This window comes from Canis lupus, chromosome 34 (genome assembly GCF_048164855.1).
Source record: "Canis lupus baileyi chromosome 34, mCanLup2.hap1, whole genome shotgun sequence".
Lineage (NCBI taxonomy): Eukaryota > Metazoa > Chordata > Mammalia > Carnivora > Canidae > Canis > Canis lupus.
The window spans coordinates 4354930-4421380 of NC_132871.1; the positions used below are offsets into that span (position 1 = coordinate 4354930).

A 66451-nucleotide genomic window follows, 5' to 3' on the forward strand; every position below is an offset into this window, starting at 1 on the left:
AGATCAGAAACAGACCCCACAAAAATAGCTTATATTTGACAAAAGGTGCCAAGGCATTTCAGTGGGGAAAAGAATCTTTTTCTAAGTAAGTAGTTCTGGAATAATTTCATATCTGTATAAAAAAGAAAATCAACCCCTATGTTAATCCATGCAAAAACTGTAATTAAAAATGGATCATAGAAATACAAAAGCTACAACTATTATGTAGGGGAGGGGAGTGAAGCATCTTCACAATTTCAAATAGTCAAGATTTCTTGGAATCATAAAAGAAAAATAGTAATAAGACCACCTTTATTTTAAAAGACATTATTTGAGATGCAGTTTTCCCAGTTTGAGATGGTGATGTAGGAAAATTATGAACTCATTTCCTCCACAGAACACACCAAATTATACCTATTATAGAACAATTCCTCCTAAAAAACTGAGAGCAACTAAACTACTGAACAATCAAAGATAAAAATAGCAGCAAAAGAGACAGAGACCCATCATGGTTTTAAATAGTAACAAGCAAAGGTGCCTGGGTGGCTCAGTTGGTTAAGCAGATGCCTTCAGCTCATGATTCCAGGGTCCTGGGATCAAGCCCTTTGTAAGGCTTCCTGCTCAGAGAGGAGTCTGCTTCTCTCTCCTCACCGCTCAATCCCACTCTCTCTCTAATCAATCAATTAATCAATCAATTAATCATAGCATATATAGCCACAACTCCAACTAGCCAGCAAATCACCAAGCACACACAATCTGCATAGAGAATAGCATACACAGAATCACTCCTCTTCAAGTTTAGAAGTAGCCGTTTCTCCCAATCCATCACAAGAGACAAAGTAAAATGGGGAGACAGAGAATGTACTCTAAAAGAACAAGAAAAAAAAACTTCAGAAAAAGAACTAAATGAAGCAGATAAGCAATATTCCTCATGAAGAATTTAAAGTCACGATCATAAAGATACTTACCAGGTTACTAAAAAGAGTAGAAGAGCTCAATGAGAACTTCAGTATAGAAATAGAAAATACTAAAAGGAACCAGAGTTGGATATAATAATCAAACTCAAAAGCATACTGGAGGGAATCAACATTAGATTAGAGGATGCAGAAAAATATATTGACAATCTCAGAAATGGGGTAAGGGAAAGCACACAAGCTTAACAGTAAAAAGAGGTGGAAAAAAAAGATTTTAAATGAGAAAAGAGTAAGAGATCTCTTGGATAACATCAAGTCAAAAGACATTTATGTTACAGAGATCACAGAAGAAAAGAGAAAGGTGTAGAACTTATCTGAAGAATAAATGAAAACTTCCCTAACCTAGATAAAGATATAGACCTCCAAATCCAAAAAAGCACAGAAAGTTCCAAATAAGGTAAAACCGAGGACCCACAGCACAGGATATAATTAAAATGTCAAAGGTTCAAGATAAAGAGAGAATCTTAAAATCAGCAAAAGAGAAATGAAATGTTACCTACAAGAGAAAAAAATATAAGGCTATCAGCCGATTTTTCAGCATAAACTTTGCAAGTCAGAAAGAAGTAGGATGATGCATATTCAAAGTACTAAAAGGAAAAAACCTACCACTGAGAATACTCCACCTGGTAAGGTTATTATTCAGACTTGAAGGAATGATAGAGTTTCCCTAGACAAAAAAATAAAGGAGTTTATCACTAGTAAACTAGCTTTATAAGAAATGTTACAGGGATTTTAAATAGAAATGGCCATAACTACACATTTCTTCTCCCTTCCCTTATTTTCCCTTTCACTATTATTAGACCTAAGAAAAATATGAATCAGAAGAGGTGAAATATGATAATATACACAAAATGTGGAGATGGGAGTAAAAAGGAAAGCAAAGGGGCAGAAGAATAATGAAGATCAAGTTTTTAAAATGTATGAACTTAAATGATGATCAAATTAATATGGACATTTATTTAGTAGGTTATATATGAACTTCATGGTGATCACAAACTCAAAACCTAGGATACACACACTAAAATTAAAAAATAATAATTGAAAAAAAAACTATATATCTATGGGTCACAAAGATGAAGAGAAGAACACAGAGGAACTACAAAAACAATCAGAAAACAAATTTTTAAAATAGCAATAACTACATACCTATCAATTACTTTAAATGTAAATGGCCTAAGTGCTCCAATCAAAAGACAAAAGGGTAGAATGGATTTAAAAACTATAATAAAAGATCTACCTATATGCTGCCTAAAGAGACTCTTCACTGACTTAAAGGTGCATACAGACTGAAGGTGAAGGGATGGAAAATATTTCCCATGCAAATGGAGGGCAAAAAAAAAAAAAAAAAAAGGCCAGGATAACATCTATAACTAAGTAGACTTTAAAACAAAAGGCTATTACAAGAAACAAAGAAGGAAATTACATAATGATAAAGGGAACAACTCAACAAAAGGAAATATTTATGCTAACTCTGAGCACTTAAATACATCAAGCAAATATTAACAGATATAAAGAGAAATTGGTGGTATATGAAGAATAGGAGGTGCTTTTAACACTCCATTTACATCAATGGATAGATCATCCATCAGAAGAAAAAAAAAAATCAATAAGGAAACAGTGACTTTGACTAATACACTGAACCAGATGACTTGAAAGATATATATAGACCTTTCCATCCAAAAACAGAATACACATTTTATGTTCACATGGAGCATTCTCCAGAATAGGTCCTATATTAGACTATACAACAAGCCTCAGTAAATTTAAAATAAATCCACCATGCATCTTTTCGGACCACAATGATATAAAACTAGAAATAAAGCACAAGAAAAAAAATGGAAAAAACACAAACACCTGGAGACTAAACAACATAACAGTAATAGGTCAATGAAGCAATCAAAGAATAAATTTAAAAAATACATGGAGACAAAGTAAAGTGAAAACACAACAGCCCAAAACCTCTAGCACATAGCAAAAGCAGTTCTAAGAGTGATGTATGTAGCAGTACATGCCTACATCAAGACTCAAAACAGAAACAATCGCACCTTACACCTAAAGGAACTAGAAAAAGAAGAACAAAGCCCAAGGTGAGCAAAAGAAATAAGATCTGAGCAGAAATAAATGACAGAGACTGAAACAATACAATTGACAAACCCTTGAACTTATGAATAGAAAGGACCCAAATAAAAATCAGAAACAAAAGGAGAAACAACTGATACCACAGAAACACACACACAAAAATAAAACCTTATGGAATATGATATGGTGATAAACTGGGCGACCTGGAAGAAAGGGATAAATTGCTAGAAACAAACATCTAAAATTTAAACAGGAAGAAATACAAAATTTGAACAGACCAATTACAAGTAACAAAAATGAACTAGTAATCAGAAAAAACAAAAACAAAAAATAAGATTATAGGACCAGATGGATTCACAGGTGAATTCTACCCCACATTTAAAGATGATTTAATACCTATTCTCCTCAAACTATTCCAGAGAAAAAAGAGGGAAATCTTCCAAATTCATTTTATGAGGCCAGGGTTACCCTGATTCCAAAACCAGATAAAGACACTACGAAAAGAGAACTACAGGCCAGTATCTCTGATGAACATAGATGTAAAAATCCTCAACAATGTATTAGTGAACCAAATCTAACAGTACATTTTTAAAAAACCACTCACCTTGATCAAGTGAGATTTATTCCCAGAATGCAAGGATGGTTTAATATTCATAAATCGATATCATATACCACACCAACTAAATGAAGGATTTAAAAAAAAAAAAACGTATCATCTGTATAGAGGCAGAAAAAGTATTCCACAAGACTCAACATCCATCCATGATAGAAACTCAACAGAGTAGGCTTAAAGGAAGCATACCTCAACATAAAGGCCATGGATGAAAAATCCATAGCTAATATTATACTAAATGGTGAAAGACCGCGTTTCCCTTAAGATCAGGAACAAGACAAGAATGTCCAGTCTAGCCAATTTATTCAACATAGTTCTGGAAGTCCTAGCCAAACAACAAACAACAAAAATAAAAGGCATTCTGGGGTGCAGGATGGCTCAGTCCATTAAGCATCAGACTCTTGATTTCAGTTTAAGTCATGGTGTCAAGATTGTGAGATTGAGCCCCGTGTTGGGTTCTGTGCTCAGCAGGGAACCTGCCTGAGATTCTCTTCTTCTGCCTCTCCCATTTGTGCTCTCACTCACACTCTACTAAGTTTTTTTTAAGCATCCAAATCAATAAGGAACAAGTAAAACTTTCACTATTTGCAAATCACATATCATATATAGAAAACATCACAACACACACAATCAATGTATAAATCTGCTGCACTTCTGTACACCAATAATGAAGTAGCGTACAGAAAATTTAAAAAACAATCCCATTTACAATTGCACCAAAAAGAATACCTAGGAATAAACTTAACTAAGGAAGTGAAAGACCAATCCTCCAAAAACTGTCAAACACTGATGGAAGAAATCGAAGATTACACAAATGGAAATATATTTCATGTTCATGGATTGGACAATATTGTTAAAATGTCCATATTACTCAAAGCAATCTGCAGATACAATGCAGTCCCTACCAAAATATTACTATTTTTCACAAAACTAGAATAAAATTTGGGATCTTCTGTCATTCTGTAGAAACAGCCAAAGAAATCCTGAGAAAGAACAAAATTGGAGGTATCATCATTCCAGCTTTCAAGATAAACTACAAAGCTGTAGTAATCAGAACAGCACAGTGCTAGCCCAAGCACCTAGATCAGTGGAACTGAGTAGAGAAATTACTCTGGAAATTACCCCATAATTTTATGTCAGTTAATCTGTGACAAAGAAAGCAATAAAATACAATAGGAAAAAGCCTTCAATAAATGGTGCTAGAAAAACAGGAAGAGAATGAAACAGGACGACTTTCTTACACCACACACAAAAATTAACTCAAAATGGTTTAAATACCTAAATGTGAGACTGGAAACCTAAAAATCCTAGAAAAGAACACAGTCAGTCATTTCTCTGACATCAGCCAGACAACATTTTTTGAGATTTGGCTCCTAAGGCAAGAGAACAAAATCAAAAATAAACTATTGGGAGTGCACCAAAATAAAAAGCTTCTGCACAGCAAAGAAACAACACAAACACAAAAAGTCAACCTTCAGAATGGGAGAAGATATTGGCAAATGATAGATCCAAAGAGGGGTTAATATTCAAAATATATAAAGAACTCATACAACTCTACACCCAAGAAACAGCCAATTAAAAAAATGAGCAGAGGATCTGAAGAGCTATTTCTCCAAAGAAGACATACAGATGGCCACGGACACATGAAAAGATGCTCAACATACTCATCAATAGTGAAATGTAAATCAAACCTGCAATGAACTATCACCTCACACTTTGGGCTAAAACCAAAAACATAAGAAACGACAAGTGCCGGCACGGATGTGGAGAAAAAGGAGACCTCATGCACCGTCGGTGGGAATGCAAACTGGAGAAGCCAATGCGTAAAACAGTACGGAGGTTTCCCAAAAAGTTAAAGATAGAATTACCTTGTGATTCAACAATCCCACTCCTGGGTAGTTCCCCAAAGGATACAGAAACACTAATCCAAAAAGATACACGCACCTCTACGTTTACAGCAAGCAGCATTACTTACAGTAGCCAAAAGGTGGAAGCAGCCCATGTGTCCAATTGATGAATAGATAAAGATAATATGTGTGTGTGTGTGTGTGTGTATAAAATAAATTATTACTCGGCCATAAAGAATGAAATCTTGCCATTTGCAACAACACGGATGTAGCAGCAGAGTATAATGCAAGACAAATGCCAGGACTTCACTCCTATGTGGAATTTAAGAAACCAAACAAAGGGGAAAAAAATAGACAAATCAAGAAACATACTCTTAATTATAGGGAACAAATGGATAGTTACCAGAGAGGAAGGGGAGAGAGGACTGTGGTTAAATAGGTGATGGGGACTTAGGAGGACACTGGTCATGAGCAGCACAGGGTGACGTATGGAAGTGTGCAGGTATATTGATCGTATGCCTGAAATTACACTGTATGTTAAATAACTAGAATTAAAAACTGTAAAATATATACACGCATACATACAATGGCTCCCCAGATCAAAGGAGGCCCCGATTCATAGCACTTCCAAGTTTTCCTGGTGGAAATACTCCCACCGTGGCTGACCTCAAGCTACCAATGGGACTTCACTAAACAGACTCGGGAAAAGACGTGCATATTTGGTTCTTGTCGGCGCCCCTCACTCTATCACCTCTATCTCCACATAGGGCTAGAGGGGGGTCCTTAGATGCTCTGCTATTGATGATACGGCCTTCAAAACAATAAGGGTATACATTGAAGTGGGACATAAACCCCCTTTTCCACCACAGAAACTATACCTCAGCGTCCACTGGGTTGTACGTTCCAAGTGGCAGAGCTGTTTGTAGCACAGACCAAATCTGGTAAGAAGAGCCTTTTCCTGCTTAAGGCCCAGCTCAACGTAGACAGCCGCCAATGTCTCCGGATACGTGAGTCCGTGAAGTCATTCCCAAGCATTGGAAAGACTATATTCAGAATGTCAATGCCCCCCAAGCACTGTGCTTACACTTTATAAAGACAAGGTGAAGGGGGCAACAATCTGTTCTTTTCTTTAAAAAAAAAAAAAAAATCCCAGCATGATCCAGACTACTGAGCCCCTAACAACTACACCGATGAGCCAAGCATCTGAACCCCCACAGGGTTTATCATTTTATCCTCTAGAAAACCTGTTTTTCAACTTACCCTCTAAAAAACCCACAAAAACCTACCCACTAGAGAATCGAGGCATCGAATTACTTGCCCTTTAATTTTATTTATTCATGAGAGACACACAGAGAGAGGCAGAGGGAGAAGCAGGCTCCATGCAGGGAGCCCAATGTGGGACTCCATCCCAGGACCCCAGGGTCATGCCCTGAGCTGAAGGAAGATGCTCAAATGCTGAGCCCCCCAGGCATCCCTATAATTGCCCTTTCTTATCTGATTCAATTATGATGCCATTGATATCATAGACCAAAGTCCCATTCGACAGAATGTCTAGACCGTGCAAAGCTTCTCGAACTACATTTCAGTAGAAATCAGCAAAGTTAACATGGCCATAGGCAAGACCATAAAGGCTTAGTCTTGTCCATCCCCCATAAATACCAACTACTTTTGATCCTCTTTCTTGAGAAGCAGGGCAGAGGACGCGTTCGCTAGGTCGTTACTGGCCACCTACCATAACCTACAGCAACACAGCACCACTCCGGGGGCAAAAACTGCACCTGGAGCCACTATTGGGTTGAATCTGGGAGGGTTCGCTGCCGCTTCCAAGTCCCATTCAGTTTTCACAGGGGTAAGATTGTCGGGTGAGGATAGGAGGGGGATTACCACCCGCACGTTCTTTCCGTCTACACGGGAGCAGCACTTGTGTCTACAGTCTCTCCCATCAACCTTCCAGGATCAGACCCGTTTATTGACGATTTCACCTGGGGGAGGCAGTTTTGGAGGCCTCTACCTGGCCATCCTTGCTTCAATAAGATTTTACCTCAGAGGCTGCTTGTCTCTCTCCTAGTGACACCCATGGTTTAAATGTAGCTACTCATTGTAATGGCCCCATCACGCTTTCGATGGTGGAAAGCACCATCATGTTTCCATCATTTTCAGATTCCATCATCCATACTGTCAGTTTGGGCAGGGGCCAGTTCTACAAAGGCATGTCCTACCACCATCAGCCCTGGTTCCAAAGAAGATAGCTACTGTTGAGCTCCTCAATGATACTGGTGCTCATTCAAGTCAGTGGTTAGCTGGGTACAGGGGTAGCGGGAACAAGGGACTGCAAGAAAGCACAAAACCTTTTAGGGGTAATGGAAACGTAAAGCATATGGGCTGTAGTGGTGGGGATACAGGGGTTGTGCCCTGCCAAAACTCAGGGACTTGTCCATTTTAATTATGTGTAGTTCACTGCATCCAAGTCATACTTTGTCACAAGCAAAGCCTAATAGTGAATTTACATTTAAAATGAAGACTAGGGGCACCTGGGTGGCTCAATCAATCAGTTAAGCGATTGCCTTCAGCTCAAGTCGTGATCCCAGGGTTCTGGGATCGAGTCCCGCACTGGGCTCCCTGCTCAGCAGAGAGCCTGCTCCTCCCTCTCCCTCTGCTGCTCTTCTGCTTGTGCACTCACACTCTGTCAAACAATTCTTAAAAATGAAAATCAATATAGAAATATAAAGGCTGAACCAGAAGTTATGAATTGGTTTCCATTTGAAGATCACCTTGTCTTCTAAACCACGGCTACAGAAATTTTGAGAAGTTTTTTTTTATAATGTATTTAATATTCCTCAAGAGACCACAAAAACATTAAAAATTATCAATCTTCACTGACAAGGTATAGCCTGTTCATTATCCTTAAGGTCTATGTGATGCTCTAGCCTTCTAAAATGATACGTACAAAAGGGAAGGAGTGACAATTTCCTCAAAACCTGGAGGCATTCTCAAAATTCAGTATTGAGTCTTCAGTGTATGCTCAATGTTGGAGTCTTGGAAGTTACACTATACATAAAATTAAATTCATTTTTGCCTCAAAATAACACTTTAGTGTAACTTCAATGGTATGACAATTCCAGATATAGGCTAAAAAAAAAAAAAAAATCAGTCCACCTAAATTTGTCAGTCACTTAGCTGCCCTAATAGTTACGTATTAGTTTTATAAGATCTTCTGAATAGTGTGACTACTATATTCTTTGTGCTTTCAAAATTTCTGTGTATGCCTGAACTGCTAAGGAAAAAAAAAAAAAAAAAACCTGATTGCGTGATGGCAACCTAAAATCATTTCACAGAGGTTTAGAATCGTTCCTCCGACTTCATTGTACTTAACGTCCATTATTTCTGTCTAATCCATATGCAGAGTTGTAGTAACTGGTACTGATTTATTGCATTATCAGACAATGAACTTCCATCTTCAGCACATAACCATTTCTTTCTCAGACTGTCACACATACACACAGACACTTTAATTTTAAAATTCATAAATTCAATGAAAAAAGGCACAAATCACCAATGTTAAGAGGGGGAAATAACTGACCAAGGTGAGAAAGCTTCTAGTACCAAAATAAACAGGATTTGCCATCATATTCAGTTCCTAATTAAGCCAAGGTGGTATTGGAGCAGAATAGAGAGCCCGGAAATTGCCTCACAGAGATCTGGAGATTGACACAGGACAGTTAGAATCCATATAAGTCCGTATAGTCATTTCATTCTCCTGCCTCACGTATAAACTATTTTTCTTTCACCCCACAGCTCTTTGCATAATAAAGTACACAGTAATAAGAAAGAGTCAAGCAACTTCTATCATGAGCCAAACTATTAGAGTTGTGTGCGAAGTGCTCTGTGTGCATATTCCATTGCAGCATCACAACAATGTGAGGTAGACACTATTAGCAGAAACAGACAAAAAATATTTAACAAAAACTTAAAATTTCTATTTATAACATGACCCTATAAGAAGTGAGAAGAGTAGCTGTGATCTAGACTCTAAGGAGGAGTTCCCTGCAATGCACATGTTCAAAGGAATATCTGGAATAAATACCTCCTACACAATTTTTATGAGGCAATCAACCAAATAAAAATATAGGCAAAACATACTGGTAGTTAGAGCATAGCAGAGAGAAAACCTAAATATGAAAAGAACACTCCACCTCCCTAATAAGGAAAATCATACTAAAATATAAGATTCCATGACATACACACTCATTAGTTTGGTGACATCTTAAAAATATAATAGCTAATGAAGAATAAAAGCTTCATGCAGCTTGTGATAATATCACTCTGAAAAGCAATCGGCAATATAGTTAGGTTGAAATATGCATTATCTATAAACCCACAATTCCCTAGGTATGTTCAACAAAAATCACTTGAATGCATGCACAAAGACAGATTACAAGAGTGTTCATAGAGCATTTTTTAAGTAGTAAATTAACAGTTACCAACAGAAAAAAAAAAATTGGAGAAGGGACGTTCACATGGGATTTTAAAGCACTGCCGAGGAACTAGATTTATGGAATATGTCATCCCGGATCAATCTCACAAAGCTGTATGAAAAAGCATGTTGCAAAATTACATGTCACTGCTCATTTGGTAAGAATTGGATATAGGCGATCACTTCCCTCCGGTCAGCACTTACTGTATTTGGTTTGCTGACCACCGCAATCCCCTAGGGATCCTCCCCCATAAATGGCAAATGTGTGGTCCCTTTTGGTTCCCTTCGTATTTCAGTATCTGCTCATGTTGGAAGGTCACAGCAATCTGTTCCTAGACATGCTCTCACCAATTTCCATTCTCCCTTTTCTTGATCTCCTCTCTTTTCATGGCTTTAAATACCAAACACTGGCAACTCCTACATCCGCATCTGCATCGTGGTCCTCTTCTCTGAATTCGTTCTCATGCCCAACTGTTGCCATAACCACGTGGATTTCTAGTAGGTATCCCAAACCTGACACATTCAAAACACCTCCCGGGCTGCTCTTCCAAATGAACTCTGTCCTCTGTCTTCTCAAACGTAATTAATGGCAACTCCAACTTTTCTTCATTTCCCACTTGAAGAATTTGGCCCAGTCGTCTCACACTTCCGGGATTTGTCTGTCATTTAGCCCACTTCTCTAGACCCCGTGTTTGTAGTTAGCTCAACATTAAGTCTAGGAACTTGGTCAATCTCAAGTGACAATAAGCATGACCACTGAATTACTATAACACCCTGACCCCTCGATGGCAGAAAGCCAGCAAGCTGGCTGGCATAACTTTGACACTATTAGTTAACTTGGCCACTACAACAAATGATGGCAAACTTGCTAGCTTAAAATGACACAAATTCAGTATCTTCTGGTTCTGGATTCAGATGGTCAAAATGTGTCAGGCAGGGCTTGACTGTTGCTTCCAAAGTCTACTGCCTTTCTTGCTCAGGAGCCCTGACCCCTGTGCTTCTATTATCACATCTCTTGTTCGGACTCTGATCCACCACCTTCTCCTAGTACGTCCCCCTTAACTCCATCACATATGCAAAAAATCCCTTTTACTATGTAAGGTAACCTATTCACAGGCTCCAGGAATTAGGATAGGAACACCCTGGGGAACGAGGGAAGCATGACTCCGCCAGCTACAGACACCGCACAAAGGTTCATTTCCCCATCAGCCATTCAACCAATGCTCTTAACACCCCTGCTAACCCTTGCTTAATCAAGGATTCTAATAAAAATCATAAAATACTCATTTTCTAAATCAGAGTGAGGCTATTTGTTAAGTCTGAAATTCAGGTAAACAAAGGCAGGGAAAAAATATGCTTAGATCTTCCTTTTATGTCCATTTTCTCAAAGTCATAAGTTGGTTTAATTACTTCTTCAAAATGGTAAGTTTATTTCTATGGGGTTCTTGCTCACTCTCTCCACACCTTCATCATTCACTCTCAGTGATTTTTGCAGAATCAGTATAATTCCAATAATTTTAATAATTATTCTTGGGGAACGTGGGTGGCTCAGTTAAACATCTGCGTACAGCTCAAGTCACGATCCCAGGGTCCTGGGATCAAGCCCATCTATGGGCTCTCTGCTCAGCAGGAAGGCTGCTTCTCCCTCTGCCTGCTGCTCTGCCTACTTGTGCTCTCTCCCTCTCTCTGTCATGTAAATAAATATTATTTAAAAAATAAATTATTCTCTCATATATATTTTGAACATTGGGAGCACCTTTGAGTTGGCTCCTGTGTTCTTTGACATGACCATTAATCTTTGGAGCCTCCTTGATTTCTAGTATAATTAGATGTCTCAGCACCACCTTGTACTTTCCTTGACCCACATTTCAATTCACCATTTCTCTAAGGAGGAAAGAAAGTGTGAAAGAACACAACCTTGGTCCTACAGATGATTATTGTTACTTTGGATGATTATTATTCCTCAGAAGCAATTTCAGTGAACAGAGCTATATATTAAAAATTCATGCCTTTGTCTTATATCTGTATTGCAATTGCAATATTACAATGTTTTACCTCTTGTGTATATATTGTAACTTACTCTAAAATACTGTTATGCTATCTTATATGACTTTATCCAATAGTATAAAATAAGCATCATTCTAACAAATTACTTTTTAAAAGCTAAAGTGCCCTACACATAGACAAATGATTCTAAAACTTGTAGAAAAAAAACCTAGACTAACTAGAAGAATTTTCAAAAACAATAGAACTGAGATAAAAAAAAAAAAAAAAAAACCTCTCTACCCAATGTTAAGAGCAACTAAACGGCTACAGTAATCAAAATAGATGGTATTGACAGAGGAATGGAGACACAGATCAATGAAACAGAACTGAGGTTCTAGAAAGAGACCCATGTAAATATATCCAACTTATTTGTCAAAAGTACAAAAGTAACTCAATGAGGAACAGCCTTTTCAATAATAGTATAAGAGGACTTGTACAACCATAGATAAAAATCAACCTAAACCTTTTACCTTACACAAAGTCAACTTAAAACAATCACAGATTTAAATGTAAAGTGTAAAAATGACTCTGGGAAAAATAGAAAATCTTCAATCCCTCGAGGTAGGTGAATTCTTAAATGTAACACAAAAGAAAATATGAACCATAAAGGAAAAAAACTGATAAATTGAATTACATGAAACTTTAACACCTTGCTTTCCAAAAGAACTTGTACATAGGATGAAAAGCTACAAACTGGATGAAGACATCGGTAAACCCCATAACCAACACAAGACTTGTATATAGAATATATTTTTTAAAAAAATCCCAAAACTTAACAGAAATAAGTCCAGTTAGAAGGTGGGCAGAAGAGGCGCCTGGGTGGCTCATAGTTGGCTAAGCACCTGACTTGATTGCAGCCCAAGTCATGATCTCAGGGTGGGGAGATGAGCAGGGAGTCTGCTGGAGATTTGCTCTCTCCCTCTTCTTCTGCCCCTCCCCCACCAATCGTGCTCATGGACTATCAAAAAAATTTTTTTTAAAGATGGGCAAAATCGTTCAGACATTCTACTAGTGACAACATATGGATAATTTTTTTTTTTTTTTTACAAAAGTCCTACTCTTTTCTCGAGTGGCTTTATCATTTTACATTCCCAGTAGCAACATATGAACGATCCAGTTTCTCTACATTCTTTTCAACATGATTTAGTGTTGATCACTTAATTTGTCTTTTTTATGTAGCCATTCTGATAAATGTTTAGTGATACCTTAATGCGATGTTAGTTTGCATTTGTAAAAAATAAAACAAAATAAAGTAAAAGTAAATATAAAATTAGCACATAATGCAAGAGTTGCTCTTCTGGCATTTATCCTGGAAAAAGTGAAAATGACATTCACACAAAAATTTGCTCATAAGTGTTATCAGATTTGTCACAGACCATCCTCCCCATAAAAAGACACCCCGATATACTTCAACAGGTGAGTAAACAGACTACGGTATATCCATAGTTCAGGATACTCAACCATAAAAAGGAATGGACTATTCATACATGCAGCAACTTGGATGTATCTCGAGTGAATTATGCCAAGTGTTTTTACAAAGCCAATCTCATACACTCTATAATTTCATTTATCTAACATTTTGGAAGGACAAAATCAGAGATGGAAAAGAGGTTAAGCGGTTATCAAATAAGGGAAGAAGCTGTGATTATAAAGTAGTTGCACAATCACAGAAACCACACACAGGACTGCATGTAAAACTGCTAGAACCTGAACAAAGCTGGTAGATTGCATTAACGTCAATTTTCTAGTTGTGATATTCTAGTTATGCAAAATATCACCACTAGAGAAAACTGCATGAAGGAAGAATTATTTCCTACAGTTGCGATTTTATAATTATATCAAAATATCAGAGAAATTACACTACAGAAGTTTAAACTTTTTATTTCTTTTTATCTTTAGAATATACCCCCAGTAAACAACTACAGTCCCAAAAAAATTTATATATATATATATAACAGCTCATGTATAGTGTGTGTGTGTGTGTATATATATATATATATATATATATATATATATATATCCTAATGTTGCTGTAAATAAAACTTCTTCCATGTAATAATTCAGGACCCAGGTAGGCTTGTTTGTATTTGCTTCTAATGTCAGGGATTTGTTAATCTGAGTTTTATTTTTAACAGGTAATGTGTTACATGCTTTGAATTACAACCATGTGGGGAAAAAAAATAGGAGTGTTTCCCTTACTAAGTGTCTTACCTCCATAACAAATATTTGCCTCTCCTCCTTTTGACTCAAGAATCAACACACAGCATATACCGTTCTGCTTGTTGCTTTCCCCCAATGATTTCGTAAGAACGACAGGTCCTCTCCTTATCAGTAATACACAGAAAGTGTCCTTATTCTTTTTAAAAATTGTATCCTATTCCACTACCTGGGTCTGGTCAACCAGATTCTTTGCTAAACCACCTAGTTATCAAATAGGTGCTCAGTGAATAACCTGACACACATGAAATTTTGAGCTTATTGAGATAAATTTGTAATAAGCAGTTTTAGAAGATTATCACTTTAAGGATTAAGACATTTGTAATATTAGATAGGGCAAAATTTTCATCCATAGGTGGTATACCATTTTGCACTCATAGAAACTACAAGTACATGTCTAAGAGACTCAAATTTCTGCATTTTTCCCAATTTGATAGTTAAGAAATGGTTCATTACTATGATATAGAATAATTTTTTATTTTAAGTGAGGATGAACATCTTTTTGGATACTTGTTATTTCTACTTTTTCCTGTGATTTGTTTTTTCATGTCCCTTGCCCTTTTTTTTTTTTTTAATTGGGCTGTTCTTTTTCAGTTTCAGTCTCTAGTATATACACTCAGGTGATTAGTTCATGCATATATAAATTATCTATTGTATTTAGAGATGATTAGCCCTTTGTGCCATGACTTGCAAAAAGATTCAGTCTATCACTTGATATTGTCTTTATCCCAGGAACAACCATTCCAGCACAGCATCAACACTACTATGTGGGAAATGGAGAGCTGGATTGCAGAACAGACATTGTAAGACGCCTGCTCAGATCTGTTTCTCGAAGTTTTAGCTTAGAAATCATCACTCCGAATTCAAGTGCAGTAGGGGTGATGGCAGCAGTGACCCAGGTATGCTCACTGACCAAAATATGCATGAATTCTCGAAGATGGTGCTAAGACTTACAGGCAGCAACGGTCACCCACTGAGGCACGAGGACCAGAAAAAAAGAGCAGCCGTGAAAGTTTCCTCAAGAGCCACTAAACAGGCTTCAGATTGTAGGAGGAAAACAATCAGAAGAGCATGACCTGCAGTGCTAATGCTTTCCCACTCCTTCCTAGGTGGATATTCTATTACAGTATTTGTGAAAGTTATTTTGCAGCATGAGTGGAAGAGAAAATTTGTACTTGGCGGAAAGAGAATCTGAGTTCACATCGTGCTTCTGCCGCTTAATGTCTGTGTTGCCATGAGCAAATGGCTTAAGGTCCTAAAGGATCCATGACCTACTCTAGAAAACAGGGATCATCATCACCACATTGCTGGGAAGATGAACTAGTTCTTGTGTAAAAGGAACACCATCTGGTACAGAAGTGCTCACATGTGCCCTGTATGCTCTAACATTCTTTAAATTCTTTCCAGATTAAAAATGGATCAAAATTTCTCTATCTTAAAATGTGAGATTTGGGGCAGCCCCGGTGGCCCAGTGGTTTAGCGCTGCCTTTGGCCCAGGGCGTGATCCTGGAGACCCAGGATCGAGTCCTGCGTCAGGCTCCCTGCATGGAGCCTGCTTCTCCCTCTGCCTGTGTCTCTGCCCCTCCCCCTCCCTCCCTCCCTCCCTCCCTGTCTGTCTCATGAATAAAATCTTAAAAAAATAAATTTAAAAAATAAATTTTAAAAAATGTGAGATTTGGCCTCAATGTTAGAGTAAATACAGACATCGCAGAAGACTAGAATATGAAGGCACCTAACCAAAAAACAAACAAAACTGAAATCTAACAATAGGAAGCCGTAGACATGAAGCCTGAGACATTGTTTGTAATTATGTCTTCTATATTTGCCATTAGCGCCTGAGTTGGGTATGGCTGAATGACAACAGTATTAGAGTTCTTTGGAGAACATAGAATGCAACTTTCCAACTTAGAATGATATGAAAATGATTTCAGAATGCTTCTGCATGGAGTTCCGCTTTACATTTCACTAGATGAGTGAGAAAAGGCTTCTGGAGAGGGTCTGGAATACAAAGCTAAAGAGCTTCGACCTCATTTATAGACAAAAAAGAAGCCAAAGATTTTTTTTTAATCAAATTATGATTGAAGGTACACTTGGGAAAATCTTCTTCACTCAATGGTAAGCATTCATGGAGCACTCCACTAGGCGTGTGGTGTAGGAAGTAGGGCATAGGATGGATTGAAAGGACAGAGGCAGTTTGAAAGGCCTAGCAGCAAGGTGATCTTTTGATAGCAAGTAGGGCAAAGGTGGGACGCAGTTCTTAAGGACAATGAATATTTTGAGCAGTCTCTGGACGGATGCTACAAATATGTAATAAGAAATCCATAAAGAGATGAAAGTCTGATGCAGGAGACCTACTCTACACAGTTACAACTCTTCCAAACACGAAACTGCTACACAGCAGATAAACAGGGTGATGGTGTTTATCAAGAGTTGCATATTCACAAGATACAAAAAAAAAAAAAAATCACAACACTGAAATAACTTGCAAGATAACTGCTGCAACTATCTTAATGCCATACTATTATTAATGCTCATGAATTTTAAAAATGGAGTATTTTCTTAAAGTAACACTTTGATATAAGAGCATAAAAATGATATCCAGTTTTAGATTAAAAATGCCCTTTAAATAGCAAATTAAAGCATGACATCTACACCAAGAACATTACGATTATTTACATAAGACATGACTGGTGGAGAAACAAATACTAAAACTAACCCAAGAACTCCCGAGGCTTTGTTGAGTTTCCTTCCTGAGGCTCACAGAGGATACAGTAATTCTTCTGGAAGGATCTCTGTTTTGATGAAAAGATGGAAAAATACCAATAGGCTCATGAAAAGTTTATGATTCACTGGCATTCAAGGTTCAGAGTGGATATTGGAAGGAAAGGAGACTCACGCAGAGTACCTTCCAGATACTACCGGCGGCGCTCTCCAGGTGTTTGGCCCACACATACACCAGCCCTTTGCTGGAGGTATTACTAACTCCACCTCAGGGGTAAACTGAGACCTCGTAAGTTGGCCAAAGTCATTCAGCCGATAGGTGGGCAAAAGAACCAGCGTTATAATCCAGATGCTCATGGAATTCAAGTCCATTGCTTTCCACTACACCCTGATGGTCAATCCGATCTAAGTACAGCCTTACAAAAATTTACGTCCAACAGATATCAATATGATCATGGTCCTTTTCAAAACAATATTGTATTTAAAACAAATCCTGAACGTGCTTTTCTCCCCTGCTTGTAACAGTTGTAACAGATGTGAGCCCAAAAACAGCTTCTCTTTTCAGCAGGTGTCATTTTTATCCTTGTAGGAATTGCACCCAAAAGATGTGACAAACTGGATAATAAACAAGGTTCCTGAAATGTTTATCCCAATGACCCGTTGCCTTTCTAATGTTTGTTTTTAAGATAAAAATTTTTAAAAAAATCAAACTCAAAATTGAGCAAGTAACCACTTTGAGCAGGGTGATTTTTATCAAATTCTCATTTTTGTTGCTAAAATATAAAGGCAAATAAAACACCAGATGCAATTAGTACATACACTTATCCCTGTGTGGGATGTATAATTGACTACATCAATGAAAATTATATTTCAGCAGCTCAATGTCAAAGTTATTTTTGCGGAATTATTGCATTTATACATAAAAACCAATATGAGCAGCCAGTTTACCCGGTGGTATTAAAAATATTTAATGTAGAGGAAAGGCTGAACTATTTTTATATAATATACAACTACTCTTTCACAATTTTTAAAACTCTCATTTATGTCATTTACTTTTTTACATTTTACTTTTTCATTAGACAGGAAAGTTTCAATCCAACATGTTATTTCCAAGGGGAAATAATTAGACTTGTATAAAACACTGTTACGTTTCTTAAGACTTTTTTTTTGTCCTTTTAGAGAAGAAAACATTTGTTTTAATGTTCTTTTAAACTTACTAAGAAAGCAAGCCTATCTTGAAATTTCAAGCACTAAGTCATTCTTGAGGAAAACACTTATCTGATTTAATAACAATGATTATCAGGATTATTCAGTCTCCAGTATTTTTGAAAAGTTAGCCCTCTTTTCCACCTACAGTTTAGTGCCATACTTTAATTCTTTTAATAAATGACATTAACAAAAGCTTTAGAATACTTAGAATATAAAAAAAAAAAAATGTGATTAGATCTTGTCCCTCTGTTGTCAGCTATTTTGAGAGAATAAAACTTCAGAACAGCTTGATTAATCTAGTAAGCCATCTCTGAAACTAAAACTTCCTCTGAATATTGACATAATAGCAAGTACATCCAAATTACAGGGAATTCGGTCCCTTCGTATTCTGTTGCTGTGATGGCAAAGTGGACAAACCTTCTATGAAGCCAACTGGTAACAGATCTCAAGCTTTTACACTTGCCTCTCTTTTCAGCCCAAGAGTTGAACTCCAGGAATGCAGCCAACAGACATTCGCACAAGTACTGAAAATATACGTGAAAGAGAATGTTCACTAGGACATGGTATAAAACTGTAATTACGACCTAATTGAGTATCGTATGTAGGTGGGTCGAACAAATTGTGGTTTTCAAAAAAAAAAAAAAATTGTGGTTTTCAAACAATTAAATGCTGTGGAGTCTCCAAAATGATCAGATTGGCTTCTCTCCATGCTGAGAATCCTAAGTACATCATGTGTTAAGTAGGTCCTATGCATCTATACTGAGTGAAACATTAGGATACAGACCATCGTGTAAGTTAGAGCCCCAACTTGGTTAGCCTATTTGAATTAGAGGATATAGCTCCAATTTTTAACAGAAGATATCCCCTTAATGGAGATCTCTAACAGAAAATCTCTCCCTAATGGAAAATATGTATTCTAGGTAAAATTGTAGGGGGGGGGGGACAATTTTAGTATGGCCTTCTATATTGCACTAGTGACATACTTTCAAGAACATCAAGTTGTCTTGTGATTTCATGTTGTATTTTTTTTTTTAAGATTTATTCATGAGAGACAAGAGGCAGGGGGGCAGAGAGAACGAGAGAGAGAGGCAGGCTCCATGCAGGGAGCCTGATGTGAGACTCAATCCTGGGTCTCTAGGATCATGCTCTGGGTCAAAAGCAGGCGCTTAAGCGCTGAGCCACCCAGGTGTCCCTCAGGTCATATTTCAGGGCACCAGCCAATGACCCCTACCTTTCTGCCAGCCGGGTCACTGTTACCCTGGTGTTGGACGGTTCCTATGATGATATCTGGGGCTATGCCCCAGCTGCAGCCCCGATGTCAAACCTTCACACTTCCCTACAGTTTCTACAAGCTCTCCAACAGCTTTACCAAATTCAATCTTTAGCCACGGCCAGTTCCTGTTGCTTACATCTAGAACCCTAATTAAGCATTGACTTCACCTTAAGAAGCTCCATGATAGTTTAAGAAGTTTCTGTAATTCTGGTCACTCTTCTTTAGATGCTGAAAAGAGGCTCCTGATCAACAAAACAGTGTTACTTACAACTGTGTTTAAGGCCCTTCCTGGAAGAGGTCAAGACCATGGCTGTTTTCCCCACCCACCTCAATATGAGTAGGATTCCCAAAGTGGGGGAAAAGTAAGTAGCTGCGGGACCCTCTGTGCTAAAGGATTTTGGTGCCAGCTTCCACTGCTACCTCTTCACAGCAAGCCCACCACATTAGCAACAAATTAGAGGGCGAGACCCATCTAAGTCTCCAGTTAGAAGGAGAAAGCTAGTGTTCAAGAGATTTTCTGAGCGTCTCATTCATTTGCACGTAATCAAAAACCCTATCGTATGTCTATGTTAAACATCCCAGCCAGATTCATCCTTCCTTAAACTATTTGTTTAAATATATCACAGACTATTGTATCACAATAAAAAACCCCAACGCCAACCATTCCAGTAAACACTTTCTTTACACTTCTTTTCTAAAAATGTTATACCTCCACGACATCATTTTTAGGCTCTGTTACCGTTCTTAGGCATGGAAGAAAATATATAAACAAACGTACATGTGTAAAGCAGACAGGATATTCATGCATTCATGTGAACGTCTATGTGTCAGACACTCTCAACACGGTTAGTGTGTATGAAGAAAAGCAATTTGTTCCAGCAGAGTCTATAAATATTCTCTCAACTATTTACAGGTTTCTCTTATCTTCACTCTGCAATGTGCTTGAAGCCAAGATCCCAAGATTTCCACGAAAACAACTGCTGACAAGAATTCAGGAATTAGCACTTCTCAGGTACCAAGATAAATGTTTTATAAACATCTAATCATTGGAAAATTTTTATTAAATAGGTACAATATACTATTCCTGTTTTACAGATGAAGAAAATGAGAATTTGGGGGATTAAATAATTTTCTCAAGGCAACTCCACTACCAGTGCAAGAAACTTCTGGAGCGTTTAATAGATGGTTGTTTCTTTGCCAATAAATACATGCTTCTGGAAATAAGTTTATAGGAAGGCATTCTTATGAAGACTTCTGTCCCTGACTTTAATACAAACTTATCCTAATATATGTTAACAGGAATTAAAACATACCTGTTGTAATAGGATATGAAACATTATCTATTTCTTCAATGCCAAGATCTTAAATATATGAAGCATTCCCATTTAGCATTGCCTCAAGGAAGTAAGATCATCAAGGTGAAAGGAGAAAAATAGTTTCTTAGCTTTAAAGCATTAAGTTGAATTAAGACTAACTTGGTTTTGTGGGGGGAAGAATAAAAAAAAAGGCTAAGCAAGTTTTTTATACCCTACCCCCAACAAAAATAGGTGAGGACCACTGAAGGAGGGAGAAGGAAACAAGGGAATAGACTGTGGTATCCAATGTTCCCTCATTTAGGCCTGGATCACGGTGGTGGACAATGCAACAGAAATGGAGACACTTGTATGTGGACATCAAGATGAGAAGGCTGGGTCTGGAGCTCTGCCATGTTCCCTTGCCCACAATGGAAGGATAGAAAAATAAAGATTAAATAAATGTCAGAAGTTAAAAAAAAAAGTCATGGGGACTCTCGAGTGGCCCAGTCCATTGAGCAGCAGACTCTTGATTTCGGCCCAGGTCCTGATCTCGTGGTCCTAGACTCAAACAACACATCAGGCAGGGGGTGTCCTTTGAGGATTCTCTCTCCCTTCCCCCCTGCCATGCCCCTAACTTATGAGTTCTCTCTCAAATAAGTCAATCTTTAAAAAAAAGTCCTAATAGTCATGTACATAGAGACCCAAGAGAAGTATGGATCAGCTGTAGATCAGCTTCACCCCAGCCACACCTTTGAACAGGTCATACCATTGACAGAGAAAGCTGGTAGGCGGTGGAGGCATTACAGACTGACCAGAGTGGTACTGAGCACCCCTGCCAGGACCGTAAGCAGCCTTGGGAATGGGAGCAAATGCAGAGATAGGCACAAGTGACGATCACAACTTGCCAATTGCACGTGTCAGGAAGGAGGAGGACAAAAGTCAATGCTACCTCCTCCCTGCAGTTGGCATTGCAGCCATAGATCTAGTCCCGTCCCCCACACAGCAACCCCAAAGCTGGGGAGATTCAGTGAACAGTTTCAGAAATCCTAAATGTGATGGAGTTTAAACCTGAACCAACTTCGCAATCGTGGACTTTGATGGAGTTCACACCCCAAAAGCCAGTGAAGTCATTAATGTGATGGGACTCCATTTACCTGGAGAAAGTAGACTAAGTTTTCTGCTCTTAAGGCAGGAAGGATCCAGAATAGAAACTCAGCTATGGGGAAAATAAAGTTGCAATATTTCCATGCTATATTTTTTACCTATCTAGCCCTGGCAGCCTTGGAGACCTATTTCTAGATCGGTTTTTACCACACTCCCAGTGTCCCCTATTTGGGTTGATGATCATCATCATCCTTTTCTTGATACACAGTCTTCCTCACAGGGATCTGGACCTCATCTCCCTCAATACTTGAACGGTGTTCTAGATTCCCTGGGTTTGAAAATTATTGGTATGTCAGCCTAAGTGGAAGGGACCAGGAAAACCTAAATGTATTTCTTTTTTTTTTTGGGGGGGGGGGGGAATACACACACACACACACACACACACACACACACACACCAGCTTTTTCTTCTTTTAGTACTGATGATAGAGAATCACTTCTAACTCTTCCCAGAGTTTCTCTTACCAAGGAATCCAGTGGCCAATTTTTTAGGTCCTACCTCACATTTCTCCTAGGTTATAGGGTCCGTTTGCCGTAGCAGTAACAACTTAGGATTTCAGGGTCAAAAAGCTTTCCCCAACCAGGGTTCTCATCCCCACAAAGTCCTAATGATACCTTCAAATATGATTTTCCTTTTTTTTTCTTTTTTGCCAAAAGGTTATCCCTACTCTAACTATGGGACTATGGCTGTAAACATAAAGCCACAAACATTTCTCCTGTGTCTTTCCTGTTATGCCCTTAATTTACTAATCATCTCTCTACTATTTTTATTCTTCCTAAGTCAGCCTGTTTTCCTCCGTAGGGTATAATTTAACAGCTTGTTTGGTCCTTTTCCTCTACCCGACTCATCTATCAATGCCTTCTTGTTCTGGTCAGCAAGTCTTCGGCCAAGCAGGTTTTTCCCCCACTCTTCATTAGGATGTACTCCTCCCTTTGCCAGGAGCATTAGTTTAGTATCATGCATCATGGTCCAGAAAACTAAATTCTGTTCTTTGACACCAACTACAGAGCCAGCTGTTCACTTCTCGGTTCCTTCTTTATCTTCCAAAGTAACAACCTTCAATTAGAAGAAATTAAACTACCACCTGTGTCCCTAAGACCTTCCATTTCCTACCCAGATTTCTAAATACTCCGTATGTATATTCCAGAGTTGTTGGTTTTTTTTTTTCCTTCCCCTTTCTTATTTTCCACAGTTCCAATTAAAAATGGTACTTGTATGCAAATATCAGAAACACTAAGTGACTTCCTCTGGGTCCATAACACATTCCCTTATTGTCATTTAGTCGTCAGTGTCATTAATGAATATTGACATCTATTAATGCTTGCTTTTTATCTATATTCATTTTACTGTCTAAAAAGAATCATTTTAAATACCACCCTAAGAAATACATTGGGTATAACATTTGAATCAAAGTTTATCTCTGAATTTTGCAGTTATATTCCTCTTAGGAGTTCAGAACTAATTTAGCAATGTTTCAGAGGTTTTTGGTTCTTTCTATACAAAAACTCAATCCTTTACATGTTAATCTCCTTTATCCAAAGGCTATTATGTTCATTAATCGCATGCCTTTATTCAAGCTATGAGTTTCTGCACAGCTGAGATGAAAGGTCCTGTGAAATAAAAAGCAATAAGCCTAACTTGACTGTTACCAAATTAATCTGAGGTGAATATTCTAATTGTTTCACCATTTAAAGAATAACAGGTTTTTTTCCTACGACTTAAATATATATATATATATATATATATATATATATATATATATATATATCCAAAGGAAAAGACAACTACAGATTTGAGAAGTCAAATTAAAAACTGACCTCAAAATTATTTTCATCATGTTTTTATATTTTTGGTGCTCTTCTTCGTTTCCACTGTGACATGGGGCCATGCAACTTACAAATGCAATTTTGAGTTAAATAGTAGGTCAGAGCACTTGGGAAGGCTTACTGCTTATATACAAATGTTCTCTCACTTATTATTGAAGTTGTAGCTCCCAAACTCTTAAAAGCCAAGGGGAAAAAAAAATTCTAAGTAATTAGGCTCAACCGGATTTACCATGTTTTCCTGCAGATAGTGGGTAGCTTTCCAAGCTTACCCTGAATCAGAAGTCCTTAGAACTTAAACAACAAACTCAGGCTCTCTATCCCTAAGGTTTCCTGATAAAACACAAAGGTACAGAAGGTAAATTTGAAAGTCATATAAACAAATTTAGTAGTTATGTCCAATTGCATGGGACATACTCAAACTAGGAAGTATTGGTTGTTCATCTGAAAGACTGGTTTAACTGAGTATATCTTGTATTTTTATTTGCCAAACCTGGCAAGCCAGTATCACTTATCTCTGAGAATGGTTTCCTAAGGCTAATTTCCATATGATCAGTTGTAACTCTGAACGCAGGCCTGGGTCCATAGCACCCATAAATCCAGAAGAGGGACGGGTATTGAGCTACTACTGTTTGTTGCTCTGTAAGCAGCCATTAGGTCGTGGATATCAGAGTTCTAATGCTCTAGCCAGGGTCGGTACATGTGTTATCTTTCCAGAAAGGGCCCCGCGTCCATCTCTGCCCTTCCTTTCATCCCCAGTATTCTTTGGGGCATGGTTTCCATATATTAGCAGACAGAACCATTCCAATGTTCTGGGGATGCCATCAGATTCCAGTTGGATGTGAAAAAAATCACCTGAAACGCGCTCAAAGTACTTGGCACCTTGCCTCCATCCCAAAGTACAGGAGAATGTCTGGAGGTATGGTATGGCCACTGGTAGATGCTACTCCCCGGGAGACTGTAATGTGAGCCAGGATGAAGAACTATGCTATAGACAGGAACAGTGATGCTCAAGTTCAGTCGCAAATTGGAATAACCTGGGAAGCTGTATAAAAATTTATAAAATTTCCACAGCCAAAACAAATGCTATCCTATATCTGAGGGTAGGGTGACATTATCATGACATCTAAAGGTGGGATGAAGTCATCAGTCATTTTTTTAAGCTCCCCAGTTGAACTCAGCCATCGCTGGGAACCACTGCCTCCACCGTGGAGGCCCGGACTCTGAATCTCACTCATACCACCAACCACAGATACACTTTTCTTTCTATTCTTCAGGGACTCGTATACATCTTAGATCATTCTCTCTGTCCCCATCACCACTTACCCACCAAGAAATTAATCAAGGTGGCATTTCCTAAGTTGCAGACTCTCGAAGGTTTGGGGCAAAGGAGTTTTACTTCTGGGAAACATCTGAAGAATCTTGAATTGGATATTTGACACACTTGTGCCTCAGTTTTTGGCCACCCTGACATCTGTCCTGCTTAATTCGCTCTGTTACTAAAGACATCAGGACTTATCAAATCCATTCATGTCTTTACATAGGGTAATTTAGCCCTTTTCCACACAGGCAAACTTTACATACACACCCCAAGAATCCTTGCAGGGTAACCCCCCCTTTCCATCAGTCTCTAAGTATAAAACCAACACATATACATCAAAAATCAAGGATGCTGTCAACGCCCCTATCACCAAGACCACATACACACTCAGCCCTATGAAGGCCAAGATATTAAAACCTACCTGAACTTTAAGTATCATTGTTTTCAAACAGGTATACAAATAACTGTTATGGGGGAAAATGTAATCAGAGAATGTGATAATAGGTTGATCTTCCATTGAGTTCTCCAAGTAATTTGTGTTTCAACACGGATCTCAAAGCTTTAAAAGCCTATCAAAAGTAAGAGGACATACAAATACAGATCCCCTAGACAGACTCCTGTGAAGCAAAAGTTAGAAAAATGGTCAATAAGGGAAATAAAATTGCAATTGAAAATGGAAGTTCGTTTTAAACAACTCCCATCAACTTCCTTTCAGGCTATTGCTTTTGTTTTTCTAAGATTTGTTTTTAAAAATTTATTTATTCATGAGAGACACAGAGAGGCAGAACAGAGGCAGAGGGAGAAGCAGGCTCCCCACAGGGAGCCCAATGCCGGTCTCCATCCTGGATCCTAGAATCACGACCTGAGCTTAAGGCAGGAGCCCAACTACTGGGCCACCCACATGTCTTTTTTTTTTTTTTTATGATTTTATTTTTAAGTAATCTTCACACCCAATGTGGGTCTCAAACTCATAGCCCTGAAGTCAAGAGTCACATCTTCAGGGCACCTGGGTGGCTCAGCGGTTGAGCATCTGCCTACTGCTCAGGGCATGATCCTGGGGTCCTGGGATTGAGTCCCGCATCGGGCTCCCTGCATGGAGCCTGCTTCTCCCCTCTGCCTGTGTCTCTGCACCTCTCTCTCTCATGTCTCTCATGAATAAAATCTTTAAAAAAAAAAAAAAAGTCGCATCCTCTACCAACTGAGCCAGCCAGGTGCCCCTAGACCATCTGTTTTGAGCCCATTAATTATCTTTCCAGTATTGTTTGTTCTTCTCAATTATCATGTGGGTTTTAATATCATTTATATATTTGTTTTACCTTCTCCAGCATGACAGATTGCCCAACTCTTTATCACTTCTATTCTCCACTCACTCTCAACTTCCCACTTACTTTGAAACAAGTACTGTTTCTAACTTAAACTTTAATGGTTCAACTTTGGGGCAATTGAGATCAGTTTTCATGTTAAATTTTGAAGAGAACTATTGTTATGAGAACACAGTAGCTATAAATGATACCCAGTTACTCAATAACTCTAACAAACCAAACCCCAATGGTACGCTAGGTTTCATTTTGTAAACATGTGCTAGTGGGAGCTTCACTTATGTAGGCTGGGATTCTTTGGAATTGACTCTAGGTTGCAGGGAATGTCGAGATGCGCTCCCCCAAGCTACCCAAGGCCAGTTCCTCTCATGATGAAATACAGGAGTAGGAGAAAAACTCACCCACACAAGCCCATTTCCACTCTTTGCTCATGTTACCTCCACTGACATTGAGAAACAGGGAAGTATATACGGTCAGTAAGATATAATAGATTAAGAAGACGGTAATGCAAATTTATCACACTCTTCTAGATATGTTCATTTATGGAACACAGAGAAGATGTTAGTATTTTTGCCCACGTATCAAAGCTCAAGGGGAGCCTCAGGTCTTTATCTCTGCTCCCCCTCACCTCTTATTCTTTCTCCAAGGAAAATGATCTCAGATACCAGAGGAAATAGAATAGCTATGAAACAATTTCAGTTCTGGGGTCAGACTCACTGTCTTAACCCTCACAACTACTTCTTAGATGTATGATCTTGAGCAACCTAAAGCTCATTGTGCATTAGTTTCCACATGTATAAAATAGGGGGAAATGCCACTACCTACATCTCTTAGGGTTCTTGTGATAATTAGAATAATCTGTGTAAAGCACTTAGAGCACTACTAGCAAATAGCAAGCACTCAATAAAAGCTAATGGGAAGAGAAAAGAATGATAATAGACTTTGAACAAGTTTAAATGTTTCATTTCCCTTCCCTTTTCCCTTGGAGCCTCCTTCCTACATAGCTACTCTGATAAGATGCTGGTCCAAGGAAGTGCTGTTCCTGGAAAGCCCCACCTGAGGAAACAATGTTAGTACAGCTTCTCAAGCAGCTATGGCTCTTGTTCAAAAAAAAAAAAAATATATATATATATATATATATGTATATATATACACACACACACACACACACGCACACACACACAGTTCCTTTCTTTCACAATCCTTTCTCTGAGTAGGAAAATATTCTCTATAGATTTTTACATAGAACAAGGACCATAATTACTTTGGGCCAAGAATTCTGCTAACCATTTTGAATGTATTATTTTAATTCCTCCACAAGTACTAGGAGATGGATAATGTTATCATTATTTACAAACGAAACTGAGGGCTGATGAACTTGACCAAGGATTCACATCTAGCAAGTGGTCAAAATGCAATTTAAAATGGGTCCGACTCCATCTCTTTGAAAGAGAAACCAGAGTACCTCAAAATTCTTAGGATATGGCATCTAAATATATACCCTGAAAATAAACACAAAATAAATATGAGATAGGTCAAATATAATTTGAGTATGAAGAAGAAAAAACAAACACCTTGGCATTTCACAATTGAATCTTTTCCTTAGTTACCATGAAAAAAAAAAATCAAGGTTTGAGTTACCTGCCAAATATTAGAATTTACTCAAAGGAAATGGAATCAGGCAATCTACTTGTTTTTCAACTGAGATCAGCTAAGCCTTAGGAGTTGCATTGGTAGGAAAGTTAGTGGACTCCTAATAGAGTACAAATCCCCTATTTTACAGGAAAAACTAGCAAGGCCCAGAGAAGTGGTAATCTGCCAGCATCACCTAGCTAGTACTTTACCTGAGATGAGGATTCAGGTCTCATTCTTAAGATCTGTACACTCAACTATAATGAGGTGCTAGAGCTTGAAAAGATTATGGCCAAAAAAAAAAAGAAAGAAAGAAAAAGAAAAAAATGGTAGCCACTCATTGCCTTAATGAATGCTGAGAGACTTTCTAAAATCATTTCAGCTAAGAGCGTCTTCCCAGCCATTACTAATTCTTCAAAATATTAGAGGGGATATTAGGGGATGGCCCATCTACTAGGGATGGCTGAATAGGTGTGCATAGTATAAGCAGATGGAGTCCTAATCACATGTAGGAATTGTGTGACTTGGTGGTCCAAATGACAACTCACCCATTTGATGAAAACTGATCACAGAAAACAAGTGTTCTGACATTTCCCCCAACCATTCCATGTTTTTATTATATTTATAAAGAGGGACGGTTTTCCCCTAGAGCATTTTCCAGATTCATTTGCACACTACAATAACCTCCATACAAAATCTGAAAATATCTTGCTACAAGGATGCAGGATAATGGCTTAGCTCCTGTTATCTGCTGTAGTGGGAAAGTGGGTGCTGGTTCTAAGAGTCTGTCATCGATAATGGCGACTTCATATTCGCTCTGCTACAGTACTATGGATGTTAGCATCCATCCCAGCTCCCAAAGACTACAAGATCTTGTTACTTTCAGTTCTGTATTTTGCATTTTATCTATTTGTGGAGTCGGCCAGCTATATTAGAGTGATATTATAGCCTGTATATGAAACAGAAAACTCTCATCTTAAAATAGACTATAATACTGCACCTTATTAAAAAAGATACAAGTGCATTTTCTCCTAGAGACTATGACTTACGATAATGACTGTTATCAATATGCAATTACATGGGTTACCTTGGAACATATTGACATTCATTTATTTAAAGATAACGTAACACATTCATTGAGGTAATCTGTGGATATGATTAAACATGGATGCCCATCTTACACCTCGGGATAAAATGAAAAAAACTGCAATCAGAGCTTTTGCACTGTTAAAAATAGCTCATTAAATTGAGAAAATTACATTATAGCTTATTTCAAACACAATTGCAACTGATTATAAGGAAGTAAAATCACAACTTGGATCAGTGCTGTGTGAGAGCATCCATTCTACCCAATAATGGGGCATTGGAGCTAGACTCACAGGGCAAGTGCCTCAGTAAGAGAATCATTCACCGTCCAAGAGTGATTGTCCATTTATCTCCATTACAGTAGATGGACACAGAGAGATGGGCAAGGAGTGGCTAAGGCATATTATTAAATAGAACATAACTGGAGATGATGCCACAGAATAAACTGTGTTAATGTTAACTAAAGAATGCACTTGCTAGAAGGTTGGCAATATGGCTTAAAGATTCAGATTTATATCGGGATTTCCTTCCTTTTAATACTCTCATGCAGAAAGCAACATAATGAATTAAGTAACCCATCATTAATTTGCAGATTCATATGTGGGAAGGGGGAAAAGGGGGAGGTGGTGGGGGTTAAAATACACAGAAATGCTTTTAAAATCATTTTCATATAACCTAGCCTTCACATTTTTTTTACATCTTAAGAAAAAAAATAATCTTACTTTTGAATCTTACTTTGAAAAATAATCTTACATTGTGTCACCTGACACAATGTCATTCACCAAAGTAAGTTAGAAAGTTATTAGTGGTCCTCCTGGAACTTAAGAAAAAAGCTGTTCTCATTCCGTGCCACCCACAGTGTTTCTCCTCTCAACATTGTTCTTCTTGGGCTCAGATTTTTGTTTCAATTCTAGTTATTTAACTTATAGTGTGATATTAGTTTCAGGAGTGTGACTTACTGATCATGGCCTACATGGATCACCCAGTGCTCATCACAAGTGCCCTCCTTGATCCCCATCACCCACCTAGCCCATCGCCCTGTCCAACTCCCTCAGTTTGTTCTCTATGGTTGAGAGTCTCTTATGGCTTGCTTCCCCCACTCCTCGTTTTTTTTTTTTTTTTTTGTCCCTTTCCCTATGTTCATCTGTTTCTTTTTTTTTTAAGATTTTAGATTTTTTTGTTTAATTTTTATTTATTTATGATAGTGACACAGAGAGAGAGAGAGAGAGGCAGAGACACAGGCAGAGGGAGAAGCAGGCTCCATGCACCTGGAGCCCGACGTGGGATTCGATCCTGGGTCTCCAGGATCGCGCCCTGGGCCAAAGGCAGGAGCCAAACCACTGCGCCACCCAGGGATCCCTGTTCATTTGTTTCTTAAATTCCATATGAGTGATATCATACGGTATCTCTTTATCATGAGCACATTAGGGCTCCCTCATTCCAAAGTTAATACCAATTCTTCTAGGCCAGGTCTCCTATAGCAGGAATAATTAAAATGCTTTACTAGTCCATTAAAAAGGTCTTTTTAAGATCAACTATGAAGTTACTGTGCTAGAGAGATAAATTATATATATATGTGTGTGTGTGTGTATGTATATATATATGTATGTATGTATATACACACACACTTCATCTGCATTAAAAAATGTGAAAAGTACTCAGGTGAGATTATCTTTCCAAATGATACTTTTATTCTAGGGTATCAATGATAGAAAAAAGTTACATGTTAACATGAGTTCCAATTCAATTTTTACCACCAGAAAAGCTGTCTAAGATTCACAACTTTATTCACTGATAATGACTCAAACAGACAGGAGTAAATGTAGTTGATATCTAATTCTCTAATCATTTTTTCTTCCTTCACCAAGTATTGATCAGTAAGAGATATAAAAGTGCTTACAGATGAGGGCTTATAAGGAGTAACTTATTTCATCCTTTCATTTTTTAAGAAGTCATGCCCCTTTATTTCAAGGGATGAAGATGAAGTGCACCAAATCCAAGGCAACCTTCTTCACACACGCAGAGGATCCCTGGGGAGGATGGCGGGTAACGTGAAGGTCTGACCAGCCTCCCTCCATCAAGCCATTTAATGGCACTCTGTGCTGATGTGAATCAGTATTCTCCAGCTCATTCCCTCTCTCTTTTCCTCCTCTGGGAATTCACATAGTACATGTAATCTAATGTATGTAGTAGAAATTAGGACATATGAGCTTTAGAAGGTGAAGGGACACAAGAGACCTCTGCTTTACACTTCAGCTCTTTCTACTTGGAACTAAAGTCATGGAGAGGTTTGGTTTTTCTGCCTAGTTCTTTAGTATCCCTTGTCCATCGAAGGAGATTAGAAGCAATGACACAACTGCAGCACCAGGAAACTTCCTATCCCTGGACCACAGCTACGGGGGTGTCTTGAAACCACAATACTAGTGGAAGTCGTGAAGGTAGCTCTCCCAGGGGGTCGGTTCGCTCCTTCTGGGTAGGAGTCATTCCAGGAACCAAGTGTCCACTTTCTGTTAACTTCTAACCCTTTGTATTAAACCATCCTGCTTAAAATAGTGCATTTCCTCACCCCTCGTTGACGCATTGCCTATTGTCTCAAAGATCATCCCAGAGAGGACTTAGCTGGCAGCAAATTTGCTCTTTCAAAAAAGAAAAAAAAAAAAAAAACTATGTGTATATTCATTAATATAGTATATATTTTAATACATTTTGCCTCAACACAAATTTTCAAAGATATATATTGTAGATTATATAAAGGAAAAGTGGAATAGGTGATTATGCAGGATAAGCATTTTCCTGGATCCTTCAAGATTGAAGAAAGGCAATAGGTAAGAATTTACATAGTATACAAAGGGAGCAGGAGTATTTAAAAAAAACAAAAAACAAAAAACTCACGCACACTATTACTCCATTACTATTTATAGGTAGTTTTAACTTGTCTTCCTTCCCAAGAGTTAAGTATTTACCTCTGTGTTAAATCACTTTCTTTTCCACAGGTTCATGAAAGACCAAGGGAGGAAAAAAATCACATTCATTAAGACCAAGACGAGACAAGGGACTTCCCTGCAGGCACAACATCACACGGGAGCCACCCCTGACCCACCCAGAGCTCAACACGGAAGAACAAGGGAGGAAGACCTCTGCCTTCGTGTCAGCCGTCCTCCCAACTCCTACCCAGTGGTCACATCAACATTAAGGTAATGGTTTTCCACATACTCCCTCTACCAAAAACTGAACTATTTATAGTTATTTTAAGAATCCCTAAGGAGGTAAAGGACCCAGAAAAAGATTCAAAATAAGCAATATTCTGAGTTTATTATAAGCAGGCCCCTTCCCCACAGGTGCTACTACTAGCAACCCTGGGAAAACAAAGCTGAAATACATTTTCTCATTAACTTGAAATATAGACTTATTCTCCATAAAAATTCTAGAAAAGTCAAAAGAAAAAAAGAATTAAAACCACATAGGCCAGGTTTTTTCATTTATTCTCTGAAGCTTCATCTCCACATCTGTGTGTCTTTGAATTTCTGCCTCTGCTTCTCCATTTCAGTGTCTGGCCTCACTGGCCCCCTACTTCTGTTGCTTTTTAGCTCTTCTCCCCTGCTCCAAGTACTTTTTCTTTTTCCTTTCTCCCTACCACTTCATTTTTCTTCATTAAATAGCCATTGTGTAAAATTGAAATCGCTACTTCTTGTTGTTATTTCTTCATGGTTTTAGTCCATAAAAGTAAGAATGGAAAAGTTCTATAATTTGCTCCAAAAACATTGATTTTTTTCCCCCTGTACATTAGTAACTCTTGATAAAGAAAAATCTTCTCACCATTTCTCAAACCTGCTGCCTTCAAATGAAACGTGATACTCCTATTGTGACCTCACTTCCATTTGCAATCACTCTGAACACTGAAGGACTTTTTAAAAAGTAATTCTGATGTCTAGAAAAGATTATATTTAGTGTTGACAGCAAAATTTCCTAACTTTTCTTCATGTTTTTGTGGTAGGCATGCTAAAGTAGGGGAAAAGCTACATTACCAAAGAATCAATGTATAAACATCAACTGACTAAAGTTAGTTTCTCAATAGGCTATGAGGATCATTTACACGTAAGCATAAAAATTAAATATTTTAGGGAAACATGGTGTTATTTAAATGTTTTTTCCTCATGTAAGGATGTATTCATGACTCAACTCTACCTACACTATATCAACAGGACTTTGCAACCTAGCCGGTTTAATAAAAACTAGACCATTGAAAACAAAACCAGAAAACGTTCCATAGGAAAAACAGTGGCTGTTCTAAAATGTCTAGCCTACTCTCTTCTTCGGGTCCAGCTGAGGCTTCAGCTCACCTGTTATTCCTCTATAATTACTTTGATCTACTGGGTTTTATGAGATTAAACATTTTTATTTTTATTTTTATTTTAAAGATTTTATTTATTTATTCATGATAGTCACAGAGAGAGAGAGAGAGAGGCAGAGACACAGGCAGAGGGAGAAGCAGGCTCCATGCACCAGGAGCCCGATGTGGGATTCGATCCCGGGTCTCCAGGATCGTGCCCTGGGCCAAAGGCAGGCGCCAAACCGCTGCGCCACCTAGGGATCCCTAGATTAAACATTTTTAAATAGCATGTTGTATTCTTTCTCATTTCAGCCTATAGTGGGTCAAATTCTCTTCTTTGATCACCTACCACTTGCTATGAAACACGCTCAGATTCGACCCAGTTCATTGCCAGCCAGCGTAGCTGCACCTGGACCTGATCAGAGAAGGTGCACCCTGTAACCAAGGGGACCTGATCAGAGAAGGTGCACCCTGTAACCAAGGGGCCCCACTGGGTGTTTGGGGGCCCCGGTCAAGTTTCTCTTCCAAATGACCTTGAGCAAGCACATCATCCCCTCTGGTTCTGACTTTCCCATCCTGGAAGAGGGTGTACAAGACTCTTCCAGCAAAACGGTTGATTGTTCCAAGATTTGTTTTCCAAACGTCAGAGATCGTCTACTCACTGAACTCACGCGCTCCATGGAGGGGAAAGCAGCTTTTGCAACAAGTAGAACCCAAAGGAGTCAACGTTTACAGGGAACAAACGTGATCCGGACGCTGGGTTTCACGCCACGAGACAATCAGCGGGTCCCCACCCTTGAGGGGGGAGATCCAGATTACAAGGCACGAAGGGCATAAAGCAAGAATCCAAAAGACACCTTAGCAAACGCAGAGCACAAGAGGCACAGAGGCACAAGAACAGTGCTGCGGGGGAGGGGCATGGACTGTCAGGAGAAGCTGACCGGGAAGGACTTCCCGGCCCTGTGGACCTTCTGAGTCATTAGAAAGAAGGACTGTGTGTTAGGAAAAGGGAGTTAAGTGTTGGGGCTGGGGAGGAATGTGCGAAGGTAAAGAGGCAGAAGCGATCACCTACAGGGACACAGTGGGGGCAGCACACCCAGACACCCTGAACCTGGGCTCACCCCCTCACTTATGCTAAGATCAAAGGGCAGGAAAGATGGGCATCGGCAGGGACCCCGCAGCCCTGTTCACAGGCTCACTTCCCGTCACACGTGAGCCAGGGTCTCCCAAAACTTCCCCAGAACTTGGGGAGCGGGGTGGGGGGGCGGATAGGAGACCACATGTTGCTTATTTACTTTACGTGTGACTTCTCAGGAGATCACCTTGACAGCGAGACCCTCAGGCCCGGGCATGGCTCAGGCCACAGCTGCTCTCGCTTACTTGGCCTCAATTTTGTGGCAGCCACACTACCACTGAGCTTAAGAGGGGTTCTTCCCCTTGCCCCCTACTTTTCCAAGTATCTTCCCTGGGATCCACTGGGTTAACCCATCCTATTCCTACTTGCTAGAACTAAAGCATGGTCTCCTAGTAAAACACAGGACCTGCTTTGGTAGGACGGCCCGGTGAGGAGATAGGATCATCACAGAAGACCACAGAGAGGCAGGTTTTTGGTTTTATCATTACAAAATGCACAATCCACGACCACATTTGCACTTGAGGAACCTGTCGTCAGCTTTGGACACGTAACAGGTACTGACAAGTGGACTGATGCTGGAAGCCAAGTGAGCAGCCAGGTGGCCACTTCAGGCTTCTGGATGGGAAACACAAAAGATCTACTGAAGCTGGAACGATGGCAATAGTAGGAAGGCGTGAATCGAGAGATGTATGTAAGTGTTTTACGTGCTTACTGATGCCCTGAATTGAACGTGGTCCTGCCAAAGATACACAAAAATAACTAAGAATGGCCAAGGCATACAAAGCAATGGAGAAACAGGGGGAAGCTGGTTTGCGACCAACAGGGATTCAGGCTTCACCCATTCTCCTCTTATTGAGAATGTTCTAGATGCCAGCCACTACACCAGATCCCGGGACGCGGGATAGATGCTAAGACCAACCCTGTCCCTTTCTTTATGAAGCTTACAGTTGATCAACATAGGATCGCAAATCCCTGATTTTTGTTTAAAGGGCTGCATTAGGGAAGTGCAGGCTATTATGGAACAGGGGACTCGATCACATCTGCTAAAGGAAAACCTGAAGGGTAAACCTGAGAAGAGTTTCGAAAAGTAATGTATTCAGAGATCTATTTTCAATGCGCTTCATTTGAGATATTTGTGTAAAAAAAAAAAAAGTGCCAATTATTTGTTAAAAAAAATTAAAGCCAATTATTTTCAAACAACTCTGGACCACTTTACCTATGCTGTTTCATTCACATCACACATCAGCCCCGTAAGGTAATTATTATGTCATTTCTAAAAACCTCCAAACTTTAAATCAAGCACATTATTGACCACGATGGCAAGTCACGTAAGTACTAAGGTTGGAAATCTGCCCCGATCTGCCTAAAAGACCCGCGTTAGCAGGTTAGAAGGTTTTTTTGTGGGGTTTTTTTTTTTTATTCTGAAGGAAATTACCTCGATAGGCACGTCCTTTGGCGCTAGCTCCACCCCGAATAAACCCAACTCTTCTCCCCTTTGACAGCTCTTGAAATATTTAAGGACAATTATGCTCGCCAGCCCAGCTTTCAAGCTTTCACCCCATGGCACGGATACAGGTTTGCACACTCCGACCGCGAGAACTCCTACCTTGCACACCCCTTGGAGCTGGTTCATCCTCGTGGACAAGGCAGTTAGCATCGCTCTGTACGGAGACGCGGTCTGGCTTCCGTTGAGACCTACACCCGCGTATCCAGTATCCCCGCCCAGGCTCTGGCACATTCTACACCTCCCACCTCCCCCTCAGTCTCCATCTCTACCTCTTCGACTCCCCTTACTGTTGGTTCTCCACAGTCCCGGGGCTCTCACACCGGCCACCGATAAATGCTGGTCACAACCTGCCCTTGCCTGTTCCTGTAGGCCCTTGGCCCCATTCTTCCATCCATACGATCTAACAGTTTCTGGAGTCTTACTTGTCTCACCAAGCGTCTCCAGTTGTTGTTTCTCTAACTGGCTACATTAAGGTTCTGGCCCTTTCTTGGGTTAAACCCTGTAGGAGTTTTCTGCGCCACGACTAACGCCTTTATCTCCGTCAGCTTTTAGCCACATTTCTAATTAAAACCCGCGGGTAAAAGCTTGATGGAGAGCAGGTGAGCCGATACAAGAGAAAACACCTGTTTTAAGACTTTAGCCCTCAAATGGAAAAAACAAAAAACAAAAAACCTCTTCTTACATTTCAAAAAAGAAAAAGAAAAAAAAAGAAAAAAACAAACACGTACATCAGACGCCTTCTCCTCCTGTGCCTGGGAGACCTAAGGATCATCGGTTGGAGGCAGTAAAGCCTAAGTGACTATCTTTAGGGAATTCAAGAAAATTTGTCAAGTGCCTCTGTGACAGGTACATGATTTTGATTTCTAAACATGGGTTTCAGGACCCCCTTCGGCGTGCAGAGTCTGGGGCCTGTTGTGTCCCCCTTACCTTCAACCCCATTAACGTGAACAGCAGAACACAGTGAGCCTATGGGGGGGGGGGGACTGGGACTGAGGACACCTTAGCTGTTCTTCTGCCTCCGACTGGCAGCAACTACGACACGGCCGGGCCCGTTACAGCCCCTGTCCGTCCCAGGCGACATCACCAGTAGCAGGGCCCTAGCAGGGCCACGGCTAACCGATGCCACCTGACACACCGCTGGCGGGAGGCCGAGCTCCTCGTGGCGGTTCCCTCTCACGCACGAGGTCCACGCACCTGTGCCACGACCGAGGCGAGGAGGCGGCCAGGCCGCACGCAGCCCTTCTGCCCCCACTAGCGGGTGAAGCCAGCGGCCACAGGAAGCACGGGCGCAGGGGCCACCCGGATCCACGTCCTCTGCCTGGGTCTGGGCGCTCGGAGCCTCCTTCTCCGCCTTGAAGTGTATTCCACATGGGGCTGCCAAAACACACGGCCTCCCTGAGGAGGCCTCGCCTCTGAGGACCAGGGCGGGTGGAAAAGAACCATTTTGTTCCTTTTTTTTGGGGGGGGGGGTTCCTACCTTGTCACAGGAAGACAGGGCTTTCCGCGTCCACACGTACCGCAGAGACGGCCTTGAGCCTCCTTCCCACTCCCTCCCCTTGAGGAAGAGGGGGGCCCCTGCCGCCCCCCAGCCTGGGCTCCCCCTGGGCCTTCTGAGCTTCGGAGGCTGCAAGTGCTCCTCGCCTCACGCCCTTCAGCAGGGAGCACACCTGAGCCCGGGGCCACGCTACACCAGGTGGGCCGCGTCCCAGCAGGGCCGGCACCTGTGCCTCTGGTCAGAAATGCCAGAGGCTTGACCGCAGGCAGGCTGGGTCTGCGACCGGGGGGTAGGACCCAGGATTTGGGGTTCGCACAAGCTCTCTGGGGGTTCTTGAAGCACTAAAGTGTAAGAAGCACGGTTCTGGCGTGTGTCGGGAACGTTGACCTTCCAGTCAATGGCCTGGGAATCCTGAGAAACTGCACATGGTGACCCTACAGGTTAAAAGGTCTCAGGTGGTACCGGTACTGCTGCTTCTGGGACCTCCCCCTTTTCAGCAGCGGGGGAATATGGGGACCCCCGGGAGAGCTGAACAACGTGGGCCCCCGAGCCCCACCCGAGGGATCCTGCGGTCATTGGTTTGGCGCGCAGCCAGCAGCCAGCCGACCTGGGCCAGCTGTAGCTTCAGGTGCGGTGGATAGTTCAGCCTCTGTTTTCACTAGATCTAAGCCCCTAAGGAGAAGAACGTGGTTGGTACCTTAAATCCCAATAGGGAAGTTCACTGGGAAGAAGTCAGTAATAGGATCCGACTCTAGTGCAGCTCATGGGAAGAGAAGCTGTTTTTCCTTGGGTTCATTTAACCGTTGCTGTTCTTTGCATAAAGATCAAAGACTGGAAAGTCCAAAATCTAGATATGAGCCTAGGAGAGCGAGAACAAAGAGATTTCTCAGCCTGTTTTTTAAAAGGATGGGTCACAGCTCTCCTACAGTTTGTCAGGTTCATCATAGTAAAACACTAGCTAAGGCCCAACCCCAGCGGGTAATACAGTATAGACGAGTGGCATTTCCTCTTCGGCACTCGGCCCCGAGTACCTCACAAGGAGGAGAACGTGGCAAAGTGATCCCACAGGTGGAGTCTTTGTTATTTCCTTCTTGAAGACACACCTAAAAAGTAACGTCTACTGCAAACTCATCCAATAAATATTTGTCAGATACCTGCTTTGTGGCAAGCTCAGTGGCAGGCAACGGGGGTAAAATCATGAACAAGGGATTCATGGAATCCCATTTCCAGAATGGTAGTCTAAGGAGACCTGCAAACCTGCTCCCTGGCAAAACAAGGCCAACTGGGGAAAATTATTTTTTAAAAAATTTAAGCCTCTGCAATTTTCCTAAGTGCAAAATGAAGAAACGTATATTTAAGAAAGTCTGCTAAAACTCACAACGGCGACAGTCTGTGACATTTGAACCAATGTCCGCTCCCCATTAACAAACATATGCCAATAAATTAGAACACTTCGATGTGATGGACAAATGCCTAAAAAGCACAAACTACCAAAAATGACTCAGGGTGAGATAGAAAATCTGACTAGTAACAAGAGACTGAATTAGCACGCCAAAAACTACCTACCTACAAAAAAAGGGTAGTCCCAGATGGTTTTATTGGTAAATTCTACCAAATATTTAGAGAAGAATTAATAACAATTATTCACAAACTTTTCCAAAACCCTGAAGAGGAAGGAACACTTCCCAAATCATTCCATGAGGCCAGTATTACCCTGATACCAAAAGCAGATGAAGACATCACGAGAAAACTACAGACCAGTCTCTTATGCATATAGATGTAAAAATCCGTGACAACATACTGGCAAGCCAAATTCAGCAAGATACAGAAAAGATTGTACACCATTACTAACTGAAACTTACCCCCAGGAATTCAAGGTGCACTTAACATTCAAAACTCAACTAATGGGCCTTGTGGGTGCAGGGGGAGTGCTAGATGAGGAAATTCTCATGAAGAATTTAAAGAAGAATTTAGTCAAGTAGCCCATGGTTTAAATCTGGATTTATATTATATCCTAAGAAACAGATGAACAGCCATTGAAGAATTTTTTTTTCTTTAAATTCAATCAATTAACATATATTATTAGTTTCAGAGGTAGAGGTCAGGGATTCATCAGTTGTATACAACACCCAGTGCTCATTGTATCATGTGCCCTCCTCAATGCCCGTCACCCAGTTACCCCAACCCCCAACCCCCCTCCCCTCCAGCAATCCTTCGTTTGATTCCTATGATTAAGAGTTTTTACAGTTTGTCTCCCTCTCTGAATTTTCATCTTATTTTTCCCTCCCTTCCCCTATGATCCTCTGTTTTGTTTCTTAAATTCCACATATGAGTGAGACCATATCATAATTGTCCCTCTCTAATGGACTTCTTTCACTCAGCACAATACCCTCTAGCTCCATCCATGTCTTTGCAAATGGCAAGATTGCTTATTTTTATGATGGCTGAGTAATATCCCATTGTATATAGACCACCTCCTCTTTCATCTGTCGAAGGACATCTGGGCTCTCTCCAGTCTAGTTGTTGTGAACACTGCTGCTGGGAACACTGGGGTGCAGGTGCCCCTTCAGATCACTACAGTTGTATCTTTGGGGTAAACACCTGGTAGTGCAATTGCTGGGTCATAGGGTAGCTCTATTTTTAACTTTTTGAGGAATTTCCATACCGTATTCCAGAGTGGCCGCACCAGTTGGCATTCCCACAAACAGTGCAAGAAGGTTCCCCCTTCTCCACATCCTCTCCAACATCTGTTGTTTCCTGTGTTGTTTTCAGCCATTCTGACAGGTGTGAGGTGGGATCTCATCGTTGTTTCGATCTGTGTTTCCCCGATGGTGAGTGATGCGAAGCATGTTTTCAAGTGTCTGCTGGCCATGTGTAGGTCTTCTTTGGAGAAATGTCTATTCATGCCTCCTGCCCATTTCTTGGCTGGATTGGGTGTTGTTTAATAGGTTCTTTATAGATCTTGGAGACTAGCCCTTTATCTGATATGTCATCTGTAAATATCTTCTCCCATCTGTAGGTTGTCTTTTGGTTCTGTCGACTGTTTCCTTTGCTGAGCAGAAGCTTTTACCTTGATGAAGTTCCAAGAATTCATTTTTGCCTCTGTTTCCCTTGCCTTTGGAGCTGTGCCTAGCAAGAAGCTGTGGAGCTGAGGTCACAGAGGCTGCGGAGGCTGACAGATTCCTGCCTCACATTTAGATCTTTCATCCATTTTGTGTGTATCCCTGTGTGTGGTGTTAGAGAATGGTCCAGTTTCCTTCATCTGCATGCTGCTGTCCAGTTTTCCCAACACCATTTGTTGAAGAGACTGTCCTTCTTCCAGTGGATATTCTTTCTGGCTTTGTCGAGGATTAGTTGGGCACAGAGCTGAGGGTCCATTTCTGGGTTGTCTCTTCTGTTCCATTGATTTAGGTGTCTGTTTTTATTCTAGTAGCATACAGTCTTGATGACTACAGCTTTATAATACAGCTTGAAGTCCAAAATTATGATTCCATCAGCTTTGGTTTTCCTTTTCAATAACCTTTTAGCTATTCAGGGTCTTTTCTGGTTCCATAAAAATTTTAGGATTATTTGTTCCAGCTCTGTGAAAAATGTTGATGGCATTTTGATAGGGACTGCACTGAAGCATAGATTGCCCTGGGTACCATAAACATTTTAACAATATTTGTTCTTCCAACCCATGAGCTTGAAACATTTTTCCATTTCTTTGTGTCCTCCTCAATTTCTTTCATGTGTTTTCTATAGATTTCTGGGTACAGATCCTTTGCCTTCTTGATTAGGTTTATTCCGAGGTATCTTATGGGTTTGGGTACAATTGTAAATGGGATGGATTCCTTAATTTCTCTTTTTTCAGCCTTATCATTCGGTGTATAGAAATGCCACTGATTTCTGGGCTTTGATTTTATACTCTGCCATTTTGCTGAATTACTGTATGAGTTCTAGCAATTTTGGGGTGGAGTCTTTTTGGGTTTTCCACATAGAGCATCACATCATCTACAAGGAGTGAGAGTTTGACTTCAATGAAATATTGAAGAGTTTTAAAGAGAAGAGGGAAGAGATGTTGGCAAGACATCTTCCATGCAGTCTTGAATTCCTACATATGTCCTCAGGAATAAATAAATAAATCTACCTAATAGGACGCATAAAAATCAGAAGATGTTATTTGTCAGACTAACAAATTTGGCTACCCAAAATTTAAAAGAAAAATTTCTTGACAAATATGACTTTATTGATTTTACCAAAAAGTAAAGTCAGAAGACAATTGCTGAACATTGGTAAAAGCAAAATCAGATGACCTCGGCCAGAAGGGAAAACTATTTACAACCTATATGTCAAGTAAGGATTCATTTCCCTAAACTATAAACAATCTCTATAAATCAAAGAAAAAGACAAACTTACAAAAGGAAAATAGGCAAGCTGCATGAGCAGAAAATTAAAAAAAAAAAAAAGTCATACAGGGGTCCCTGGATGACTCAGTGGTTGAGCGTCTGCTTTCAGCTTAGGTCATGACTCCAGGGTCCTGGGATCTGGTCCCGTGTCAGACTCCCTGCATGGAGCCTGCTTCTCCTCTGCCTCTCTCTCTCTGTGTCTCTCGTGAATAAATAAATAAAATCTTAAAAAAAAGAAAAAAGAAAAATAATACAAATGATTCTCAAACACAAAATCTTACTTAATCTCACTAATTAAAGATAAAAGCAAATTAAAATTCATCAAGATAACAGTACTTTTTTGCCTTTTTGGCTGGCAAAGCTCAAAAAGTTTTAAAATACTCTGTGCTGGCAAAAGTATGCATTAAAAGGTACTCTGCTACATTGCTGGTGAAAGTGCAAATTGTTATAACCTCTATGAAAGGCAATTTAGCAAGAGTTATCAAATCAAACACATTTTGACTCGGCAATTTAGCTTCCGAGAATCTCTTCTATAGGTAACTCATGCCAAGGACCTATGTCTGTGGCTTTTCATTACAGCGTTGATTTTAATAACAGTAGGTTGGAAATACCTAAATATCCAACATTAGGGAACTGTTTTAAAACGTTAGTATCCATAGAGTTGGACGACTGTGCAGCCATAGGAGAGTGAGGAGCTTTTTTACTGACACAGAATGACTTACAAGACATACAATTCAGTATGTAACTACTTCAGTCAAGACTATAAGAGAAAAAAAAAAAAAACCTGAACTTTCCTAATTCTTTGAGGTTAGCTAAGAAAGGTAAGAAAGGACTGTTCCATAGTATTAAAATCTTGACAATAATAAAAAGAGTTCAAAGGATATATTAATGCCCACAGAATATGGATGGAAAGCACCTACTTCATTCATCTAAAATTGTACAGCTGCCTCTGGAACTGAGCATTGTTGATTATAAAACCATGACCTGTTTAAAAAAAAAAAAAGACCTGTTAATCGTACAGAAAAGTGGAGATTATATTGAATATTTTGTATTTTCTATCTGTTCTTTTTAACACAGTTCTGACACTGAGGCAATTGTCCACCTTCTGAATCCCACCTCTCCAAGGCTGAAGCTGGGAAAACTCTCTTCCCTGCGTGGTTTGTGCAGGCTCGTGACTTGGAACAGTGCAGCAGCCTGGGTATGCAGCTGGCCATGGGCATCCCGTGCATTGGTGAGTATGTAGAAGAGGCACCTGGGGCACAGCAGCGATTGGGAGGTGGAGCTGCCCACACAGAAAGCTCGAGGCCTGAGCAGGACACCAGCTGTAGCATCCAGCACCTGGAGGCAACAACGCCACTGGGCCATGCTCTCCTCACGCTGGTGGGCTGTATGGTTTGGAGTCTTTTTCTTAAAAACTTAGCATTGAGGTTTCGAGGTTATTCTCTAACTCCCCTAGTGACTATGAATCTCCCAATATCCTTTTTTAAAAACTATGCTGTTTGATCAGTCAGTGTTACTTCTTGTGCTTGTATCCAAGCACAAGGACGGGAAGCTTAGAGTTTACTAAAAACCAAAAAAATATGTGTGTCAGGTATTCCAATACACAAACTCCAGGGCAATTAACAAAACAAGATATTCCGGGATTAGTAAAGAGTTCTTAGGGAGGCTCTTTTCCCTAAGTTCTGTGAAAAAGGAAAGAAGAAACTTGCAAAATAAACCACAATGGGAAGCTGTTTTCCCAATCAAATAAATGTCATTATTGTAACTGTACCCCTGCACCAAACTGACGAAAGAAGTATAAAAATAATAGCAATAACAAAACACTATCTGCTTTACATATATTATCTCATTTAAGCCATACAACAGGGCACCTGGGTGGTTTAGTCAGTTAAGGATCTGCCTTCAGCTCAGTTCATGATCCTAGGGTCCTGGGATCGAGTCCAGCATCCAGCTCCCGCTCAGCGGGGAGTCTGCTCCACTTTCTCCCTCTGTCCCTCTCTGCTGCTCATGCTCTCTCTCATGCTCGCTCCCTCTCTCTCAAATAAATCAATAAAATCCTTTTTAAAAAATAAATAAACCATACAACATCCCATGGTAGGGGTTCATTTTATACATGAAACAAAAATTACATTGTTAATCAAATTGTTTAAGGTAATAATTAGCTTCAAATCCACATAATCCAGGCCTCTTAAACACTACATTTCATCAGCACTCCGAGTTAAAAAAAAAAAAATAGACCCTAAAATAGACTAAACTGTTTGAAGTTGTTTATGCATCTATTGGTGATAACGCTATTCACAAATAAAAATTATACTATTTCTGATGTAAAGAAAGGATCACCTAAGTAAGAATAATAATATTCACAGCTGCTACAAAGACTAAACAGATGCCTTGAAATCTTGAGTTTCTTAACACCATCATTGTGATCCTTACAACATACCCAAAAAGTTCCAGGAGGCAAAGTAATATTAACTCTACCGATGTGTATATAAAGTTATCTCCGTTGTGTCTAGACGTTTCTTTTTGTCCTTTATTATCATATTTTTAGGATACAGAAGCCTTCGAGATGGAGAGGGACTCAAGCTAAGGATGCATCCAGGACCAAAACGTTATAAAGAGGAAGGAAATTACCAGGAGTTTCCCAGCCACTCTCAAGTTTTTGCCAAGAGAGCACTATGTGTTCTTCAGCAGACATTCACTAGGTGTCTAGTAACAGGTGCTTTCCAAAGTGATATGAAAAACACACAAGATTAATTAAAGCATGGCCTATGTCTTCACCAAATTTACAGCTTAATAGAAAAGATAGAACACAATCAAAAATAACCATAATGCCAGTGGAAGATAAATGCCGGGAGAAAAACATAAATAGATTAGTTCTGACCGGGGGAAAAAATGTCTCAAAGTACAAATGAGACATGCAGCTGCACAGAAAGAATATTCCAGGTGGAAGGAACAAGACAAAAAAAAAAAAAAATTCAAAGGAATGAAAGCCTTGGTGCTGAAACACAGAAAAGCACGGTTTCACCCGAGGCCTTGTGAAGGGTAGAGCAGAGATGTGACTGGAAATAGATTTTGATTTCAATCCCCGGCTCGGAAGTCAGAATCAAATCCTAGAGGCCACGATCCTCTGGAGTAGATGTCATTACACTGACTTCTCGCTGTACTCTGGCCAGAGCAGGTGCTCAATCAGCCCTGCCAAATCAGCCCTGCCAAATTCATCATTATTTACTATGATAGATCTTTTATATTAGTAGAATTAGTGGTGGGGGCCAAGGAAATGGCCCATCAGTAAATGGAAACATTTAGATTTCAGTCCTTATGGCTTACATTTATTCTGCAGGGCATTTAGAGTTTTGAGAAATGTGTGACAGGCATAATGCCTCCCAAAATATTCACTTGATAGGTAAGAAAGTTAAATGAGTTCTTGTGCTCAAAATAAAGAACTGGATGTCCTAAATGCATACTTACGCAAACATAAATTTGTTTCTTTTTTTTTTTTTTTCATTTCTTTGCCCAGCATGAAGCTGTTAGAATAGTGTTGTTTTATACATCATTAAATAATAATATTTATCCTGCGGAGTTAAACCATATTAATTGCATTTCTCATTTTTTTTCTTTTGAAAGCAAAATGAAAAATGCAAAAAAAATATAATTTTAAAGCCGTTAAATGGTATGTCAAAAATTCAATTTTTCTTCTCAAGTCATATTAACCATCTATTTTCATGGCTTGAATGACAAAGTTTTAAGACCCGTGGAAGTTTAACTCAATTCCCTCATTCTTAGATTGCTTTGGGGGACCCAGAGTTCCCTACAATTTGGATGAAGGTGTTTTTAATTACCCTTTAAATTGTGCGGCAAAACACATTTTGAGGCTTCACTTTTCTTTTTTCTAATGTGCATCTCCTAGCTGATGCCTGTGCTTGAGAGAATCCTTTCTCTGGTGAGAAGGTGCACCCAGAAAAATGCTAATCATCTGTCATTTAGGAAAACAGGGAACATACATTATATGTGTTCTTGTAGATTAAAACTATTTGTCTTGGGTAAACAGCGAGCTTAACAGTTTGTCCCATGACACACTGTACACACCCACATACACACAGTAGTTTTTCCTAAAGAGGGAATGTAGTGCAGCAGCAGAATTGTAGAATTGTCTACAGAAGGAAAGAAGATTAAAAGCCCTTCTGGACCTCTTGCTCTGGATGAACTGGTTCTGCTCTGCAAGTTGGATTCTAGGTCAAGGTCCAACTCAACCATGGGAGACGATGACTGGGCCTTCGTAACTAGCAGGGCAGAGCTCTAGGGCTCATTATGACGTGGGGTTCTCCATCACCCTGGTCCAGCTGTTGATGCAACTGTGCTCAAAACAGCCCACGAATTATGAGCACAAAGGCTGAAAGTTGGACACAGTGTTTGTAGCAAAGGGTTAGCTGTGCTCCCTTGAACCCGGAGAGGAGTTGGCCTGGGAGTCAGCAGAATTAGGCTCCCCACAAGTATGTGAAACGTCTTCTCGTAGCAGGTCATCTGCAAAATGGGAGAGTCTAAAAGAAGACTACCACCTCCGTGATGCTCTAAAACCAGGAAAGAGCACTTATGTGGTCTAACTCCATGTGCACTGCCTAGAATGACACTCAGCAAGAACCTGTGGGAAGGTACGGAATAAATGTGAAAGGGAAGAGGCTCATAGCAAATGCAATCGCCTCAAAGGCAACTCCAAAGAAAGCTAATAAGATGTTGCAGAAGCAGCCTGTCAGGGCCTTACTAAAATTACCATGACCCGGCATCTGGCCCCCAGCTATTTTATAAGCTTCAAAACTCTCGTTTACTGGCATCAATTATCACTAACATCATTACTTTACAAATAAAAAAAAAAATCTTTGGCTGAAGAAGTTACAATGTAGTCCATGATCTAAATGGAAATGGGTGAAAAAAAAGAAAGAGCCTGCTATTGATAATAATGAGCAGAGCAATGCAAATTTGGCAGGACAAATCAAATTTGGTTGTAAAATGAAAACACTTTACAAGCCTGGGAAGAGGTTTCAGTTGTTTGTGGATGCAATGTCACTCTCATTAGTAAAGGTTATCGTGCAGCTCCAGTCTGTAGTTTCTTATTAACAAAATGGAAAGTGAATATACATACTAAATTAAACATTTCACCTCTTCGGGGCCATATCTGACAACCGTGTTTATCCATGCATTCACTCAATTCGACAGTCACTTATTAAGCCTTGCTATATATAAGGCAGCTTCATTTGGGGTAGCACAGAAAAAGTCAATACTATCAGAAACAGATTTATATTTTTTATTGACTCATAAAAATGTAGATTACAAAGAAGATATATAATAGCACTGATATCTTTGGCTGAGGCAAAATGTTCTCCATTCAAAATTGGAGAAACCTGTATTTTACATGCTAGATGTTGCGATTCTGCAGAGTGTGTACTGCAGAGGCCCTCCCCGGAGGTCTAAAGGAGCTATTTCTCTGTTCCAGAAAAAGAGGCCTTCGCCTGTTACCAAAACTTATATTTCCAGCTGCTGCTGGAAAAATTTTTGTTCTGAGTATTATTAATTCAGGTTCGGAATGAAAGGTTAAATAGTAAAACAGTCGACAGTAGCCAATCTCATAAAGTAACATATGGAATGAGTAATTTTATGCAGTTGATAAAAATTGCTAAATAGTTACATATTTCTCTTTAGTGCCACTTACTTGTCTTCTGTTAATTGTTCACAGCCCAACTTACATGTCACTTCTTCTGCAGAGACTTCCTGTTCCCTTCAGCTAAAATTAAGTTCATGTCTTTTTCAATATTCCTCACCCCAAGGAGGATCAGGTTAAAAGCGTTCTTTTTATAAAAGATAGAGTGGTAAGATACAGCTTCATTCCTAATGTTCTTAATTTACTCTTAAAGTTACAACAGAGTCTACACAACCTTCATAGTCCTCTCTGAAAGAAAGAAAAATAAGGTCCAAATATAATAGTAGAACTTATAAATCAAAAAAGAGGGGAAAATGTCAGAACACATGAACATTAAAAATGTGCAACAAAATTATAGCAATAAAGTTAAGTATATCTGTCAATAACAGCAATTGGAAATGACTTAGACTTCTCTGCATATTTAAAAAATTAGTTCTCTGAGTAGTTTACAGAAAGCAAATGCCAACCAGATAACTTATACAAACACACAGAGAAAACTAAGTAACACAGAAAGAGAATGGGAAGGAGGGGGTTAACGGCAGATATGTACTCAGTCCCTCCTTCCTCGGGGACACTGGTAGTTTGACCTCAACTGAACTCCTTATCATACTGACGGAATGTAATAGCCAGAAAAGAAATAAGACTTTTCCTGTGGCTTCTATGTATGTATTTTTTTAAGAGATTTTTTATTTATTTCACAAGGTGGAGGGGAAGGACTGGGGGAGAGGCAGAGACGTAGGAGCTCAAGCAGACTCCTTGCTGAGCGCAGAGCGTCCTGGGGCCAATCTCATAACCCTGAGATCATGATCTGAGCTGAAACCAAGACTCAGATCTCTAACTTACTGAGTCACCCAGCACCCCTCTATGCACTCATTCCTTGTGTAAAGAATCTTTCTGGGGCCCCGGGGTGGCTCAAGAGGTTAAGTGTCCACCTTCAGATGGGATACCCCACTACCCCTCACACCTCACTTGTGCAATCTGTCTCAGATAAATAAATAAAATCTTAAAAAAAATTAAAAAAACAAAATTTAAATTTTAAAAAAGGACTTTTCTGGCATAATATAACTGATCTGACTGGATGCTTTTAAATAAATAAGCCAAAATTTATTTATTTATTTATTTATTTATTTATTTATTTATTTATTTATTTAGGGAGAGAAGAAGAAAGCATGGGTAGGAGGAAGAGCAGAGGGAGAGGGTCCAAGCAAGCTTCCCACTGAGCAGGGAGCTCAATGCAGGGTTCAATCCCACAACCTGAGCTCAGGTAGATGCTTAGCCAACTGAGCCACCCAGGCACCCCGAGCCTGAATTTTGGATTGATAACCCCATGCTCTGCTGGAGAGTGGCTGTTAGTCACCTACTATTATTCCTAGGTACAAGGCTAACTAAGAAATGTTTAAACTAAGAAACTTTGCTGAGCTAGCTCATCGGGCTTAGAATTAGCCCTTGCACTTCAAGCTTAAAACAATCTCAGATCTTTGTAGCAAAGAGCGTCTGACAGCCTGAGGTGCTCCCTGAGAGCAGTTTAAGTGTGTGGTTTCTTTCTGAGATCCTCTGGCATGATCCTTAGTGCCACTTTGTTCTGGATTAGACTTTTGTTTGAGTCTGATGGACAATAACGGCTTTATGACAGTACAGAGGATGGTGTAAGGCATGACTATGATTTATTATAAGACCAATAAGGAAACACACAAATTACCACAGTGTGGCATTATTAATTTCTGAAAAAGTAGTCTTTGAAGCAAAGGACACTACATGGAGTCCCCCCTAAAAAGGAACAAAGGACGAAAACAACAAACCACTTTCCTTCGTATATTGGATGTAGCTTAAAAAAAAAAATCTTTAACCAAATATTAGTAAACTGACTCTCACAATATATAGAAAGGATTATATACCATAACCAAATGAGATTTATCCTAAGAATGCAAAATTGATTTCACATCTAAAATTCAACTAATGTAATAGGCCATTTCAATAGAATAAAGGACAAAAATCACAACATATGGCAAAAAAGAGAGATTGCTCAACAAACTAGGATTAGAATGGAACTTCTTAAACCTCGTAAAAACATCTACAAACAACTTACAGCTAGCATATACTTAATGGTGAAAGACTAAAGGTTTTCTTTACTAAAATCAGGGCCAAGACAAGAATATCAATTTTAACTATTTCTTTTCCAGGAACATACTGGAGGTTCTAGCCAGTGCAATAAAGAAAGAAAAAATAAATAAAAATAAAAGACACCAGATTGCAAAGGGAGAAGTAAAACTGGGCTTATTCACAAATGACCTGATTGTCCACGTAAGTCACATAGTATTAGGATGCGGTCATACAACGTAATCAAAAGGATTAAAGTACATCGGTACACATTTAACAAAACAAGTAAAAGACTCCCACACAGATAACTAGAAATCATTGCCAAGAAACTAAAGATCTAGAAATATATCATGTTTGCAGATTGTTAACAAAGTTATTTACTTCAAACTAATCTACCACTTCAAAACAAAAATCACAATCCCTGGAGACATTTTTGTAGACTCTAACAATTGAAACCAAAACTTACATGGAATTATAGAGGGCATGGAATAACCAAAACAATTTTGAAAAAGAAGACATGAATGAGGCTCACGTTAGAGAAATGCAAATTAAAACCTTAATAAGATACCACAATACTCTCATTAAAATGGCTGTGATTCAAAAGACAGATGACGCTAAGTGTGGGGGAGGGTAAGCAAACACTGATCATTCATAAGTTTCTGTTGAGAACTTAAGATGACACAGTAACTGTGAAAAACAGCTGGACAATTTTTTATGAAGTTAAACAGATACTTACTATGCAGCCCAGTAATTCCACTCCTAGGCATCTACTCAAGAGAATTAAAAACTTAGGGAAAAGGAAAGAGAAGGAGAAAGAGAAAGAGAGAAAGAGAAAGAGAGAGAGAAAGAGAAAGAGAGAGAAAGAGAGAGAAAGAGAAAGAGAAAAAGAAAGAAAGAAAGAAAGAAAGAAAGAAAGAAAGAAAGAAGAGGAAAGAAAAAAGAAAAGAAAGAAAAGAGAAAAGAAAAGAAAAGAAAGAAAAGAAAAGAAAAGAAAAGAAAAAAGAAAAGAAAAGAAAGAAAAGAAAAAAGAAAAGAAAAGAAAAAAGAAAAGAAAAGAAAAGAAAAGAAAAGAAAAGAAATTGTACACAAATATTCACAGCACATCCTTCATAGGGCCTCAACCTGGAAACAATGCAAATGTAGGTTAACTAGTGAGTTGGCATTGTCCATACAAGGAACTATTAGCAGTGGAAGGGAAGGCTTCATAAAGGCTATGGCGTGGACGGATTCAGAAACACTATACCAAGTGGGAGAGGCCAGACACAAAGACTACACGGCATATGATTCCATTTATAGGGAATTTCTATACAAGACAATGCAAACGAGTGGTGATGGAGGGCGGAGGAGAGAACAGGAACTGACTACAGACTAGAAGGGAGCTTTCTAAGCTGATGGAAATGCTCAACTGTTCTTAATTTTCCGATTGAGTAATACAGCCTCCTGTTTAATGAGATAATTCGGCCTTCCCTTTAATAAGACACTACACACACGCCCATCTCATGCTATGGTTCTTCCTGTTGTTGTTCTTAAGCAAGAGGAGGGTTATGGTGATTGAGAGTAGATTATCACAGAACGTACTTTATCTTTCCATCTCAAGTTATCTTGAACCCAGGGAAGTTCACAAAAGACTGGTCTGTTTCTTAAGTCCTATTGCATGCAGAATATTTGGCCCTAAAATTACTGTTTCTAAGAATGATTTTACTTGAGTTACGGTACTGCTTGACATTTGATACTCTCTAGCTTTGATGCATTTTCATATATGATCTTCGTCAATGAAGAAGAAATAGAAGGCATTTTATCTCCAATTTACATAATGGAAATGAAGCTTGGAGATTTTTCTTTCTTAAAGATTTTATTTATTATTTATTTATTTATTTATTTATTTATTTATTTACTTATTTATTTATCAGAGACACAGAGAGAGAGGCAGAGACACAGGTAGAGGGAGAAGCAGGCTCCCTGCGGGGATCCAGACGTGGGACTCAATCCCAAAACCCCGGGATCACACCCTGAGCCGAAGGCAGATGCTCAACCACTGAGCCACCCCGGGCGTCCCTGAAGCTTGGAGATTTATAAGTGTCGCCTAAGCTCACAGAATTTATGAGCTTCCACAGGAAGAGGAGCCAGGACACGAACCTGAGACTTTCTATTTTCAGATGTCTGCTTCCCTCACTGTAGTCTCATTTAGCCTAAAAGAGTTCTTTTTTCCCCCAACGGCACAAAATAATGTGTGGGGTTTTTTGGTTTGGGTTTTGGTTTTAAAGATCTTATTTAGGGATGCCTGGGTGGCTCCTAAAAAAAAAAATAATAAAGATTTTATTTATCTATTTGAGAGAGAAAAAGAGAACATGAGTCAGGGGAGGGCAGAGGGAGGAACAGACTTCCTGCCTAGCCTGGAGCCCATGGCGAGTTGGACCCTGGGATCATGACCTTGAGCTAAAGGCAACACTTCACTGACTGAGCCACTCAGGAGCCCCCAAAATAATATTTTTAGTAAACAATGTACTTCAAATACATTCAAACCTATCAGTTGACACTAATTAAAAATCCCATCTTACATTGGAACATCTACTTTAGCTTTTTCAGTTTTATTGAGGTATAACTGACAAAACTAAGATTTTGAAGTGTACAATGTGATGATTTATGTCTAAATGAATTCTTGTAACTTTTTATACTTAGTGCAAGGATTGGTTTTGCCAGGAGTTTAAAATAAGTGCATAAAATGCTTGCTTAAAAAAAAAACAAATTTCTAAATACAGAAAATAAGAATGAATATAGTAACCCAATAATTTTTTTGCTATTATATATTCATAAATCAAATAAGCGCAATGTGATTTAGGATAAATAAAACTATGTAAACAAGAAAATATTAAAATAGTACCTCAGAATTCCACTAGGTAGTAAATCAGTGGACTTGGAGAAGTTAATATTTTTTTTTTCTTCTAAGTACCTAATTCTTCAAAGGGAGTTTATATTCTGGGAGAATCTAGCAAGTTGCTTTTAATCTCAACGAAGTCTCATTAAGGAATATATGTATAAATATTATACATTAAAGTACATCCTATTGGGTTGATATATCTATATGTAATACATTTGCATACTTATATGTGTGCCTATACGTACTGAGGAAAAGTATCTTAATTTTTTAGGTTGTATCATAACTTTTATGTATATGATAGACTTAGGAAATATGAAAAATCTTGTGGAGTCAAAAAAATTCCAGTTAAGTTGTAAATATTAAATCATTCAAGTAATGAATTCTGGGGGAAAATAATATTGAGGTGACTTGACAGTCTCTTATTCATATCATATTCTGTTTCATCATCAAGTCTAGGCAGGCAAAATGTAAACGAAGAGAAGATTGTTTCTGATTCCTTCCACTCTCTTTCAGTGCTTTTCTTTCTCATTTCATTTGTCCTTACAATGTCCAACCTTTCCTGTTCCAAAAGTGTGCTACTCGCCTAACACATTCAGAGAGGGATCCGATACGTAATCCAACCGAGGTGTTAATGTCCTGATGAAGATCAGAAGTCTAGCTCTCTCCCAATGGCCCACAGGCATCGAGCAAAGGCAGTGGAAAAGGTTTTAGAATAGAGATAACCAACAGACACGTATGATATTCTCTGTCTTCTCTGATGATCAATCCTTATTCTTATCATTTTAATTAATTCTTATCATTTTAATTAATAAATGCTTATGGACTATAATTAGGATCAATGTTATGGGCTAAAGGCAACTACGTTGAAAGACCTGAAATACATCTCTATTCTTTGAGATTTGGAAACAATGGAGCAAGAGTCTGGTAGGACCGTATTTCATTTGAGAAAAATCAAGCAAAGAGAAATTCTATGTCCTCTCTTTTTTTTTTTTTTCCTATGTCCTCTCTTTTATGCTAGCCCATTGCATAAGAATTCTAAGAAGAAAGAAAAGAGCTGGGTCTTCAAATATTAATATTTGTAAGGTAAAATGGTTAATCCTTCTAATAACTTAAACCTATGGTAAACTTCTGAGATTTTTATGTATTGAATGAACATATGCATAATTGATTAGATACAATCAGAGATGGAGAGCCTCACTTAAGCACACCATTAGCATCATTATCAGAACAGAGAGAAGATAGAATAACTTAAACAGTGACATTATTTTCAAATTATTTAAGCCAAATAAGTCTAAATCCAAAAGCTTTGATCATGTATAATCCTGCTGAAAGACTGAATTGTAATCAGCCTATGATACATTATGTGGCAAAGCTGCAGCACCCGTGCATAACAGAATCTTATTTTCCATTAATCCATTCTTTTCTGAAAATGCAAATACTCCATATGCTTAATAGCCCAAAAAAAGAATGTTCTCGCATTTTAAGATTGCCCATTAGTGAGCATTTTATTTTTAAAAAGCACATACACAAAGAAAACACTGACTCTCAAAGCCATTTTTGAAAACTGACTTAACCTATGTGCTAAATCAAGAACAGTAACCTCGAAAAATATCAGCTCAATTGTGTACTTTAGCAAAATATCAACAACATATGCTGTGTTTATAGTGACTTTTGAATTCATTTAATGTTCACGAGACTGGATTCAGAGGTAGGATGTGAAAGAAATCTCCAATAGAAGCAAAATTAGAATACATGGGAAAATCTCTCTATCTACCTACACTGTGTATCTACTGAACACAGAAAGTTCTGCTGGTAATGGACCCCTTTCTATAAAAATTAATCTGAGAATAGGAACAAACAATATACGTAAGACCATAAAACCGGCTCACATTCTAGACACTGTCCAAAAAGGAAGCCACTAGCCACAGGTGACTTTTTTAATTTAAGCTTTTTAATTAACTAAAATTTAATCACGAGTCATGATCCAAGTGCTCAAAAGCCACATGTGGTTGGTTAGTGGCGATCGTGCTGAACAGCACAGAAGAACTTTCCCATCATCGCAAAAGCTCTATCTTCTAGAACAACATGGTCAGGGACCACGTGTGTTTGAGTCATTAATGTAAGTGCCTAGCATGGTACCCAACACATAGGAGATAGTCAATAATCATTGGACTAGTTATTTGCCAACAAAATGGTCATCACTTTTATTCTTCTGTAGCCCCACAACTCTACCTAAGACTAAATTAAAATCCCCACTCATTAGATGATTCAAAGCCTGGAAGACTCGCTCCTCCATGTAAATTCCCACTTCCTACCGAAACAGCTGATTCTGGAAGGTGAATCGTGAAAGGCTTAGGCAAGTGCATCCACGCCATCTTAGTAAGTGGTTTTGCCCACCGATTGTGTTTATTCTGTACATCAGAATCTTTACTGCAAAAGTCAGATGGGATACCCATCAGCCCAAATATTAAGAATTAAAATACCCAAAGGGATCCTTCAACTCTGATCTTTACACACACACAGAGTTGGAAATGACTGAACTCACGTGATGGCTTGAAAAAAATAAGCAGCTTTCTAAAACACCCATTAACTCAAGAATGTAGAATATATTACACCTTAATATGCAGTGTGAAACTGTAATACCAGTTTCTAATTCTCCCTCCGAGGAAATTCCAAAACTCTTAAACGAGTGTGGTTAAGAGGACTGGTCCAGTTTTGGTTTGCTCTACCTTTCTCCTGGAGAGTTCCAGATTCTTCTGTTCTTCTATATGATTCCATGGGGATGCAGATGGGCACGCACTTGAAACAAAACTGCTACTATGGTTTGCAGACTTGCTCAGAGGTTGCCACATGCTCCAAGTTGACTTTTAAATACCTACATTTTTCAACAGACTCTCACGGAAGCCTTTTTCCTCCGTTACTCTACACAGTGTGCCATCGATTGCATTTTGACTGAACCTCTGTCTTTTGGACTGAACGCGCTATGCAACTAAGACATGGGTCCGTGCCATTGCAGACTGATGTCCCTTCCGCAGAAACATGGCAGATGGCATGGGGTTTCCTCAACAGCACTGTTTCCACAGCTTGTAACCCACCAACACCACGCAAGGAGCATACCAGAAGCAAGTAGCATCTCGGAGGGCGAGGAAGATCCTGGGCAGTGGGCAGGGCAGTAGGGGAGACCGGGGATTGACCCCCCCCTCAAAAGAAAACCAATCAGCAACTAGCTGTCATAGGAAGGGATCTGTATGCCAAAGTCTTTGCTTCACTCCTATGTTCACTGCAGCATTACTGACTGTATCCAGGAGAAGGAAGCAGCCTAAATGTCCCTTAAAAATGAATGGACGAAGAGGACGTGGTGTACATATAGCATGGAATGTCATCAGCTGTGAGAAAAAAAAAAAAAAGCAAATCCTGCCATTTGCAACCACACGGATGGCACTTGCGGGCACTGTGCTTGTGAGATGTCAGACACAGGAAGACAAGTACTGCATGGCCTCCCTTACATGTGGATTCTAAAAACAGAAGTCGAACTCATAGAAACAGAGGGTAGAAAAGTGCTTGCCAGGGGCTAGAGGGTAGGGGAAATAGAGAGAGGTTGTTAAAAAGGGTTTAAGCTTTCAGCTAGAAGATGAATGAAGACCCAGGAGCTAACATAAAACATGGTGGCTGTAGTCGTAACACTGTGTTACGTAGATTGATCTGCTGAGAGTAGACCTTAAACATTCTCTCCAAAAAAAGTGAGATCATGAATGTGCTAATTAGTTATAGGGATCTTTCCACAATGTATACATGTATTAAATCACCACAATGCACGCTTTAAATACCTTTGAATTTTGTTATGTCAATTATACCTCAATAAACTGAAATTTGTTTTGTATATTTTTATTGGAGTTCAATTTGCCAACATATAGCATAACACCCAGTGTTCATCCCATCAAGTGCCCCCCTCAGTGCCCGTGACCCAGTCACCCCAACCCCCACCCACCTCCCCTTCCACTACCCCTTGTTCATTTCCCAGAGTTAGGAGTCTCTCATGTTCTGTCTCCCTCCCTGATATTTCCCACTCATTTTCTCTCCTTTCCCCTTTATTCCCTTTCACTATTTTTTATATTCTCTGAATGAATGAGGCCAAATAATGCTTGTCCTTCTCCAACTGACTCACTTCACTCAGCATAATACCCTCCGGTTCCATCCATGTTGAAGCACATGGTGGGTATTTGTCATTTCTAATGGCTGAGGAATATTCCGTTGTATACATAGACCACAGCTTCCTTATCCATCATCTGTCGATGGACACCGAGGCTCCTTCCACAGTTTGGCTATTGTGGACATTGCTACTAGAAACATTGGGGTGCAGGTGTCCCAGTTTTTCACTGCATCTGTATCTTTGGAGTAAATCCCCACAGTGCAATTGCTGGGTCCTAGGGCAGGTCTATTTTTAACTCTTTGAGGAACCTCCACCCAGTTTTGCAGAGTGGCTGCACCAGTTCACATTCCCACCAACAGTGCAGGAGGGTTCCCTTTTCTCCGCATCCTCTCCAACATTTGTTGTTTTCCATCTTGTTAATTTTCCCCATTCTCACTGGTGTGAGGTGGGATCTCATGGTGGTTTTGATTTGTATTTCCCTGATGGCCAGTGATGCGGAGCATTTTCTCATGTGCTTGTTGTATCATTCTCAATGTGGAAAAACTGAGAGCCTTTCCCCTAAGATCAGGAACAAGGCAGGGATGTCTACTCTCACCACTGCTATTCAATATAATACTAGAAGTCCTAGCCTCAGCAGTCAGGCAACAAAAAGAAATAAAAGGCATTCAAATTGACAAAGAAGGAGTCAAACTCTCCCTCTTCACAGATGACATGATACCATACATAGAAAATCCAAAAGACTCCACTCTACGATTGCTAGAACTCATACAGCAGCTCGGCAGTGTGGCAGGATACAAAATCAATGCCTAGAAATCAGTGGTATTTCTATACACTAACAATGAGACTGAAGAAAGAGAAATTAAGGAGTCAATCCCATTTACAAGTGCACCCAAAAGCATAAGAAACCAGAATAGACCTAACCAAAGAGGTAAAGGATCTATACCCTAAAACTACAGAACACTTCTGAAAGAAATTGAGGAAGATGTAAAGAGATGAAAAAATATCCATGCTCATGGATTGGAAGATTAATATTGTGAAAATGTCAATGTTACCCAGGGCAATTTACACGTTCAATGCAATCCCTATCAAAATACCATGGACTTTCTTCAGAGAGTTGGAACAAATCATCTTAATATTTGTGTGGAATCAGAAAAGACCCCAAATTTCAGTATTCAGGAGAATACTGAAAAAGAAAACCAGAACCAGGGGCATCGCGATGAGGGATTTCAGGTTGTACTACAAAGCTGTGCTCATCAAGACAGTGTGGTCCTGGCACAAAAACAGACACATAGATCAATGGAACAGGACAGACAACCCAGAAATGGCCCCTCAACTCTATGGTCAACTAATATTCGACAAAGCAGGAAAGACTATCCACTGGAGAAAGGACAGTCTCTTCACTAAATGGTGCTGGGAAAATTGGACAGCCACATGCAGAAGAATGAAACTGGACCATTCTCTTACACCAGACACAAAGACAAACTCAAAATGGATGAAAGATCTAAATGTGAGAAAAGATTCCATCAAAATCCTAGAGAAGAATACAGGCAACACCCTTTTTGAACTTGGTCACAGCAACTTCTTGCAAGATACATCCATGAAGGCAAGGAAAACAAAAGCAAAAATGAATTATTGGGACTTCATCAAGATAAAAAGCTTCTGCACAGAAAAGAAACAGTCAACAAAACTCAAAGACAACCTACAGAATGGGAGAAGATATTTGCAAATGACACATCAGATAAAGGGTTAGTATCCACGATCTATAAAGAACTTATCAAACTCAACAGCAAAGAAACAAACAATCCAATCATGAAATGGGCAAAAGACATGAAAAGAAATTTCACTAAACTGAAATTTTTAAAAAGCCTCTGAATCAAATGATTCAACGTAATTTCCCACACACGCACAGACACCCAAAATGATAATGGGTTTGGGAAATGTAAAAATGATCCCAGCCTTCTCATCCCATTCTTTATTTAAATATTTAGTGCCTGAGTGGCTCAGTTGGTTAAGTGTTGGGACACCTGATTTCATGATTTCAAGGGTCGTGAGATAGGGCCCTACATTGGGCTTCACACTCAGCAGAGTCCAATTGAGATTCTCTGCCTCTTCCCCTCTGCTCCTACCCCTTGTCCATGTATGTGCTCAATCTCTGTCTCTCCCTCTCTCTTTCTAAAATAAATAAATAAATATTTTAAAAATATAATAAAATAAATATAGGAAGGACTAAGTATCTCCTCAAAGATGATAAAGTAATGTTCATATCTGATTCCATTGTCTGTTGTGATTCTGACTCCTCAAACACTATGTCTGATTTGGTTAAGGAGTCATCTTCAATATTGGCAGATGTCAGCGTATGCATGTGTACAAACACACACACACATACACACACCACTCAATTACCAGAAACTTTGGAAATGGTTTCAGGCCAAAGTTTCCTATAACTGAGCTCTCTAACACGGGCATATGAACAAAAGAAAAAGAAAGAGATTGCAATCAAGGTCTAGGGATCAAAAGGATGGAAGAGCATCAACAAATGGCAGCCAAACTCTTACTGTTATGGCCAGCAAGTACTCAAGCTCAGTCGGAGTACTCCAACGTCAGCATTTGCTGAATTGCTTGCCTTTCTTTCAGTCAGGAATCAGCAGCTAGTATTGACTAGAATATTCGCTACATGTGGTGACAAGAATAGGTTGATAGTTAGATTCTCCAGTGGTGGGAATTTCCAGCTTATCCTCATAATTAGCTCCAAGTAGAAATCATTAAAACAATCTTCCCTCCCTCGGGGATGCTCACCTTCTGCGTCAGTCAATGCACTTCAATTTTTAGAGCATCATTTGTTTCTCCAGCATCTCAATTTTCCTCTCCATAGACCCATGAGATTTAATCACACATGTAACAAAAACCTTATGTTCTATTTCCTCTTTTTCAAGGGCTACAATTTCACATCTGCGCTGCCTGCCCACACCACCACCGATTTCATTTCCTTGTTCAAAATTTCAGGTATATCTCATGCTATTTTTTCCTCTATGATCTTCTCACTTCCTTTTCTCTTCCAGACAACCAAAGTTCACCATGGGCCTGGGCCTCCAGCCACACAACAGTCACTGTCCATTTCATCCCGGGACATTCCTCTTCATTTCTGCTGGTTTGGTGAATGTTGCTTCTCTGCATATTTCCGATTGTTCTACTCTGATGCACTTTTGACTTGAGTTATTAATGGGGATTACTTAAAAAAAAAAGTCCTGCAGTCAACAATTCACATTAATAAAAATCCCAGTACAGTAGTAGTCTGTCCCAGACCTAACTTCACACCAGACTTCAAATGAATCTCTTCTACCTATAAGAAAAAGTGTCGTGTTTCAGCTGGGTCCAAGTGGAGAAGCACTCAGTTAGGGTTCATTCTAAAGGGGTCAAGAGGCACATCTTGGTTTTGGTTTTGGTTTTTAGAGAAAGAAAGAACATAAGCAGGGAAGGGGAGGGGAGGGGGGGAGAGAGAATCTCCAGCAGACTCCATGCCCAGTGCAGAGCCCCATGGTGGGGCTTGATCTCACAACTCTGAGATCATGACCTCAGCCAAAATCAAGAGTCAGATGCTTAACTGACTGAGCCGCCAAGGTGTCCCTGAGGCACACTTTTTTGATCATATTCTCTCTAGGAAAACTCCATTAAAGAAATTTTGTATCTAACCAAAAGAACAACAGGTGAGTGAGGCAAAATTTCCAATTTGCCAGAACAAAAACAAGCAAGTTATTTTATCCAATGATGCATACTCACAATTCATTATACCCTGGAAGGCCCTTTTTTTTTATAGCCAGAACTTAAATTAACTAAGCCTAAGATCACCTCTACCTTACTTATCCCTTAGACATTTGAGGAATCTAGGATTACTATTTTAAGTCATTACTATGCTCAAGCCCTCATGATTAAGAGACAGATGAGCCATGAAAAATGGGACCTTTACCAAACAGTGCCAGGGACACCATGACTTCTTTTCCTTAGAGGGATCACTTTATTACTCAAAAAATATATAGCTAAAAATACATGAATGTGTGCATCCATTCTCTCGTGGTTGGCCGAGACCTTGAATAAATTAGATTGATAGGAATTTAAACTTTAAGATAGTTGTGATAGATGTCCCCATATGCACTGAGAGGGTGATAATGACTGAATAATCCAAGGGTAAAATGAAAGAAAATTATTTTTCCCCCATGCAGTAATTAACTCACCTTGACTTACTATGGCTCTACTGGGGTGGGTGGGGGTGGGGAAGCAAAAAGAAAAAGAGTAGAGCCAGTGATATTTTGAAATATATGAAGAATTTTCAAAATATTACTACTTTATACTAAAGCTATTCACCTTCATATAAGACACTATAAATCCCCTCAGAAATTAAGATGGGGAGTTGCTTTTTTGACTTCTCCAGAATAGCCTCATTGACCCATTATCTTTCAGTCCACAGTGTTTAGCCAACTCTTTCCCAAATAACTAGAATGATGCAGCAAATTGTCAGAGCTTGTGAAAGGAATATTGAAATGTACGACCTGCTTAGTATTTGTAAATTTATATGTTATTCATTGGGAGTTTCAGTAAAGAAAAGAATCACTTTGTAGGTAATTTCACAGTTCTTCAAAAACATCCAAATTATCTCAAAGACTTGTTACATTTCAGCATTAAATGTGTTTTAGCAAAAGCTGAATATAAATAAGAACTTCCTTTAACTCAAGCACTTTTCAGTGAACAAAGTCAAGTCATTATAAGGCAAAACAAGTTACCCTTTCAGTTCAGAGTATGTCCAGAAACAAATTCTTCACAGAGTTGAGGGCCAAAATCTCACCAGAGCCGTGTATATACTTCAAGTTTTATCATGAATTAGAATTCATTTCCTGTAAATCTATATGCAAACTCATCATGACAAAGCTATAACTACCCTAAAAAAAATGCATTTGTATACTCAAATTCTAAAGTTTCTCAGGGACAGTCAGGTCATGTGGTTTTAATTCACTTCAGTATTTGATTTTTCAAACACTCAGACTTTGACTTTTTGCTGCTAATTTACCTTTCCCACGTGCTATTTTGTAAAAGTAAATATACTTTTTTACTTTGCCTTCCTTATTATACAAAGCATATATACTATCGTACTAGTTCTCTACTGCTGCCTAACCTTTGTTGCTGCAAAACTTAGCAATTAAAACAATAAACCCTTAATATCTCACAGTTTCTGTGGGTCAGCAATTCAGGCACAGCTTAGATAGGTGGTTCCTCTGTGTCAGGGTCTCCCATGGGACTGTGATCACGGTGTCAGCCAGGGTACCTCACAGCACTGCAATCAAAGTGGCAGCCCAGGTCACAGTCATCTCAGTGTTCAATTTAAGCAGAATCCACTAGCTCACTCAGTGGTTGCTGAAACGATGTTGGTTTCTCACGGACTACTGGATTGAGGGCCTCACTTCCTTGCAAGGCTACTCACAAGAGATGACTCAGATAGCCTTTTCCATCAGGGATCCAGGAGAAGAGGACACTATCAAGGTGGAGGTCACAGTCTTCTGTGACCTAGATGACATCTCATCACTTTTGCTATAATCTATGAGATGCAAATCATAAAGTCCAGCTATGCTGATGGGGAAAGCATGAATATCACAAAGTGGGGATCTTTGGGAACCATGTCAGCAGCTGCCTACCACAGCTAAAGATACATATACTCTTTTCTATCTGTTTGGGTTTTTTTTTTTTAATAAAAATAAACTGCAGAAATTATTTACTGTCAATTTATAAAACCTTTTTCATGACCACATAGTATTCCACTGGGTGTTATATACCATATGCAACCAATCTTATCTAGTTGGGTATTTAGGCTATTTCTATATTTTACTATAAAAAAGAGGGATACAATCAACAACCGCCTACATTTTTTATTTCATATTTTTGTAACTGAATCTTCGAGGTAAATCTCTTAAAACGTTCACTAGGTAAGTACACATTTAATTGTATTAGATTTGCAAAATTTCCCTCCACAAGGTTATAGCATTGATCCTCATACCAAATATTTGATAATACTTGTTTCTCCTCAAGTATATTGTCACGCTTTTATGTTTTTGCCAGTCTTTCAATCTTTCCACATATTTAAAAGCCTTTAGATATCTTTTTCTGTGAACTGTTTCAGTCTTTTGCCCATTTTTTTTTCATCGGGTTGTGGCCTTTTTCTGCTTACTTTTTATGAACCCCTTTAAATATTAAGAAAGTTGGTCCTTGCTCTATTATAAAAGTTGTAAATATTTTCTCCCAATTGATAATTTGTCTTTTGACTTGCTGATGATTTTTCTCCCATGTAAAAGTTTTATGTCATCAAACTTATTAATTTTTTATTTTATTACTTCTGAATTTTGAGTCATAAATAGAAGGTCTTTCCCACACCAAAGTTGTAAAGGAATTTGCTAATATTATATTCTGGCACTTGAATAGTTTCATTTTTTTTTACATTTGAATCTCTGATCCATTTGCAGTTTATCCTAGTGCTTTATGCACTTATTTTATCATTTTTGAAATGCCCAGTTTTCTTGGCGCTATTTATCTTAAAAGTTCATCTTTTCCACAGAAAATTTAGATATCATTTTTATTAGATACTAAATTTCAACATGTACTTGGGTCTATTCCTGGAATTTCCATTCTTCCATTAGACTATCTAATTAAGAACTAATACTATATTGGTTTAATTATAGAGGCTTGATAGAACATTTCAATATTCTCTTCATTCCTGTTCTTTTTTGGGGCTTTTTCGGTTCCTTTTTTATGATTTTTCCATATCACTTTATTACCAACTTGTCTAACTCCAAAAAGGGAAGGAGAAAAACCTTGTCTCCATTGTTACTGGGATAATGTTGAATTTCTAACAAGAGAATTGACATCTCTTCTATCCAAGAACAAAGAATGTCACTTCATTTGTTCAAGCATTCAGTTTTTCTTATATAGTTCTTCCAAATTTCTTAATATTAGTTCTATTTTATGCTGCCACTGTACATGGTACTTTTTCTTTCATCAACTCTTCTAACCAAAACTCATAATTACTAACTTTGTGTGTTGATATTATATCTTATTAAAATGCATCAAAACATCCTAAAGCACATAGGCATAATTATGGTGATTCATAACCTGAGTAAATGGGAATTTGGAAGATTTCAAGGTCATCCAAAATTTATAGCTAACCTAAATGCTAGAAATTCTAGTCCTTTTTAAAATCCTGTTAAAGAATTCATTACTGCTAGCTTTAAGGGTAAAGAAAGCTTAACGATGAGAGTGCATTTCCAAATGTTCCAATTAAATTATAAACAGGAAGGAAAATAACTGGTTTTATTATACAGCTTAAATCAGTTTTTATTAAAACTGACTTAATATTTTAAATAACTAATATTATTTTAAAAATAAAATGGCTGAATAAATTTCATATGCCTCAGACGGCGCAATGCCAAGCTTACTACTTGGCAGTAATATCAGATAGCATATTGAAAGAAATAACATTCACACATAGTGAGTGAGCAAACAGATGAATAATACTAATAGGATCCAGGCCATTTATCCATTAGAGTAATGAATGCCACCTCATATTCATTGGGTCAGGAAGAAAAATCTAAGCAGTTTCTGTCCACAAACATCAATATTTCTTGCTGATTAATGAAATCAAATCACAAAAGCAAGCAACTTTTATTGATGTTTTTCCCTTAAACTACTAAATCTGCTTTCTGACAGGCAATGAAATAATAGCATGTAATATCAGAATCAGCCTCCATAATCACCAACAGAAACTCTAAAACCTAAATAAAGTTGAAGACCATGTATGCCATTTACTTGAAACTTAAAATAGTTAAAATGAGATTACTTCACATGGCTATTTTTAGCCCAAACACATAAGCCAAAGAACACTAAATACAAATCAATTAAGTTGTCAGAAAATCTCTTCAACTCCGGCCCTATAATGTGAAAACTATGCTACACAAAATTACTGAGGTTAAAACTGCAACACCATTTTAGAAAGAATGTAATTTTTTTAATGCACATTAAAAGGAAAAGTTTCCAATGTAGCAAATGTCCTTGACTTTTTTTATGTAAACCGGTTTTGAATGCAGTAATGGGAAAGAATGAACCTACTGGATTTATAGGAGTAGAATTATATAGCTCACTTTGACATTAAAAAAATTTTTTTTCACTTGTAAGGATACCTTCGTGCTCACCTGACTCCACATCCACCTTCCACTTTTATATTTAACAGTTGGTCTCAAGGCATTTCATCCCACCTCACTCACCGCAAAGCACTTTATTCCCAACATATTTACTTATTTTTCACTAGAATAACCTAGTAAGAGCATATAATTTTACATCATTTTTCTTTCTTTGGAAGTATTTAGGGAATAAAAATGAATGAAGCTTTGACATTTAGTAGAATTTGGTCACAGCATTATTAAACTTTACTGAACTCCCTCAAGTTCATTTTTTTTATGGGGCCAAATACCTTAACACAACTCAAAAACCAATTCATACAACGTCTGATATTTTACAGGACTAGATAGATTCACATACCATTTTTAGAACAGGCCAGAACCAGAAAATAGTAGTTATGTAAAAAGTTTTAAAGGATTATATAAAACCACAAAAAAAAATTGAACTTTAAAAACTATTAAGAACATAGGATATTTAAAAGATAAGGAAAACCTGACCGATAGCTCCCTAGTTCAAGATAAAGCTTTCCCACTTTCTAACCTGTTCTCTCTTGTAGCCAAACCAACCTGTCCCCATTATGGAAGATCCATCGTTCCAAAATTCCAAACAGGCCTTTTTTCCTCCATAATCAGAAGCCTGCACAACAGTCAAAAACATATCTGACAAAACAGGCCTCTTGTCATGTATTGCTCTTTACTCTTGAATGCATTTCACAGCTTGAATAAGTCTTTGTTTTACCAACTCTAGCCCACAAAACAGCTCACTTGTCAACCCACATAGAAAATAACTCAAATTGCTCCTTTACAACTTGAGATTATAGAGTGGTGACAACCCTTTTATCCACAGTACCTTAGCAATGCCAATTTATTCCTGATTTTTCCATTTTAAAGCATCCAAATCAGATGGTTTGGCAAACTCTCAAATAAAAATTCCTAGTAAGCACCCAAAAAAATAAATAAATAAATAAATAAATAAATAAATAAATAAATAAATAAGAATCAAGAAGTGGTTCTTTATCACCAAGGTCATACAGAAAAATGTAGGAGTAACCAACTGCTCAATGAGTAAGTGAATTTACATTAAAGGTTAATATATTCAGTCTTGCAGTTCAAGAAGAAACCATCTGGTTTCAAATGCAAAGTTGAAATGAGTCTATAAAAAAGGTAAGAATTCTTGAAAACACATAGCTCAGAAATATACATCCAGCAATATCAAATATATAACTGCTTCTTTTTTAGAAAAAAAAAAGAAGAAGACTTTATAATTTATATCCAAACCTACCAAGTGAGCACCTGCCCTTGACACATCTATCACTGACACACAGTGAATAAGGTGTTGCTATCTCTGGATTTCAATCTACCAAGAGTCATTGTCGTTTTAATGTGTCAGTACATCTGTCAGTTAGACCTGTGCCTGTCCTAAGAGAAGAATTACATTCCTGGTCTCTCTTCTTCCCTCCCCCTATGGGCACCTCCCTCTCCCAGCCATTGTGTGGG

General features: G+C 38.9%; 1 protein-coding gene across 3 annotated transcripts; it reads left to right on the forward strand.

The window, feature by feature from the left end:
• Positions 1 to 16176: 16176 nt before the first annotated feature.
• On the forward strand, positions 16177 to 60018 carry LOC140624087 (uncharacterized). Of its 3 annotated transcripts, XM_072810843.1 has the most exons (7): positions 16177 to 16344; positions 18635 to 18722; positions 19658 to 19794; positions 20346 to 20444; positions 32066 to 32266; positions 43005 to 43158; positions 59804 to 60018. In XM_072810843.1, exons 3-7 carry the CDS (start codon positions 19739 to 19741, stop codon positions 59954 to 59956), a joined length of 663 nt encoding a protein of 220 aa, XP_072666944.1. In that variant the 5' UTR covers positions 16177 to 16344; positions 18635 to 18722; positions 19658 to 19738; the 3' UTR covers positions 59957 to 60018. The 3 variants fall into 3 exon arrangements, with proteins under 3 accessions (XP_072666944.1, XP_072666943.1, XP_072666945.1); XM_072810842.1 differs by lacking the exon at positions 18635 to 18722; XM_072810844.1 differs by lacking the exons at positions 18635 to 18722; positions 59804 to 60018 and adding an exon at positions 44476 to 45404.
• The last annotated feature ends 6433 nt before the right edge of the window (positions 60019 to 66451 follow it).

Coding starts and splice junctions, on each gene's coding strand:
- LOC140624087 (XM_072810843.1), top strand. CDS start 19,739: ATGGCTGTTTTCCCCACCCACCTCAATATGAGTAGGATTCCCAAAGTG. Junction 19,795..20,345: donor ATTCCCAAAGTGGGGGAAAA/GTAAGTAGCTGC, acceptor AACTATTTACAG/GTTTCTCTTATCTTCACTCT. Junction 20,445..32,065: donor CAGGAATTAGCACTTCTCAG/GTACCAAGATAA, acceptor TCTTTTCCACAG/GTTCATGAAAGACCAAGGGA.